Raw genomic sequence first — 71,098 nt, 5'->3', positions numbered from 1 at the left:
CATCATCATCATCATTCAAGTATGTTCATATATATTAACATAATTCAATTACAATTCCATAATCATCATACACAAAACATACACGTATTTGCATCAATCATCATACTCAACAAGAATAGCATACATGTATTTTCATCATTCTAAAAACCAATCAATCATCATCATATAGATTATCCTACAAGGTTCGTTTAGCTCAAAACGGCACCTCAAACGGACCAACGGTTAAAAAGTTATGCATCTTTGAACTTTAAAAAAATATCTCAAAACACCAACAGCACGCGGCGCCATCACCAGTTCGCGGCGCGCACTGAGCGTCCCAAAATTCATTGGCTCTCTGCCAAGCTGTTCGCGGCGCAAACATCCACACGCGGCGCGAAACGAGAAAAAAAGTTACGCCTTCGCGGCGCGAACGCAGGTACGCGGCGCGACCTGAGCGTATCACAACTTCCTGGCATTCTACCCACCTGTTCGCGGCGCCACCCTGTGCACGCGGCGCGAACCGGTAAATTCTGAAACCCCAACCTACAGAAAACAGCATTCTATGCATTCCAAACACACCCAAACCATACCAGTACGAGCCTAGAGAAATAGAATGCACAAACAACACAAAATACGTCTCATAATACACCAATTACACATCAATTGAGACCATAGCAACGCAAACATCATAGATTCAAACATAGAGATCAAACATCATACAATTGACTCAATCCCTAAACCTATCATATGACTCAATCGACCCGAATTCCACATCTATTCAGTATTATCAACCCCTAACCCGATAATAGATGATAATCAGATAAGTCCCCCCTTACCTTAGACAAATTCTTGATTCTTGGTCTCTCCCTCTACCGTTCTCCTTCACGTTCCTCGTTCCTCAGACTTCTGTTCTTTCACGTTCTTTCTTTCTTCCCAATTCCAATTATTTTATGAAAATAATAATAATAATATTAGTAAAGGGCCTTCCTATATCACACCCCCCCTTTTACTATTTCTCACATGGCCCAAATGCCATAAACCATTATTTATTTATTATTTTCACAAAATCCTTAATAATTCTAATTATTAATTCAATATTCTTGATTAAATTAATATTAAAATTATACGGGCGTTACACTCCCTCATACAGAGTATAGATCTCATTAAGAATTTCTATTATCTCATCCTCTTATTACTTCAGGATTCATGCTTCTTTTATTTATTCTATCATGATCGCCTCATATTACTCACAACTTGTTATTACCCATTGAACCTATTTCTTGGGATCTCCAATCATTTAGTTCGGGTTACCATCATGTGCAACTCATTTTTGTATAGGAATTAGTCCCATCTTTTTGGATGTATTATGGACTTTCTCTCTAGCTAATCCTTTCGTCAAAGGATCTGCTAAGTTTTCATCAGTGCGTACATGATCCACTCTTACAGCTTCTTTAGAGATACAATCTCTAAAGGCGTTGTGCTTTCTTCTTATTTGACGTCTTTTACCATTATAATAACGGTTCTCAATTTTTGCAATAGCCGCGGTACTATCGCAGTGGATCAACACAATTGACATAGGTTTTTCCCATAAGGGAATCTCAGCTGGCAAGCATCTTAACCAACTTGCTTCTTCACTAGCATTTCTTAATGCTATCATTTCAGACTTCATCGTGGACTGAGCCAAGATAGTCTGTTTCTTTGATTTCCAAGATACAGCTCCTCCAACTATGTTGAATACATAGCCACTAGTAGCTTTGGAATCACCTAACAAGGTATTCCAATCTGCATCACTGTATCCTTCAAGTACAGCAGGAAATCTCTGATAAAGTAGGCCGATATCTATGGTCCTTTTAAGGCACCTCATGACTCGCTCAATAGCTTGACATTGCTCGTTACTCAGTCTACTCGTAAATCTACATAGCCATTTTACGACATACGCAATGTCAGGTCTAGTACAATCAGTGGCATACTTAAGACTGCCAATGATGCTCGTATACTTTGTTTGCCTTACTTTCACAAGTGTTCTTAAACAATTTCACACTTGTATCATATGGTGGACACACAGGTTTACAATCAAAGTATTTATATTTCTTTAAGATCTTCTCCATATAGTGTGATTGATCCAAAGAAATTCCTTGTTCGGATCTCGTTATCTTGATACCAAGAATCACACTTGCTTCTCCGAGATCTTTCATATCAAAGTTGTTGCACAATAATAATTTCATATCATTAATGGTTTGAAAGTTTGATCTAAATATGAGTAAATCGTCTACATAGAGACATATGATAGTGCAGATGCGATTCTCGAATTTGTAATAAACGCATTTGTCACTTTCATTCACTTTATACTCATTCGATGTCATTAAGTTATCAAACTTTTTATGCCATTGTTTATGCGCTTGTTTTAATCCATACAGAGACTTTTCTAACTTACATACCTTATTTTCTTGTCCGTGTATCACAAATCCTTCCAGTTGATCCATATAGATTTCTTCTTCTAAGTCGCCATTTAAAAAAAACGTTTTAACATCCATTTGGGGTACTATTAATTTATAAATAGCATCTATTGAAACAAGTACCCTAATGGATATAATCCTGGTGACTGGAGAGAAGGTGTTGAAGAAATTTGTATTTTTGCTTTGTCTAATACCTTGGTCTACAAGGCGAGCCCTGTATTTATCAATTGTTCCATAAGGTTTTAGTTTCTTTTTCAAAACTCATTTACAAATAATTGGTTTGCAACTAGGAGGCAAGTCTATTAAGTGTCAGGTCCTTTTAGATTCTAGAGATTCTATTTCATCATAGATAGTTTCTTGCCATAAATCTGCATCCAGAGATGACAAGACTTCTTGAAGATTTATTGGATCTTCTTCTACATTATAAGTTTCATAATCAGGCCCATAGTATTTAGAAACTCTTACTCTTTTACTTCGTCGAAGTTTTGTTTCTATATTGTTGTTGCTTTCTGTGCTTCTTATCAAAAGAATATGACTCGATTGAGTGCCCTCACTTTTTCTCGATTTGAAGGGAAATTCGTATTCATAGAAATCAACATCATTTGATTCTATGATCGCTTTTGCATTTAGGTCATAAAACCTATATACCTTAATGTTTGCTGCATATCTAATGAATATACATTCATATGCTATAATAGCGAGTTTAACTCGTTTCGGATCCGGATTTTTGACATAAGCCAGACACCCCCAAGTTCTCAAATAAGACAAGATTGGTTGTCTTTTTCTTTAATATATCATAAGGAGATATATTACTCTTTGACTTGGAAACTCTATTCAGGACATAACAAACAGTCAATAGAATTCCCCCCAGTGAGGTGCAACACCAGAATTCGTCATAATTGCAACAACAAGTTCAGTAAGAGTTTTATTCTTTCTTCCTAATTTACCATTCATTTCAGGAGAATATGGAGCATTCGTTTCATGTAAAATTCTATGTTGTTTAAAAATAATTAAATAAACTAGAATCATACATATTACCTATCACTATAAATTCTTACTGAATTATTTTCAAATTCTTTACAAAATTTTTAAAACTTATCAATTGCATTCAAAAAAAATATCATTCTTTGTGATGACGGTGTATAAATCTGCCCCAATAAACTGACTAAATCTTGCCTTATTTAGAAGAAGAAGAAAAACATAAACATGATTCTTTATAATCTCGGGACCAAACATGTCATCCTTCAAGATTGAAGTCTTTTACAGGTGGACATTGTTCCACTTCTCCAATAACGACAATATTAGTGGTGTGGATATCTCCCAACAACACTTTCTTATCTTTAGTATTCGTGTATGTTTTAAACGTAACCGATCAAAGAAAACACGACGAGAGACGCCTGTGTTTATCCACTAACCATCAGATCTATTAACCATGATGATTTCAGTGATCATATGAATAAATTTTCCATTAGCCAAGTTAACCTGTGCATTACGGGCTACACCAAGTTCAAGCATTACAGACTACATCTCTTAGCCATATGACTTAGTTTTCCACAATTGAAACACAAGGAAAACAACGTCATTTCTTTGAGGTGGTGATTGTTGTCTAGTTGGAGCGATTGGGACCATAGAAGGGTTCTCATTCTTAATTCGATTCACAATATTGCGGTTCCAATTCTTTAATGATTTGCCATATGGCTTCAGAACCACACCAAATTTATTTTTGTTGTTTAAAATAGCCAAGACTTTTCTTTTAAATTATGTCTCTGAGATTCTTCTTCAATTTAAATGAGAAAAATCAGTCTCTCAATTAAAAATTATTTTATTTGTAACAAAGAATAATTCTTAAAGACTTTCAAACTAGGGGACCGTTTGTCAATAATAAAAGAAATTCGAATTGTACATATAAGTACATACCTTTAGTGATGATCTCATGAGCAATCTTTCGAATTTAGTGACTTTGGATTTCCACGGACCTTTCATCTACCATCTGATATTTCACGTAGTCGCTATAATCATTCTTCTGTTCTCCAGCTTCTTCAATGTCATACTTGTTTTGCAAAGCCTCTTAAACATATTTTGAAGCATCACAGTTACTGTAATAGTCACACAGATCATTTGTGATTCCATTCAAAATGTTATTATCATTCTTTCTATAAGGTTATTTCTTTTCTAAGCTGTAAATTGTTCGCTTTATCTGTATAGCAGATTCAACTTCAACACTATTACATGTTCCTTTTGAATCCTCAGATTTCATTTTAATGGAGCGGTAAAGCGGCAAGCAACAAAAGTTTTGGAAATATTTATCCGGGAATTTATCGTGTCCACAGAGATTAGTGCTATTGAATCGCCGTTCGACGGATTCTTAGTTATGAGTTTGGTTTAAAATGGGTTTAGACGGTAAATGCGGAAATTTAACTTATGAACACAAAAGAATTCATTCTTGATAGAGAATAGCTTATCTGGTTTGAATCTAAACTACTCCTCACAAACTTAAATTTATCACTCCGCCGTACTCAATCTACAATACTCATCAGAATCACCACATATCCCTCACATCAATGTTCATGTCTGCGACACCGACAGGAATTCAACTATATTGCTCTTTCGACGATGTCTCAACCGATCGAACAACATAGAGACATTAAACTCAGATATTAAGTGGATTTTAACCCCAATCCTATGTCTAGAATCAAAAGCTAACAGATATCCCCCTAATCAAGATTTGTGATGTCTATTTCTACAACAACACAAATCCAAAGCATTTAAGCAAAAAGATCAAGGAAACACCGATTAAGATTTGTAAAGCAAACTTTATACAACTAGTAGAAAAAGCAACAAACATCCATGGGTTTAGAGTAATTTACATACAAACTCACCAAAAGAGAAATACAAAGAGAAGAGAAGAAGAGGAACCAAACATTTCTTGGTTTGTCAACACCAATCGATGAGAAATTCGACCTCCGATCATCCGATTACAAGCTCCAATGGTGTTTCCAAGCTAAATCTACCCAAAAATGACCTAAGATGAGTTGGGGTTCAAAAATACCCAAAACATAACCTAAAAAAATCTGATTTTCGCCTATTTATGAAATTTTCAGATCTGTCCAGCGTGCGTCGCGCGCAGGAGCGCGCATCGCACCCAACTCGCTGACTTGAAAAAACAGCTTTTAGTAAAAATGACGTAACTTGAGAACCGTAACTCCGATTTGCGCCCGGTTCGAAGCGTTGAAAAGCTTATTCAATTTCCTATCTAAAAATGAATAAATGGCAGTCAAATTGATGATTTTTATCATCCTTATTTTGAGCCTTAACCACTGAATGAATTGATTTCGTCGCTCAAAATCGCGCGTTTGAAGCCGTGTCTTCGACACTTTATTGCTCATGCTCCAAATACGCAAGAATACCTACAAGAACACTATCAAAAAGTATAAAAGTGTATGAAAATATATCTATTCACTAAGTATACGTATTTATGCACAAAACGGGGAATTATTCAACGGTATTAACAAAAAGTATCGATAAGTGCAACAAAACATATATACAAAATAACTACATTTTGGCACTTAACAACTATTAGTTTGTTCGGTTGATCCAAGAGGAGCAACAAAATGTCCTCAGTCAGACTGTTAGCTATCTTTTTCAACATTAAGAAGAAAATCATAATTTCTTGCCAATATTTGAAGTGACATCTCTCAAACATGGACGATTTGTCAAAGAAAGTATCTACAGAAGTACCAATAATTTCTTCAGTAGCCATGGCAATTCGAAACATCTTAAAATTATTGGATCACGATTTTAACAAGTTTGCCACCGAAGAAGTTACCGGGTCGAGTCGCAGATCATTCTGCTTTCTTTAAGACGTTTCGCGGTACTGCCAAAATTATGCAAAGTAGCTCTTAATAACCACGACGTCTCCAGGATAAAACAGCCCAGTTCTATACTATACGATTACTACTTGCACGATAGATAATCAGGCTAGAAATACACCCTCAGATGGTACTAGGACCATTCAAATATGGTATATATACCATCTTAGTATCTGGTATAACGACCAGTCATAGTAATTTCTCAAACCAAGAGAAATTTCAATAATTCTCTAAAGAGAATCCAACAAAAAATTATACTTGATAATTTCTCAACTCAAACGAAGAGAAATTAACATTATTCTCTAAGGAGAATTCAAGAAAGTACTCGGAAAACTCAATGAGTAGAAAGAAAGGGGGAGAAGTTGGCTCTTCGACAATTCGAAAGACGCGGAGTTATGAGAGTGAGGAAGGAAAAACTCAAAATAAGTTTTTGGTATGTTTTGGAATGAAACATGGGACTTCCTTATATAATGAAGTAAACGAGCCAAGATTTCTAATTTAAGCGATGTGGGACTAAGAAATTTTTTCAATTAACACACAATGTGGAACTTGACTTATGAACTTTTTCAATTCATCTCCCTAGTTTAGAATATTGACATAATGTTCCAACAGTAGAAGTTAATTGTCACGTGGATGACTACTCAACCTTTAAAATGGAAATGTATATTTTTTAACCTTTAAGAATTTCTCAGACTTTGATCATTGACAAAATGGAAATGTATATTTATCAATGGATAAAATGAAAATGTTTTCTTATCATATGAATATAAACATAATTATATTGATTTATATACTATTAGTATATAGTATAATATAATATTGTGATAGCAATCTATTATCTATAAAAAAATCTCTATACAAAATCAATTGCATAATAGTATAATTTATTTTTTTATTTAGATAATTTTTTAAATTTATTTTACGGGTCACTATCAACATAATATATATTTTAATTTAATCAATCATTATCTTAATCTATTGACCATGTTATCTATTGTTGTTGAGTCGTTAATTATTTAATTAAATACTTAGCCTATTTTGCTATTGTGTTCTTGACATATCTTAAACTTTTTTTGTGGATCATTATTTAACTTAGAACCTAATTTTTATAGTACTAATATCTTATTAATATCTACTTAATCTAAATGCAAGGTTGTCATGATGACAACTTTTGCAACAACTCTAGATCTAAAAATGATGTGTCATTCTAATATAACACTAATGCTGAGGTGTCAATCTCTTAAAATTTCTAATATTAATTAACTATTTGTATTATAATATTTTGGAATAGAAATAATAATAATAATAATAATAATAATAATAATAATAATAATAATAATAATAATAATAATAATAATAATAATAATAATAGTAATATTCTATAAACCCACCTTTTAAGTAACCTACGTAACCTCTCCTATAGTAACACCTTCCCAAATATATCCTTCTAATGAATTAATAACTTTAAGTAAATTCCTATAAATCCACCTTTTAATATACGTAACTTCTCCAATTAATTAAATGATAATGATAAATAGCATAATTAAAATAATAATAATATTCTATAAATCCACCTCTTAAGTAACCTACGTAACCTCTCCTATAGTAACCCCTTCCCAAATATATCCTTCTAATGAATTAATAACTTTAAGTAAATTCCTATAAATCCACCTCTTAATATACGTAACTTATCCAATTAATTAAATGATAATGATAAATAGCATAATTAAATGAAAATGATAAATAGCAACAATAATAATTAATTAATTTATATAAATTCACCTTTTCAGATAATTTCCACGTAGTTCTAACCTCCTCCAAAATATATCTGTCTAATTTATAAAATATTATTATTTATTAATTACTTATAATTAATCAAAATAATCAAAGAGATTGAGTTTAGCGGAAAGTTATCAATAAATAGGTTTAGTAAAAGGTTAGTAGGATACATAGCAATGGTACTAACAAATTGGAATCTCTTATACTCTATAAATGACTTACTTGATAGAAGAATAAGAGATGCTCTCATTTCCTCTTAATTTTACACTCTTCTCATTTGCTTTATTTTTTATTTTTAATTATTAACTTGAAAGTTTTTCATGTCTTTAAATTCATCTATATATTTCATACATTTTAACACTAAATGATTGTACTTTTGATGCAGAGAAATGAAGACATGGAAAATAAAGACATGTTAGCACAATACTATGGTATTCAATAGTTTATTATTTATTCTCTTTTGTTTTACTTTATTTAGAACAAGTAGTTTATTGTAGAATCAATCTCACACTTCCACTATTTTCAATCTTCCAACCACTTTTGAGGCTCTTAACTATCTATTATAAAACCAATGAGCATATTTTTCTTAACAAAGAGATTGTAATTGATAAAACATGTTATGAAACACCAAAAATATTAAGTTTTTAAAAAAATATTTCTTTTTTCCATTAACAAACATATATGTTCCTCTCTCTTTCTCTTATTTTTATTTATTCACATATTTTTATGTATTATTTTAATTAAAAATCTAATTCATCAATTTAATTTATTAATTTTATATTGCAGATATCTTCATTTTAATGATTGAAGAATTTCACACAAAATTAAGATATTCTAATTATATTGTATATTTTTTATTTTATAAAATATATGATATTATTACAAAAGATATTTATTTATTTTTGTAGTTATCACCACCATGTATTCTAGGATGAAGCAATACTGTTTATTTTATTTATTTATCACTTTAAATATTCAATTTTTTTTGAATAAAGCAAATTTGTATTAATTCAAAAAAAACTAATTACAAACACGGCGATTCTTGGATCCAGCACTTAAAGGGACTACTAACTATGATATCACCATCCTATAACATCAAATTGACTATATGAAATCTAAGTTTTCTACTATACCAACCTCTGTATATAATCATATCAATAATATTAGCTCATATTTTTATGTGATCTGTATTATTACCAAAACTCTTTTTGTTCATGTACTTCCACACCTCATATATCGTTTCAGTTGTGACAAGTTTTAGAAGTGCAGCTTTCCAACCTTTTCTCGAGCCCTATTGCATAAGCCAGTTTAACTCACAGTTCCTTGATTGAGGCACATGTTACACACAAATCCACTTCAGAAGTTCCTCCCAGATTTTCTTCATAGCATCATACACACAGTTTCTTTATTATTTATTTTTTATTATGTACTTTTTTCTTTTCATTTATTTATCATTATTTTATTATTATTTATCAACGAGTTAAATTTACTTATATTTATCGGTTTTGTAATTTCTTCCCTATACATGTTTTTTATACTTTACAATTGATTATAATATAGTTTTATTTTCTTTTTTAAAATAATTCAGAAAAACTTACTCATGCCTACCATGTCTTCTACTAAATATTCTCCTCAAAATTAATAGTAATAATTTATTTTAATGATATTATTAATTAATATCAAAATCATTAATATCAAAATCATTAATTCAAAATAATATTTAATTCATTAAATCAATATAATTAATTAAATTAAATTGAAACACTTTCTTTTTTATTTATTTAAGGCACCTTAATTGCATACCAACTATCATGTCATTACCCACTAATACATTATATAACTAGTATTTAGACCCGTGCGAGGCACGGGTAATGTTTTATAATATTTAAAAAATACTTAAAATTGAAATTTATTATTATTTATTAAAAATTTATTGAACTTATTTAAAATTAAAAGTAAGCAAAAACTTTTAAAATTATAATAACGATTAATGATTAATTATCCTAAAAATATTTAAATAGTACAAAATTAGTATTTACATGTGTTAAAAGACGAAAGAAAAATAGCAAGACATAATTCAGAAGCGTTAAATTAAATATTTGATTGTTATAAAACAATATGATATTGTAACACCCCACACATATTTGTCTAGAATAATATGCATAAAGTATTATAAATGGTTCATAAGACAACAAAATACATAAAGTTTTGCAGCGGAAAGTAGAAGTACACGAGTACAAAAGCCGAATGTATCATGGCCAAAATACAAATACATCAGAACGGTACATATCCAAAACACATAAACTAGTAAGCACGATATGAGCTAGAAGAAATGTCCAAGCATCGCCAAGAGATCTAATCCATCTTTCCCTTACCGCGATCTTGCCTCGAACCACCTGAAAAATAAGTAATTGGAATGGGATGAGATTACTAAATCTCAGTGAGTCCGCCTATCCTATTAGTCCACTCGGGTCTAAAGGGAACATACAATAATACACGAATCCACCATGGATTCGGGGTTCATCCTCACATCCGGTACAAGTACGGAGAAAAACAAAGAATCATCCTCCATTGGACGACTATTGCAGATATATATATATACAACAAACAAGTATGCAAACCCGCATCCACTTACGGGGAATCCAGAAGTGTAAATAACCCCGGCTAGGATTATGGAATAAATGCATCCTCGATGAGTAACCTCCTGCCTATTTGTCAAGGGACTTGTACAAGCACACTGCAGGGTGGTTAAACGAGTCCACAAGCCTAAATGGCCGTACCATGACCTGGCCTAATTGGCGTCATTATCCCGTTAACCTCCTTCACGCTAGTGAGTCACACCGAGTACAAACCGCCACCTTGACGCCTGAGCCCATCGGGCGAAAGCCTAGCATTAGTCTACGTGACTATACTAGAGGTGAGTTATCTCATCATGCATTAGCCTACTTGGCCGCATGACCCCACCTTACCGAGCACACTGCAACGGTAGCTCAGATGCACACCATATCGAACAATACACATGAACGGGTTATTCCATTGGACTACATGGTCCGGGAAAATACCTTGACTTCATAGTAAGAGGTATATCCCAATCTAGCCTACCGGCCACTTCGATTCAAGCATACAAAATATGACATAAAGTCAAGGTCACAATCAAGTCAAGCAATCCGATCGTTCAACCAAAACGACGGAGTTTCATACATTCAGCATAGCATGCAATAATATAACATAGTATTTGAAGATGAAAATTCATTATAACAGCATATTATCCAACACTATTCATGTCGCTTTTTACTAAAGATACATCTGATATGCCGAATAATAATATTCAAACACCGGGACTAATTTTCCTAGATAGTATATTTAATTAGCTTTCTAACGGTATATAGTACGCGTCAATCGGACGTACGAAACGGGAGATATGAATTTTCCAAGTTACTGAATTTTTCCCCCTGCGCCCAGTGTAACCGGTTACACCAGGACCCGTAACCGGTTACGGTCACGCAAAATGCCCAGATTGTCTGATTTTCAACAGCGTAACCGGTTACACCAAAACCCGTAACCGGTTACACTGAACCAGAATCGTTTTTCTGCATTTCTAAGGGTTCTATATCAGTCCCAAAGCTCTAAAACAAAACCCCTACACTTTCAACTCAGTTCCAACGAATTTATAGTGAACAAGCACAATTAGAATCAGCAGTAGATAAGGATTTGATCAGGACTATAAAGATTAGCATATAATTCATGTATTACTCACATTCCCAAAACCCCAATCAGAAACCCTCACATGCAAGTCCCAAGTTCACTAACTATGAACTCACCTTAAGAGTGAAGAAGATGATGATAACAGGGCTGAAACAAGATGAAGATGATGGAAAGAGCAAGATTTGGGGCAGAAATAGCTGCATGCAAGGTTGATCAAGGGGACCAAGTTTGAGACTTCCTCTTCTCTTCCTCTCTTCCCACGTTCTCCTCTCTTTCTCTCTACCAAATCAGAATTCTGGTTTTTAGAAGAAAAGGATGATTAACCAAACATGTCCCTAATTCTTTATTTAAGTGGAAGTGTCCATAATACCCTCACTCTCACTAATTGACATGGTTTAATTTGATAAACCTATTAGTAAGAATGTGTATCATATTTATCCATTACTTATCTCAATTTAATTTAGAATTAGTAACTGAATAAATATAATACCGGGTATTACATTCTCCCCCCCTTAAATAGAATTCGTCCTCGAATTCGAAGAAAACTTACCAAAACAAGTGAGGGTAGGATTCCCGCATCTCGGATTCAAGCTCCCAAGTAGCTTCCTCAGGACGCGTCTCATCCCACATCACTTTTACGATAGGTATCTCCTTATTCCGTAGAGACTTGCTTGCACGCTCCAGGATACGGTAAGGTTGAGGATCATAGGAAAGATCCGGTTCTACTTCAACAAAATCCGGAAGAATTGGGTGGAAGGTGTCAGGCACGAACTTTCGGAGCTGAGATACGTGGAATACGTCATGCAGCCCGGATAGTGAAGGTGGCAATGCCAACTGATAAGCCACTTCACCTACCCGACTCATAATCTGATATGGTCCTACATACCTCGGACCGAGCTTTCGTGTTTTGAACTGTCCTCCCAACCTCAACCTTGGAGTGACCTTCAAATACACATGATCACCAACTTCAAATTCTAACGGTCTCCTTCGCTTGTCCGCATAATTCTTCTGCCGGTCTTGAGCTTTCTTAAGGTTACTTTGGATCATCTTAACCTTCTCGGTAGTTTCTTGTATAATCTCCGGTCCAAGAATACTTTTCTCCCCTACTTCGGCCCAACATAGCGGTGATCGACATTTCCTCCCATATAAAGCCTCATAAGGAGCCATACCCAAACTAGCATGGTAACTGTTATTGTATGCGAACTCTATCAATGGCAAATGATCTTTCCAACTCCCACCTTCTTCTAAAATACAAGCTCTCAGCATATCTTCAATCGTCTGGATCGTCCTCTCCGTCTGCCCATCGGACTGAGGGTGGTTAGACGTGCTCATATCCAGTCTAGTCCCCAATTCCTTATGAAACACCTTCCAAAATCTCGAAGTGAATTTTGGATCCCGATCGGACACTATACTGGATGGCACACCATGCAATCGGACAATCTCCGCTATGAAAAGTCTTGCGAGATGAATCACCTTGTGCGTGGTCTTTACAGGTAAAAAGTGAGCAGATTTGGTCAACCTATCCACTATTACCCATATAGAATCATGTCCGCTTCGAGCACGAGGTAATCCCACAATGAAATCCATAGAGATAGAATCCCATTTCCACATTGGTATCTCCAGTGGCTGCAACATTCCTCCTGGTCTCTGATGCTCAATCTTAACTTGTTGACAAATGGGACACTGTGCTACATACTCTGCAATCTCCTTCTTCATACCTGGCCACCAAAAGTCCTTTTTCAAGTCTTGATACATTTTGGTTGACCCAGGATGAATAGAAAACCTACTCTTGTGTGCTTCATCCAGAATCAGACGCTTTAACTCCGAATCATTCGGTACACACACCCGTTGCTGAAATAAGATTACCCCATCAGGTGCCCTCACAAAATCAGACATATTTTTGCTCGCTTGCAATTGCTCATCATACCCTTGGGATATCCGAATTCTCTCTCTCAACCCATTCTGGATGCTCAAATTACTGATTAACACGCCCTTGGGTGTCCATTCAAACTGAAGGTTAAGATTTCGAAATTTCTCCAATAAGTCATACTCTAACATCATCAACTCAGCAATTCGAAATTCCTTTCTACTTAATGCATCTGCCACTTTGTTGGCCTTTCCTGGGTGGTACTTCAATTCAAAGTCATAATCCTTTAGGTACTCCATCCATCTCCTTTGTCGCATATTCAACTCTTTCTGGTCAAAGAGATATCTCAAGCTCTTATGATCACTGAACATCTCAAAGTGAACGCCATATAGGTAATGTCGCCACACCTTGAGTGCAAAGACTATTGCAGCAAGTTCAAGATCATGGGTCGGGTAATTCTCTTCATGAGATCTCAACTGTCGAGACGCATAAGCTACCACCTGACCATCTTGCATCAAAACTCCTCCCAAACCTTTCTTAGAAGCGTCACAGAACACCTCATAAGATCGGTTTGGATCCGGAATCACTAACACTGGTGCGGTAGTCAACTTCTTCTTAAGTTTCTGGAAACTCTGCTCACACTCGGAATCCCATTCAAAAGCAACCTCCTTACGTGTAAGCTTTGTCAAAGGTAAGGCTAACTTAGCAAACCCCATAATAAATCTTCGGTAATAACCCGCCAAGCCTAGGAAGCTTCTGACTTCAGTCACACTCTTCGGCCTCTCCCAATTCACTACTGCTTCTACTTTAGAAGGATCCACTGCTACGCCTCCTCCTGAGATAACGTGACCAAGAAAACTTACTTCGGATAGCCAAAACTCACACTTACTGAATTTGGCATACAACTGTTTCTCTCGAAGAGTAGATAACACAATCCGCAAGTGCTCTTCATGATCTTCAGGAGTACGAGAATACACAAGAATATCATCGATGAAAATCACCACAAACTGGTCCAAATATGGTTGAAAGATTCGATTCATGTAATCCATGAAAACTGCCGAAGCATTAGTCACACCAAAAGGCATAACTAAAAACTCGTAGTGACCATATCGAGTCCTGAAGGCAGTCTTAGGTACATCTGAGCTCTTCACTCGGATTTGATGGTATCCTGATCTAAGATCAATCTTCGAGAACACACTGGCTCCTTTCAATTGATCTAGAAGGTCATCGATCCGTGGTAAAGGATATTTGTTCTTTATAGTGACTTTGTTCAGCTGACGGTAATCAATGCACAAGCGCATACTTCCGTCTTTCTTTTTCACCAAAAGAACAGGAGCTCCCCATGGAGAAACACTGGGTTGAATGAAATGCTTGGCAAGAAGTTCTTCCAATTGGCGCTTCAGTTCTCTGAGTTCAATAGGAGACATCCTATATGGAGTGATGGAAACTGGGGCTGTCCCCGGAACAAGATCAATTGAGAATTCTGCTTCCCTTTCCGGAGGAAGGGAAGTGATATCCTCAGGAAAAACATCAGAAAATTCGCACACCACCGGAATCTCCGAAAATTCAACTCTCACAGAAGACTCCTTGGAAAGAACTAAAAGAAAGGATCTTTCTTGAGAACAGAGATAATTAACCGTGCTGATTGTACCTTCTATCAACTTGGTAATTGCATCATCAGAAGAAGTCTCTTCAGCAGGAATGAATATGGCCTTCTCTTTGCAACCAATGTATACCGAGTTAAGAGACAACCAATCCATCCCTAGAATAACATCAAGCTTTTTGAGGGGTAAACAAATTAGATCAATCGGAAAGTCACGACCATTAAAGGACACTGAACAACCTTTACAAATTAGTCGAGCTTCCACGGTATCATCCGTCGCCGAAGAAATAATCATAGGACTGGGTAATGGAGTAGCTTCCAAACCAAGTCGGCAAACACACTCAGAAGAGACAAAGGAATGAGTGGCTCCACAATCAACTAAAACACATAAAGGTTGATTGTTAACATAACACGTACCCGCGATGAGATTGTTGTTTCCCTTGGCCTTTCTCGAATCCATGGTGTAAACACGACCCGCAGTCTTCTCCGGAATCCTCCTTTGTGGACACCGTGGAGCTATGTGGCCCTGCTCGCCGTATCTATAACAAGTCACAGGCACCAACTTGCACTCCCCGGCATGCTTCCTTCCACACTTGTGGCATTGTGGCGGTTGAGTCGACTGATCACCATAAACCTGCTTCCTCTTTGGTGGAGGATTACGGGGCCTCAAGTGTTGGGTAGACCTTCCTTGCTCTCTGAAATTAGCCCTGTTCTGGTTCCTCTCTTCTTGAACCCTCTTCAGACTATTTTCAGCAACATAGCATTGCCTTAGACATTCAGCATAAGTGGTGAACTCTCTTTGGGAAACACTATGAGCAATGTCGGCCCTCAAACCCATCATAAACTGATCAATCTTCCATAGTTCATCTGGAGCATAAACAGCCTGTCTGGAATAGTCTGCCAAGTCCTCAAACTTCTCTGCATATTCTGAAACAGACATGTCACCTTGCTTGAAGTTCTGGAATTCTCTCTCCTTCTGGGTCCTTACACTATTAGGGAAATACTTCTCTAAGAATGCCACTTTAAAGTGTTGCCAATCCTTAGGAATTTCTTGAGTGGTGAAGTAAGTAGATGCAGTGTTCCACCACCTAAGAGCTGGTCCCTTCATCTTCTGAGTAGCAAAGATCACCTTCTCTTCTTCAGTACACTGAATAGCTTGAAACACCCTCTCCATTCCAGCTAACCAGTCATGAGCCAAGAGTGAATCAAGTCCGCCAACAAACTCTGGAGGATCCATCCTGAAGAAGGCACGAAAATCAGGTCCAGTCGCAGTTTGAGGAACAGGAGCTTGAGTAGGAGGTTGTTGTCCCTGCATGCCTTGCATCATTTGAGCCATCATCTGGTTCTGCTGCATCATCTGCTGCATCATCTGTTGCCATGGCACGCCTGCACCTCCGGCTTCTTGCTCGGGCTCCACATGCCTAGTTCTGGGCCTTCCGGGACCTCTGCGTTGCTCAGCCATCTCCCTGTCTGTCCTACGCATGGAATCAAGCTGATCAGACTCAATGCCATAAATAAGACATAAGGAATCACACTGATTATACACATATGAGGCAGAATTGTGCTGCATTATGATGTGTCTTAGCAAAGTCGAGGATCGACCTGCTCTGATACCAACTGTAACACCCCACACATATTTGTCTAGAATAATATGCATAAAGTATTATAAATGGTTCATAAGACAACAAAATACATAAAGTTTTGCAGCGGAAAGTAGAAGTACACGAGTACAAAAGCCGAATGTATCATGGCCAAAATACAAATACATCAGAACGGTACATATCCAAAACACATAAACTAGTAAGCACGATATGAGCTAGAAGAAATGTCCAAGCATCGCCAAGAGATCTAATCCATCTTTCCCTTACCGCGATCTTGCCTCGAACCACCTGAAAAATAAGTAATTGGAATGGGATGAGATTACTAAATCTCAGTGAGTCCGCCTATCCTATTAGTCCACTCGGGTCTAAAGGGAACATACAATAATACACGAATCCACCATGGATTCGGGGTTCATCCTCACATCCGGTACAAGTACGGAGAAAAACAAAGAATCATCCTCCATTGGACGACTATTGCAGATATATATATATACAACAAACAAGTATGCAAACCCGCATCCACTTACGGGGAATCCAGAAGTGTAAATAACCCCGGCTAGGATTATGGAATAAATGCATCCTCGATGAGTAACCTCCTGCCTATTTGTCAAGGGACTTGTACAAGCACACTGCAGGGTGGTTAAACGAGTCCACAAGCCTAAATGGCCGTACCATGACCTGGCCTAATTGGCGTCATTATCCCGTTAACCTCCTTCACGCTAGTGAGTCACACCGAGTACAAACCGCCACCTTGACGCCTGAGCCCATCGGGCGAAAGCCTAGCATTAGTCTACGTGACTATACTAGAGGTGAGTTATCTCATCATGCATTAGCCTACTTGGCCGCATGACCCCACCTTACCGAGCACACTGCAACGGTAGCTCAGATGCACACCATATCGAACAATACACATGAACGGGTTATTCCATTGGACTACATGGTCCGGGAAAATACCTTGACTTCATAGTAAGAGGTATATCCCAATCTAGCCTACCGGCCACTTCGATTCAAGCATACAAAATATGACATAAAGTCAAGGTCACAATCAAGTCAAGCAATCCGATCGTTCAACCAAAACGACGGAGTTTCATACATTCAGCATAGCATGCAATAATATAACATAGTATTTGAAGATGAAAATTCATTATAACAGCATATTATCCAACACTATTCATGTCGCTTTTTACTAAAGATACATCTGATATGCCGAATAATAATATTCAAACACCGGGACTAATTTTCCTAGATAGTATATTTAATTAGCTTTCTAACGGTATATAGTACGCGTCAATCGGACGTACGAAACGGGAGATATGAATTTTCCAAGTTACTGAATTTTCCCCCCTGCGCCCAGTGTAACCGGTTACACCAGGACCCGTAACCGGTTACGGTCACGCAAAATGCCCAGATTGTCTGATTTTCAACAGCGTAACCGGTTACACCAAAACCCGTAACCGGTTACACTGAACCAGAATCGTTTTTCTGCATTTCTAAGGGTTCTATATCAGTCCCAAAGCTCTAAAACAAAACCCCTACACTTTCAACTCAGTTCCAACGAATTTATAGTGAACAAGCACAATTAGAATCAGCAGTAGATAAGGATTTGATCAGGACTATAAAGATTAGCATATAATTCATGTATTACTCACATTCCCAAAACCCCAATCAGAAACCCTCACATGCAAGTCCCAAGTTCACTAACTATGAACTCACCTTAAGAGTGAAGAAGATGATGATAACAGGGCTGAAACAAGATGAAGATGATGGAAAGAGCAAGATTTGGGGCAGAAATAGCTGCATGCAAGGTTGATCAAGGGGACCAAGTTTGAGACTTCCTCTTCTCTTCCTCTCTTCCCACGTTCTCCTCTCTTTCTATCTACCAAATCAGAATTCTGGTTTTTAGAAGAAAAGGATGATTAACCAAACATGTCCCTAATTCTTTATTTAAGTGGAAGTGTCCATAATACCCTCACTCTCACTAATTGACATGGTTTAATTTGATAAACCTATTAGTAAGAATGTGTATCATATTTATCCATTACTTATCTCAATTTAATTTAGAATTAGTAACTGAATAAATATAATACCGGGTATTACAGATATAATTTCAAAAATGTTTGTTTGTTATTTAAAAAAAAAACAAAAGACCAAATACACAAATACACATCTATTATGTTTGATTTTTTAATAATTAAAAATTATTAACAAAATTAAATCAAATGAATAAGAAATAAATAAAATAAAAAATTGTCCTACAAAAATGGAAGGAACGCCTCATTTTTTAGAATATTTTTTAAAATTTGTTTAACCAAATTTTTAAAAACAACAAATAAACTCAAAAGATTGAATTATAATTTTTATTCAAAATAATGAAATACAAAATTGACCAACAATATTAGAAAAGTCATGAATTCATTTATTTTATTAATGGCAAAAACAATGACATTAATGTTTGGCATAAGAAGTGACAAATGAAACCAACAATGCCCCAGGGGCACTAGTTAAGCATTCCAAATTAAGAAAATATTATAGATTTAATGCATTGAATACACCTAATCTTCTTTAAAAAAGATAATTATTTATATTTTCAATGCATTTAATACATATATTTTGGGTAAAAACATAACTTTTACTTTATTAAACAATCTTTAACTTACCTTTTTAAGTCTATTGAATATTTACTTTTTCTAGTTACAAAGTTTTTGAATTGAAATCCTTTAAATAAAATTCATTTAGTGCAAATTAATACCGTAATAAAGTTTTACCGTTTACTAAAAATAAATTAGTATAATTAACATAATTAAAAAGGTTAAATCTACAATAATTTTTTTTTAAAGGTTAATTGTATTTTAACAATTTTATAATTCAATTGATTGATTTAAAAAGCGTTTAAAACTAAACTTAACTTCAATCCACCTGGTATCATCATGTGTTTTTTTTACCATAGTGCAGAAGAAATAACAAACTAAACTTATATTGAATTTCTATGTAAAGAAAAAAATATTAGTCACGTGGGGCCCCTTTCCCCCGCGGATACCGGTCGGTTAACACCAAAAAATATATAACAATTGATTACTATTATGATTCATTTCACCTACTTGATTTAATTTTTTAAGTGTCAAAGGTTATAAAAAATTAATGGCAATAAAGCATGTTGAATTTAGTGTAATTGTTCCAATTATATTAAGTCATCACTCCCTTTAAAAAACTTACAACTATTATATTATAAATTCCATTTAAATCCTACATCATGAGTTAGACTAAATCATAAATTATTTTATGCATAATAAATTTTTAGCATATTGCAATAGAAAGAAACTAAATCATGAATTATTCTCTACATAATAAATTTTCAATAACCTACTGAAATATGACATTCGCATTATAATCAATCAACACCAACATTTGGATAGAGTGAAAACAAAACACTTTCCCCCTTTAAAATGTGTCTGTCAAAAGATAAATCGTTAAAAGAACAAAGCAAGTAAAATTATATGATTTCTCAATTAAATAAGGTTTAATTAAGCATAAGAAACAAAACTAATTGAGGATAGAATAATTATAAAGTTAAGCAAAAATAGAAAAAAGCACAAAAAAATCAAGAAGAGAAATAGTTACAGTAAGACAAACAAAAGACTTCATTCTTTGTTTTCTTATTTCTAACTCTCTCACATAGTACCAAGAAAGAAAATATTAAGGAACAAAAACCAGACAGCCATGATGAATCAAAGGTGTAGTAACAACATTAATTTATACAACAAACCTAATGAGATTTTTACTTCTCAACAACAAAGATGAAAACAAAATAGAAATAAACCAGAGGAGAATGACGTCGCGACGGGATGTATCGAGGTTGCGTGGTGGGACGCGGAGGCTGGAAGGCGAAGGCATCGTCAGCCAGCCGTCGGAACAGGTGGACGCAGCTGGTTCCGGTGTGGGTCGACTGTGTTGGTGGTGATGCATGCGACGAGGAGGTATTGTTGGTCGCGTCGGATGTGGTGATCGTGCGTGATGCAAAGGCGGTGTGCGACTCAGATTCGCGGTGGGTATTGTAGCAGATCAGATTTTGTTATGTGTGGTGGATGCTTTGTAATTGTTGATTTTGATGTTACATGTATGTTGTAGTGTTGTGGCGACAGTGCTCCGTTAAAGTTTCATATGTCCCCTTCTTTCCTATTTATATAGATAAAAGCAACAAAATTTGAAATAAATCATCTGAAAAATTGGAGTGATGATTCCATTGTATATGAATTGGGAGAAAAAATAATTGATGATGGGAGAAATTATATTGGGAGGAGAGAAATAACATTGATGATGAGATGATGATTAGAGTATGGGAGAAGATAAATTAGAAATCAATGGTTAGAATTCAAGAGTTTGCATTGAACCGGCTGTTCATAGTGAATCTCAAATAAACAAAAAAAATTGAACATTTCCAAGCTAATTATTAATTATGTTTAATAATTAAAAAGAAATAGAGTAGTTCAAAATTTGAAAATAGAGTATTTACTAAGAAAGTTGAACAGTTTTTTATTTCCTATTTCCAAGTTATTGTACAAATAAAATAATAAAAAACTAATTAAAAATAATTATAGAAATATTACTATTAATAGTAAATTTTAAAATGGTAAGCATTCTAAAAAGATGACACTTGGCAAACTTGCCAAAGAACTCATCTTGCTTTATTATATTGTATGATTTCTTTTATGTAATGGTGAATTTCTTATTTTATGTTTTTATTTTGCATATAAATACTTAAAAAAATAATATTTCTAAATTTATAATTTATAATTTATATTTTTTCACTCAATCTTTAATTTTTATTATGATTAGTTTTTCTTCTATCTCAATTTCATAACTCTACTTATTTTTCATTTCAATTATTAATTTGGCATTATTTATAAGTGGTTTATTTTATTTATTTATATTATATAGTTTTATTTTAAATAACTAAACAATAATATAAAACATCAAATATAATTCACTTATATTGTATATTAGAGATACAGTTGATATAAAATTATTCATATTAATATATTTTAAAGAGTTTAAAGGTAGTGCACTGACAGTGTAAACAAACTTTACACATACATCCAATCAAAATCATTACACTTGCCATGTCATATTAGTTTTTTTAAATTAAAATTATGTTTTAATTGGATACATGGTTGTGATTGGTTGACAGTGTAAAAATATTTTACACTGTCAGTGCATATTCCTATTTCTCTATTTTAAATTATTATAATCATACAATAGAAAATAGCAAGATGAGAACTTTGGCAACTTTGCCAAGTGTCATCTTTCTAGGTGCCATGCTATTTTCAGAGTTTCCATTTTAAGCAAATTTCCTATTTTTGTTTTAATTACTTAATTTTATTTTTTATTTATTTTATTTTCACAAAACATTTAATGTAAATGTAAATTAGGATACAATACCCTATTCCCTATTTTGTTGAGTTTTTCAATGCACAGGTCGTTTCATATACATTTCTTTTTCCCAATTTATTTATTCTATTTATCATTTTATTGTATTATTTTATTTACTTATTATTTTATTTGCTCATTATCATTTTTCATTATTGGGAATCTGAAACATCTTACTTTTCCTCTTCATACGCAAAATGCCTTTCTCATATACCCATTCAAATCTCATCTCATTCTTCAAATCAACATCACACGTAGCAGTTAATATTCCCAAGTTCCAATTCATCATTCATGGAGCAGCCATCATCATTCATCGATTTTCCTTCAAATTTATTTTTTTCTCATGATTTGGATCTTCTTCCCAGGTAAACAAACCTTTCAGTTGGTGTTTATGATTTTTTTGAATTTCAACCTAATTCAGTGTATAAATACGTAACCATTGATAAGGATTTGTCACATATTTGTTTCTGTTTTGGCGATTTTCATTCCTCTTCATTGCTCCTCTTACATTTTTTCATCTTTCTAATATCCTTTTCAATCTTCCCCTTTCGGTATAAACCCTTTTGTTCAGATTTGATTTTTTATAACCCTTTTATATTTTACTGTTAGTTACATGACAAAGATGTGATTTTTATTGGTTTTTGTAGTTGTGGTGTTTACTAATTATTGAATCTTTCTTCCTCTTCTTTTACTGATTATTGTTTTTCATGGTTGCTTCCGTATGCTTGAGATTAATTTGAATTCATGTTTCAATTAGGGTGGTGTTAAAGGGAAGTTTGATGAGGCGTTGAAGTAGGTGCATGAAATAGAGAAACAAGGACTGATATATGATCAGTAGACACAATCTTGATATGCTGGCAATCTATGATTCAGATTTTTATAAGTGCGTGAGATAGAGAAATGGGTTCGGATAAGCTTGCCAGCATCTAAGAAGGAATTAAGTGATACACAATCCTGATGTGGTGAACATTAACAGGCCTGCATTGGATCAAGCTGTTGTAGTGTTGACACATATACGAAAAAAGTAATTTTGTTGTATATTTCAGAATTTCCTTTTTTATGTTTATAACTGAATTCTGTATGTTAATTTGTGACACACATGAGTTTGTATCCCTGCAGCTTCTTCAAGAGGTAGGCTCATATGTTGGTGAAGTTGTCAAAGTTATCGGCAAAATTAAAGCATTGGTCAACGTCAGCTAATTTTCTGTTCTAATTTGGATCAGAACAATTTACCTCACACTTCGCTGCTATATATCAATCTATCTTTATAATCTGCTGAATGTGGTGAACATTAACAAGCATGCATTGGATCAAGCAGTTATAATGTTGACGCATATACGAAAAGGTAATTATGTTTCTATATTCCCTACAGCTTCCATTTTATTATCAACTCATTGAAAACAATTGGTTTACTCATTAAAAACGATTGATAAAGGTTTCTATCATGTTCATCCTCAAAGGTTAGGGCATTTTGTTAGGTTTTCTCTTTTCTGCTGTCTTTTCTTCATTGTGTTTCTGCTATGTTATGCGTTTTTCTTTCTGTTATGTTTATTGAATTTGGTCTATGTGTCCTTTATATGATTTTCATCGTTTTTCCATTTAAATTGGTCCTGGTAATTGATTCAAAAATTAATAAGAAAATTAATGATTGATTCAAAAAAAAAACTTGGTTTTTCCTTTTATGGTAAGTTGAATGCATTAGTATTTGATTTTGTGATATAGTTGATTGTTATTGATATGCTGACATTATAAAACTTATTTCATTAAATGCATATATATTTCTAACAAATTTGTTTCACTAAATGCTGATATGGATATTTTGTAGGTGATTTGTTCAACCCGTGTGTATAATGACGTTTGATGTTGAATCTCTCTTCAAGAATGCAACAGATATTCTTTCGAGTTCAACCAATTGTATGTATATTATCATTCATTTATTTTGAATTTTACTTATGCACTTTTTAATTAGTTGATTATTACAGGAATATCATTCAAGTCTGGGAACAATTAGACAACATCTAATTATGTTCAACTAGCTTCTACAATTATTTGGGTTCATATCATTTACCTCAAACTACTGTAGGATGACGGATTAGATGCAAAGGCTAATAATGATAAGGCTTATTGGATATGAGAATTGTCTATGGCAGGGATACATAGTCCTTAATAGGCCATGAGAATTGTATATGAGTGCATGTCATTTAGTTTCTAATGTTATTTATGAATATTCTTGATTTTAGGAATTTTTTTAATTTGATTTGAAAATATAATAGGAATCCCTTAAGAAGATTGCTTCTACTTTGATGAATGTTTCTCCCGACAATAAAAACAAGTTCCTGAAACTGATACAACTTTTGGATGGGTTCTTAAAATGTAATTTTCTTTCTCTTCTCTTATTATTTTTAACCTTTCATAGCCTCACAACAATTTGATTGACTTTTTAGGCTATTTTGAATCATTGGTTTAGGTATGCTTATGTCATTTCTTCTGCTCTTCATAATATTTTAAGGACTTTATGATTCAGGTTCAATAAGGTTCTCTTTTTAGTTTTTTTTTTACTGTCGTGTGTGTTATTAACATTTTGATGTGCTGTGAAACTGTCATACTTCAGTCTCATATCAAACATGATTTGAGAAGAATATTGCACAACTATGTGATATGAGACTCAAGATTTTTCAGTGGTTCTATAATCTGTATTTTTGGTGTAGTTCCATTTAAAGGATTTGGTTGTTATAGGAGTTATTTAAACAATTATCACATTTGATTTCGTTTCCTTTTAGTTTTTTTTATTAAAAACAGTCCTAATTGTTAGTTAATATCAACAGTTTGATTTGGTTCTCAAAGAATCAGTTCATTTTAAAAGCAACTGGCTCACTGAAAAGATCCACATGAAGTGACATTATGTCTGAAATATATTACTTGTGCAAAATCTTATACATATATGTTTATAACTATCGCTTGGTTTTATATCAAAACTAATTAATGTCCTGTGTCGATGGTTTTCAGAACATTGCAAAGGATAGTGACATCCGAGAAAACTTCAAAAGGCAATGTCAAATATAAGATGTATACTTCTAATGATTCAGGAATACTTCAAAGGTGGACTTTGCAATGTCTGGTAGCTGCAAATTTGCTTCAGTGTATATTTTTTTAGCATCTGCAGATTTAGTTACTTATTGTGAAACGATAAAGCTAGCTTATATATGAAATGAAATTGAACTACTTTTTATTTCAATTAGCGGCAGTGAAGATATGATAAAGTATTGTATTTAAATAGAATAAGTTAAACGGTTTGTTGTAGATTTTTTTTTTTAATACATTTGTATGTGGCAGTTATTGAATTAGTAATTAATTAAGGAATGAATTTTTGTTTTTTAATTATGGAATGAATTGATATCATGCTATTACAATTTTCATGTAGTGACATCTTTCAAAATTAGTAGTTACTTCTTTACCAAAATTGTTTTTATCTATTTCCTTTCCCTTCTCCATGTTATTATTTATTTTGAAATAAATCAGTCTCTTTAAGAATGGATTTTTTTTACAATTTTCTGCAATTTAACTTTAATTAAAATAAATTTATTTTGTTCATTTGGTTATTTGATTTTTATCAAAACCATGTAATTTAGTCTTTCAATTTAACAAATAATTTGTCATTTATACAATTTCATTCTACTTTAATTTTTTTGTTTGTTTTTAAATAAATGTGTGTTAAGTTTGATAGATTAATTTCTTTGATATAATTTTTTATATATTAATAATCTCAATTAGTTATCATGTTAATATAAAATATAATAATAAAAATATACTAATAGTGATAGTGGAAATAATTCATCACTTACACAAATTTATTCTATTTTAATTTTTTTTCCAACATGCTTATTGTCTTTTCTTTTTTTTTCCTTAGGTGTGTGAAGTATCGGGTTTTTGAGTGATAGAGCTATCAAGTTCTTTGATATGATATTATTTATATTAATCATTGATGTTACTCAATTCCAATGACATTTTAGTTTAAAAGGAAAATCATTAAATTGGTATATTTTCTCATTCACACTATTCATATTTAACATTTTAGTTTAAAAGGAAAATCATTAAATTGGTATATTTTCTCATTCACACTATTCATATTTATTTATCCCAATAAATATATATATATTGTTGCCTATAATTTTAACCCTTTGAATAATCCAAACATTGTTGTAAAGAAAGTGTATATTTTAGATAATTATTATAAGATAAGAGAGTGTATATTTTATCTCTATTAGAATTAATTGCCTTATTTGTAAAAAAATTAAAACAAATTATTTATTATTTATGATATATTTTATTTTAATTTAGACATATGCAAATCAAATAAAATAGAATATATTTTTTAAAATTGTGCTATTATACTATAAAATAAATATATTATTTATAAAAGACCTAAATAATGCACTGAGTTTAAGTTATAAGCTAAAAACAAATTAATATTTTATGTTGTATTTAATATGATGAGGAAAAAAACAATACCATAGATTTATAAATGGTGAAAATAAATTTGAAGATGACAATATCATTTTTGATTTAGCCAATTAAGTATGATTTATTTTATTAATTTATGAAAAAAAACATGAGACAATTATAATAGTTGAATTCACATATTTTTCCTGTCTACCAGTATTTTGTTTGCTTTTCATATTTTATTTTTTCTAAAATGTAACTCAGTGTCTCCATTTTAAAAAAATAGAAACATACAAGTAATATCACTATTGCATACACCAATTATCTAGGTTGATTAGTATAATTGTCGCATACACCGATTAATTAGGTTGATTAAGGTATTTTTTATAGAGACAGTAGTAAATAATAACAAACAATAATACTAATAATTCTACTGCTTGATAATATAATAGTTATAGACAAAAAAAAAAACTAAAATAAAAATAGAAAATGATTAGAATTTAATAAAATAAAAAATGTTTGATTTGGTCTTTATTTTTTAAGCTAAATAAATATGATGATATCTTAATTAAAAATTGATGTCATGGAGCGTTCTCTTTTCTTTTTTTTAGATTTAATTTTTTTGTTTTTTAGTTTTATTTTAATTTGATTTTTATTTAGTAGGGGATATTCATTAATTAAATAATAATTAGTCAAAATAATGGAGGCTTTTGTTCCTTTTTTTGTTAAGTTTGTTTTTTATTATTTTGAAATAAAATAAAAATTAAATCAATTTTAAATTATTTGTTGTTTTTACTAAATAAAATTTAGTTTAAATTTTTTTTAAGGAATGAGGCGCTCCTTCCCCTTTTGAAGGATAATTTTTATTTTATTTTATTTATTTGTTATTCATTTAATTTAATTTTTTAAATAAATTTTAATTATTAATTAATAAATAAACCATAATAGCTTTGGATTTTATATTTTATTTTCTTTTTTAAAAAATTAATAATTAAATAATAATTAAACTTTTTAGAATCCTGAGCGCCTCTTTCCGTTTTGTTCCGTGCCTCGCACGGGTATAAATACTAGTTACCAATAATATTTAAATAAAAAATATCCGTGCATCGCACGGGTGTAGGTCTAGTTTTTTTTTTAAAATAGTTAATTTCCATTTTATATATGTACTTTGGTTAAATTTCTTTACTTCATTTTTTCATATCGTTCATAAAAGACTACATCACAAATAATACATCCGGGTCTCTAACTAGTTATATACAATAATGTTGCAGGAGATATTGAGGAAATAGTCCATAATGTGAATATGTATTCTTGGTGGTGGCTTGCTATGGTCACTAAACATTAAGTGATGCGTGTAATTTTTATGATTGGAACCATAGTCCTTTAGATTAATCCTTATACTGTAACTGTTTCGAGTACGGTGTACTCTATTTTATATTAATATCATTAATTATAAAAAAAAAACTATTATTATTTAAGTTGTAATTTGAATTTTTTGTTGTTGCCATGATGTTATCTCGCGAAATAAAAATTCTTTTTAACAAAATCAAGTCATTCTGTCTTCTGACGTTCTTGCACCAAAACAAAATTCAGTAGACAACTTTCTCATTTTTCATTTTATGCCAGTAGGTGTTCCAAAAGTACCCTTTTTAATTCTTGGCGATGAGGAAGCTTCTTGGATTGACTTATACAATCGAATTTATGAAGAAAGACTACGTTTTTTAGGTCAAGAGGTTAACAGTGAAATATCAAATCAATTTGTTGGTCTAATGGTATATCTTAATTTACAGGACAAAAACAAAGATTTGTATATTTTTATAAATTCTCCAGGCGGAGAGGTTCTATCTTAATTTTGGATTTACGTTGAATTTTGATTTATATTAAATTTAAGTTATAATAATGCTATTGATGTTTTGTTTGGAGAATACCCTTGTAATGGATGAAATCATATTGTTTACATAAAAAAAACTAAATATTACCATTTTGATGCACGTCTGGCCAACACTACTATGTACGCCTTTCTATAATTGTTATGTCAATTACAAAGAAAATATTAATAAAAAATTAATGATATATTTAGTACAATCATTTTGGTATAATATTTACCCTAACTAGATATTAGTAACATATTTTTGTAAAAAAAAAAAGTACTATATTTGCTCTTAAAATCCATCTTCTTTTACTCGTAGTCTAAAAATAGTTCTAAAGCATTTGTTAAGTGCTCTTAGCAAAATAGGGAAGTGAAAAATTCAGAAAACAAATGAAAATCACAACCTATAAGTTAAACCACCATAACAAAGAAAGAAAAATATTTAAACAAATTCAAAAGAACAACCCTTTCAGCCTATCACCTGTCTCATTTCCCTACTAATTTGCGTGCACGCTGATTTGCACCTTTTACTCGAGAGTTTAGTTCATCAACATCGTCACTAAGATAATCAAGTGCTTTGTTTTGGCTGCAAAATCATCAACAACAAAAATGCAACATTAGTATTATTATTATCATTAATATTACTATTATTGTTGTTGTTATTAAAGTATACAAGTTGATTGGCGCTAGACTTAATTGAGAAGACTAGGGTTCGATCCATCCCAACTGCAATTGAGATGGATTGATACCACTTGTTACCAGAGCTTATCCCAAATCAGATTAGACGGTCCAGTAAACCGGATATTTTGTTGAAAAATAAAAAGTATACAAACAGAATTACCTATCTAACTCAGTTCCCATAGTAACGGCCATGCCCTTCAAATCGCCCAAGATATCACTGAGATCAGAGAGTGCATCATCTTGTTTGGCTTTTTCATGCTGTGTTAGTAACAAAAAATATATGTTAATCTAATGAGAATGTTACTTCAATTCAAAAAATAATATTTCATGCATTTATTAATAATTAATTAAGTACAAATCAATAGAAAAAACAAAATACATACATCAACTTTCTGATAGGCATTGGCTGATTCATTAGGAGGTGTGGTTGGTGCAGAACGTCCCTTAGGCAAAGGAGCTAATCCCAACTTTTCTCTATCTTCCTTATTTTTTACATTCTTTTTCGATGGATTTTCTGTTAACACACCAAATTCAATTATAATATTACTATATGCATGGTTTAGTTTCTAAAAAATGTGTGTATATAAATAAGTGGATGATATTTCAAAACAAATTATTTTACAATCGCCTATGAGTAGATCCTAAAAACACAATTTAAAACCATATCACTAATGACTATTTTACAATCTCGAGGAGATCCAAAAGCAACATGTTGTTATAAGACTAAAAGCTTAACACTAAACTTATACTTAGAAAAAAAACTAAATGTTTATAATTCATAAGCATAAATTTGAGAAGAAAACCTGATGTAATTACGGGGCCTGTGATTGTCTTGCCCTTCTTTGGTTTCCATGGCATAGAGAACATGCCCCCAAGATTGTTTAGAAGTTTTTCACCCTATGAGAGTTAAAATGTTACTTTTAAAATAATATATATTACAAAGATCATAAGTAACCGCGAAAACAGTCGCGACAAAACGGTATTGGAAGGAAACAAAATACACACATACCTTACTTAAATCCTTCTCAGTATCAACAACCATATTGTGAGTCCTTGTAATCTGATCACCTTGTTGGTGCAACATGTCAAGAGTCCTCGTAGCATCACTTCTAATATCCTCCGCAATCCTCAAGCAATTATTAACACTATTTGTTGTCTCCTCAGATTTGTACACTGCATAATTTTCAAGCTCCTGAACACTTTGATTCTCTAGCCCTCCAGAATCCTTAAAACCGGTTTTGTACTTGGCTTTTGAAGCGGCCGACGTCGCGGTTGAGGTAGGCTTTCTTCCCCAATCGTCGTCGTCATCTTCGTCGAAGTAGTTTCCTTTTGACTTAGGCACTAGGACGGGTTCTGAAGAAGTTCTTCTAGCTGGAGTTAGGGTTGTGTTCTTATCCGGTTCGGTTTCTGAACCGGCGGATGTAGTATTTGGTGGTGGTGGTTTTCGAAAACCGAACATTTTCACGGTTAGGAGAAGAAATGGTTTTCAAGGTATATATGCAATAATAATATGTTGTGTGGGTACACAAACCCAAACGTTGTGATGGGTTTGCGTACAAAAAAGGAGAAGAAGAAGAAGAAGATAGAAGAAAAGAATGAGAAATGGTTGATACAAAGATGAGAGAGTGAGAATTGTCTCTATTTTGGTGAAAAATAAGGAAACGATGAAAGGAGGCGCGAAAAAACAGAGATCTTTGCTCTTTTTCAACCATACACCCTTTGACAATTTTAGACTCTAATGAACAATGTATATAACCTTTAAACTAGAAAATATATATGTTTTTAATCAAAATTACTTTACAAATATTTTGTCCATATTATTGAATAAATAATATATTTATTAAATATTTTTATGATAACAATCAAACTGAACCTTTATATGTCAAAAAAGTATTTTAAGTCACCATTTAAGAAGTTAATTTTTATTTCTTTATTTTTTATATAATCTAATTTTTTTAATTTTTTAATTGTCTTAGAGTTAAAAAATCAATTTTAAATTAAATTTAATAATTTGTCTTATAGCTATATGATTTATTGTAATCTATAAATATGTCGGTTAATGATCTGAATAAAAAATACATTACAAATTTGATTTATATTAATGATCTGAATAAAAAATACATTACAAATTTGATTTATATTAAAATGGAGTGTTTATTAAAGAAGATAAGTATAACTTTTCGGCCAAAGCTTTGAATTATTAGGGCCTTATTTCTCTAGGAATCAGAGTGCAAAAAAGAAAAGAAAAAAAAAATAAATGTAATTTCTAATATAAGAATATAAGAAAATAGTGCATAATTTAAGAATCATTAAGAACCGTAAAGTTTTTTCTCACAATGATTTCTATAAATTCACACACAAATAAGGACAGGCCTAAAGGATCTATAATCTATAGGTTGACCTATTTAAGTGTGACTTGATTTGTCATATTTAATAAAGAAAAAAGTTAATCTTAGTCTTTTTTTTAAATTCTATTTAATAAAATATATCAGATTTAAGTTATTAAAAAAAGTTTATAAAATTTTATAAGTCGGCCTATATATGAATATTTATTAGAAAATAGATTAAATAGTATATAAAAAGTTGTGTCGTCTATTTTAAAAATATATAAAATGGATTATTTGAAAGCTTTAATATGAAACAAAGTTTAAAATATAATTTTAAGACAGACCAAACTTTTAAAAAGATCAGACAGACAAATAAAAAAGTTTATAATAATACATATACCAAATTCATACCTTAAAAATTTATCGTATGTTAGACTCAGACCTTCCAACGCATGGTCTGGTCTAGCATATTCTCACTCCTATACACAAAAATGTGATTTTGAATTTGAATCTGGCTGATGTCGTAGAGCTTAACAATGTTGTCATTTTTCAGTTGAAATATGAGTTGCTAAGAAAAAAAAGTTTAATCTACTATTTGATTAATTAAAAATATCGAATATGAAGTTTAATTAATCCAATTAAAATTAAATTACATACATATAGATAAATGATTTTCATGTATTTAAACTCAAATTTTGATTGATCATTGGTCCCCATCTCCAATCTCCATTGCAGATGAAGAACTAAAACTCAAACTCACACCAAACAATTGGGGAAGGCCTACACAATTAACCAAATGATTGGGACAACATCTCAATGACTTGTAATAGCCTTTATCAAATATTTCTATATTTGGCAAGACAATCAATTAAATATTTATGGGTCATTCAATCGATTGGACCTTAAGCCAATCGATTAGCTATTCAATTTTTCCCATAGATATTTTCCTTATTGGATTTTTATTTTACTATATAAAATGAGAGTTTCCTCCTTTTCATTTCACACAATTTTCTTAAGTTTTACATTTTTTTTTTGGAATTTATCTTTCAATTATCTCTCTCTCTCAAAATAATTTTTCTTTCACTTAAGTTGTCTTGATGCTTTTGAGTTAAATATTATTTGTGAGGAAGAATTTGTAAATGGTCATGTTCTTGCCTTAATCCATGAGAGTATGATGAAAATTGGGTTTGGTTTATGAGACAAAGCACCTGTAAAATCTCTATTTTTGTTTCTAGAACTTTGCGGGAAAAAATATTGTTTTGGTTAATGAGATTAGCCTGAAAATTTATAAACAGTTTATTAGCTTAGCCTGAGATAAAAGCTATCTTTGGTTGGAGATAAGCCTATAAAATCTTAAGATTATAATATATTAAGGTTTGTGGATTTAACCTGTAAAAGCTTAAAGTTTATAATCAAAATTTCAAGACCTCTTGGAGACAAGAGTAGGCCAACGGTCGACCGAACCTAGATAAATATCCGGTGCAATCTCTCTAATCTTTATCCTCTTTAATTTGTACTATATATTGTCTTTATTTTCGATGTTATTTACTCTTAAGAAATTACTATCACAATTTAAAGTATAATTGATAAAACCACCACAATGATTATGAACCTTAAATATCACCGAAATTTCTCTGGTACATGCAATACATGTTCATACTGATATCTTAATAACAAATCTAATGTCGAGACAGATGTTCTGACATCTGTTAGGACATCCTGAACATACTTTTGAAACTGTATGATTATGCAAAAAATAAATATGTTGAAACATAAATAACACACAGAATTGTTAACACAATTTGGTGCAACATCACCTACTCTGGGGGCTACCAATCTCGGAAGGAAGTCCACTATAGTATTAGTTCAAAGCTAAACTCCTCGTTTACAACTTTCCATCCTAATCGCTATCTTGTGCTACCTCTACCTAAGACCATCCTAGATATGAGAAATCCCATATCACTTCCAATCATCGCAGCATTGTCTAACAGTCTCAGTTACTATATCGACGACCTTTCACCTAACTGAAGATCACACTTCAAAGGTCAAGTTACAAAGTAGTGACAAGGGAATACTACACTTCCAATAAAATATACTTAGTCTTGCTTCATAACTTCAACTAAGAAAAGAACTTGATCTTGCTTAAAAGCTTTGATCAAGAACATAACTCAACTATCATGCTTAAAAGCTTAAAGAGTGAGAACAAAGAACTCAACTCATTACCTAAAGGCTTCTGAGTGAGAACAACAATGTCTACCACAAGTATCAAAAGATACAAGGGTGACGTACACCTCAAGTTACACGAGAGACTCTCAAACCCTTAAACCTTAAATCCTAATTTACAAACTATGAAAGATAAAAAAACAACAGATGTTGGAAACTAGGTCTAGGGATTTCTATATATAGTCTTCAGAAGTCTTTGGGCTTCAAATTCTTTATTCACAAATACTTGATCCACACGTTTGTAGTTGTACCAATATTGTAATTAATTCTCCTTAAATCTTGAAACCAATCTTCAAATCTTCAATCATTAATATATGAGTATTAATTTTGTTCGAGATTTGATTTTCTTGTTCCAGATGAAATCATCTTGACCTGCAAAATATACTAAGATAAATCTGGAATAAATCTCATAGGATCCAATTAAATCGATCAAGATTTAAAACAGCTCTGCACAAATGTTTTGGTTCATGATGTTACAACATCTGTTAGAATATATGTCTTTTCAAAGTAGCCCAAACTCTATTGTACTAAAATAATTCTGCTTGAAGTCCAATATTGTTGTATTAGTTAGGATGTTATGACATTTTGTCTTACATCTTCACCAGAGGTGTGTTTTAGCAAAATTAATGCCAACCAACCTCAAAGCTTATGGAGCTAACTATCTCCCCCTTTGACAAATTTTGGCTAAAACACCTTTTGCACAATAAACCCGGGGAGAGGAACACACACAAGCTACACGATGATCATGTATACTTGGCACATGAGGAAGAAGATAGCCTGCAGTTTCAGACCTATCCACTCACTCCCCTTAAATCCGAGAATCAAATTTTGTCACAAGGAGATTGGAGAACTTCCCTTGTACTCAAGAAACAAAAAAGAATTCTACCTTAAATAATTCAAGTTAGAAGACGATGTGACATAAATAATACATATTAGAAGACCATGTAACAGAAGAAAGAATACAACGTACATGATGTTGGAACACTTGATAGAACATCATGTATACAACCACAACTTGAGTAGTAGAAGAAACAAAAACATAAAACCCTTATGATAGATAGTCATACTCCCCCTAAAGTTATCAACACAGTGACAAGATCCAATGACAAACACACGACTATTTGGACACGCGACTATTTCTCCCCCTTTTTAGCCAAAAATTGACAAAATTAGAGTTGAAACAATAATAGACTCACAAAAACAACTAAAAACTGACTCTTTCTAACCAAACAAAAATGAAACAAAACAAGTTACACCCACAAAACAGACACAAGTACGAAAAAACTTTGACAGATGCAACTGACACAGGCAAACAAAACTCACCCAATTTTAGATAATGTGAGAACTAAAACTTCCTAATGTCAATACTTTTGGAGGTTTCATTCATGTGAAATGCAACTTGTGTGAATGTTAAGGACAGCAGGGTATTTATGCAAAGGAAAGTTACTTTGGAATGTAACAAAGCCTTGTTTGTAACGACAGGTCAGTAAATGCATGTGTTTTGGAAGAAGATAAAATCATCCTTGCTAACGATGCACCATACAATATAGGAGAGAGAAGCTGTCTTGTTCAACTTTTCTCTTTCCAAGCTTTGACTGAGGAATTTGTTACAACATTTTGAATAACATTCTTCATGTCATTGAAAATGTATTCTCATCAGGTGACGCATGACACAAGGTGAAGACTTACAGTTGGCTAACCGGCCAAATAGTTACTTCAATGTCCTTCTGCAGTGCAAATCCAAGATTACCTTTCCCATTTCAATCTGACTTGCATTTCATGCCTTAAATATGATGCAAGTCTACTCAAAGAAGCATGTGGGATCGCCCACATACAAGAATATACAACAAAATAGAGAGCTGCAAGGAAATACAACTCCCGAGTAATCTCTATGGATATCAAAGAAAGGCTATCACATGGCACCTACAAGTTAGAAATATTTAATGGTGAACCTATCCATAGATCTTGGAATTAAGTATATTCGAGGCTCTATTGCATATAATCTTTTTTTTCCAATTTAATAAGGCAAGGAAGCATACTGCCATAATTTGTATATGACTCAATATATCAATAAAAGGAGTAAGGTGACACTCTTTTCCTTAGAAATTGAGGGGTTTTAAATGAGTCTCCATATTTACTAAGTTATGCTCTCTTTAGCTCACCCATTGAGTATATAAAAAATCATTGCGTCCTCTAAGATATCATTGCGCCCTTCAGAGTATTGTCGTGCCTTTCAAAGTATTATTAATATTTTCTTTGGGATATTATTGCACCCTTTAGAGTATCGTGCATTCTTCAGGGTATTATTGCACCCTCTAAGATATCTTTGCACCATTAGAGACAATTTAGCACCCTAAAGAAAGTTGTTATGTCCAAAATTCGCCTAAATCAACCAAATTGCCATCGTACACTAGACCGCCAAAACAATATTATACAAGGAATGGCTCACCCAAAATTTTCAACTTTTAAAGAACATACAAATACGACAACCAAATCAAAATAAGTTATTCAACACAGAAAAGCGAAAATTCTATTAAACATTAACATCCTTTGGGCGCCATCATATTCAAAGACATATTGTTAGAGGAATTTAAGGCTAAACAACAATGTTCAAAGATTCAGCCAAATCAAAATGACAAACAAAAATAAAACATATGATAGCTCGCTTAAGAAGAAACTAAAAGCTTCATTAATCATAAAACACTTAAAAAGAAAATCTTATTGTATCTCAAAAATTCATACATGAAAGTCACATAATACGAATTAGTCCATCCTTTTAACTACACTATTAAATTAAGAGATTAATGTAAAGTTATTTCATGTATAATATGTTCTTTTTCAAGCACTTCTTCTTTAAGTTTCAATAAATAAATCAATTATTAAATCTTTGTGAACCTTAAAAATTTACCCACGAAAGTAATTAGTATCAAAAGTTTTCTAAATAAAATAATACCAAAAGCATTCCAATTTCAAGAACATTAATAACATTAATAACACAATAAAATGTATCAAAGTTAGCAATAACTATTCAATTTGGTTGTATACCCTTTATCAAGGTACACCCATGACCTAACACTAGTATCATAGAATAAGATACAATATCAAACTCTAACCCACTTTCTAAAAACCAAACCAAATTGCTTCACTTTTATCTTGTAAATCATACAATCTTAATTAAAAATAAGCAATTATTTTAGGTATACGTCATGAACACATACCAGTCAAAACACAACCATACATAATTATAGGTCATTAAAATCACCCAACCCAAAATACCATTTTCCCTCTCTAACCCAACTTTCTTTTTTTCTTTGGCCATCCCAAAAGTCACAATTGTTTGAAATCATCCACACCATCCCTTACAAAAATCCACATATAAATTCCATGACCCTTTTGATGTGATTGAAAGATGTGAACTTGATTGGTGACTACATATCCAAAACCCTAAAATTAATTGACCTAGCCCCCCTTTCTTTTTCTTTGCCATTACACACTTTCATGTGTCTCTTGTTTTGCATTAATACTCTCATTTTCTTTAAACTTCATCATCCTCAATTCCTCATCATTCACATTTCACTCCTTCTTTCATTCTTCATCAAACCTCACTTTTCACTTCCCATTCCTCTGTTTTTCCTCTGTTTTAGAAATGAAGAGATCTCTATCTTCATCACCATGTAGAAGACTCATCATCTTCTTGTTCCTTCTCTTTTTCTTCTCTTTAGCCAATTGTAGACTTCATTCCCCAAAACACCCATTTTCTTCTTCTTCAAGAAACACTCACAACCAACATCTTCATCTTCTTGATTGTGATTCTTTTTCTAAGAGAAACACTCATTCCTTATGCACCAAGCTACAAAGATTACATAAACAAGTTTCACCTTCCAATGATTATGAGATTGATCCAAGATTTGGTGTAGAGAAGAGGCTAGTTCCAACTGGACCAAACCCACTTCACAACTGATTCTGTTTCCATTTCACCATTTTTATGCATATACAACTTGAATAACAAAACTTCATCATTTTCTTCTTTCTTCATAGTTTATATTTATCATCTTTTTATGGAGTCTTCATCATATTCTTGCATGCCCATGATGCAACAAGAATGAATGTTTATACAACAATAGCTACAACTAATGTCGATGAAGAAAGATACAATCTTTGAAGACGATAGCAACTCAAAGCTCACAAGTTCAAGATTATTTTCTCGTTCTTACGTGATTTTAAATTACAGTCTACAACGGTAAATATCACTAGCAACATTTTTCCGACATTCGATTGTAATATAAGAATTTGTAGAGCAACTATAAAAATGTCAAAGTGTTAGGTTCTATATGCCACTTTTGTTTTCTCTTGTGACCAAATTTTAATATTGTATTAAACTTTCTTGTATTTTATTTATTTTTAGAATAATTTCCATATAGTTTTCAGGCTTGGTGAATTGTGTAAATTCCTAATTCCATGCTGAATCTGAAAACAAGCATAGAAATGGAACTTTTGGGGACAACATTGAAGAGAATATGGTTGGAGTTGTGGGTCAAGAGGACCCCATGAGTTTCATTAATATTGGAGCCACCAAAGGACAAGGATGTATCTATTTATGGCTAAATGTCAATAGGTTCGTTGGTGTACTATGTCGGTTACTTATCCTTTTTTGACTAAATTTCTTAGTTTTCTTATGTAAAAAGTATTATTCATTTATAATTGGTATTTGAGTATTATTCTCTATATTATTATTGAAATGTGGCCAACTATACTCGGACAAATGGGGTGTTCAGGTATGAAATGGGACGAGGTTGCAAATTTATTGTTAGTTAGGTTTTAGGAAACGGTTGGAGCCTGCACTTGAATATGAAATTTGGCCAAGCATAATTAATGTGAATGTTAGGTTGATGCACACGTAAATTTAATATTGTAGAGTTAGAAGAAGAAAAAAAATCTAAATGTGAGGCTCATTATTTTCTTGCCAAAATCAACGACAGCGTATATGTATGTTGGAATAATATTGAAACTACCGTCGTGCGGTGACATATCAAAGCAAAAGATATAAATATGGAGTCCGCCTATGCTTCGGCTTATGACAGTTTGGAGATTTCGATTTGGACGTCGGTCGAGACCGGAAAAGTAGTATTTTAATTAGGACCGACGAAGTTGGAATGTGGCTTAGTCTGACGTTTGGTTTAAATTAAGTCGGATTATTTTCGGTTCTTGTACACGTTTTAATTAGAATTGATAGTCAAATTAGTGTTAAATTAGAGTTATTTGTGGAGAGTTCTTTTTGGAGTTTGACCTGACTCTGCGCTTTATGGACATAGAATTCAAAGAATTTAATGACTTTGATCTTAAACGTGTACTTCTTCAGATTAAATCTCATGTCAAACTATTGTACAAGGTTGAATACAATAGTAAGATTGTCTTCGTGTAACCCTACGTCCTCGAATTCGACAATCAAGTCATCTATGTAGACTTATAGCATGTCGATGTTCACTTACTCAAAAATCTTATCCGTCATCCTCAAGTAAATACAACCTACATTTTTAAATAAAATGTTATTACATTGTATTTATATTTGGTGTGCTCCATCAAGAACATTGTCTTATTATGACTCTTCTCGTTCATGGAAATCTGGTTGTACTTGGAATAGGCATCCAAGAGAAATAAAGCAAAGGTGCGTCCAAGAGAAATAAAGCAAAGGGGAAGATAAAGGATAGAATTAGAGAGAAAAGAAATTAAATTACAGAAAATAAAGAGATAGAGTTTGAGAGATTACAATAGAGATTTTACACGAATTGGTCTCCAAACCAAACAAAATTTTTAACAGACTAAACTCACAAACTTAACAGAGATTTTTACCGGCTAATCTCAATAAACAAATAGAGATTATCTCAAGAACCAGGATATTACTCAAGTGAATCGCGCTCTTGAATAAGAACAAACTGAGAACAACATCAATATACAACAACGATATCACATGTATTTTTCACACTCAAGGCACAAAGGTTGTTAGAACAAGATTTGTTCTTATCAATTATCTTAGTTTTGATGATAACAATAATATGAATTTTGCTTAAGATAATATGGTACTCTAATCCAATGCAATTTCCCTTTCAGGAAATATATAAAGAGTACGCATAATTCAGCGCTCAGAAGATGTGTCTCGAATGGTTCAGCATGCAACATCAGAACATGGTCTGGCAAGACATCAGAAGATGGTCGAAGCAGAATCAGAACATGGGTCTATGGAAGCATCAGAAGAACATGAGATCAGAAGCACTGAAGATCAGAAGATGGTATCACGCTCAGAAGCACTTCAAGGTCAGAAGATCAGAAGATGCTGTGCACCAAGCTGTTTGACTCTGATGATATTCAAACGTCGTATTCACAAACATCAGATCAGAAGGAAGTACACGTGGCAGACTACGCTGACTGACAAAAGGAACGTTAAAGCTACTAAAGGCTACGTCAGTAGACACAGCGTGAACAAGGCTCGAGGTAGTTGACAAAAGCGTATAACATTAAATGCAAAGCTGTACGGAACACGCAAAGCATTAAATGCATTCAACGGTCATCTTCTCAACGCCTATAAATATGAAGTTCTGATGAGAAGCAAGGTTAACGATTTCGCACCAATACAATTCAAATTAACTTGCTGAAACTCTGTTCAAATCTAAACTCAGAATCTTCATCTTCATCAAAGCTCACTACATTGCTGTTGTAATATCTTAGTGAGATTAAGCTTAAATTGTAAGAGAAATATCACAGTTGTGATTATCGCTTTTAAGAAGCATTTGTAAACTCTTGAATAGATTACATTAAGTTGTAAGGAACTAGAGTGATCAGTTGATCAGTATACTCTAGGAAGTCTTAGCAGTTAGCTGAGCAGGAAGTCTTGGCAGTTGGCTGAGCAGGAAGTCTTGGCAGTTGGCTGAGCAGAAAGTCTTAGGAGTGAACTAAGCCTAGAGTGATCGTGTTGATCAGTAGACTCTAGAAAAGTCTTAGGAGTGAACTAAGCAGTTGTTCCTGGAGTGATCAGGTTGTGATCAGAAGACTCTGGAAGACTTAGTTGCGGCTAAGTGGAAAACCATTGTAATCCGTGCGATTAGTGGATTAAATCCTCAGTTGAGGTAAATCATCTCTGCGGGGGTGGACTGGAGTAGCTTCGTTAACAGCGAACCAGGATAAAAATAATTGTGCATTTTATTTTTATCACTCAAGATTTTAAGTCACACTTATTCAATCCCCCCCTTTCTAAGTGTTTTTCTATCCTTCAATTGGCATCAGAGCGCCGGTTCTAAGGTGCAAGCACTTAACCGTGTTTAGAAAAGATTCAGGAAGAGAAAAACGCTTCATCTAAAAGATGGTTGATGAAAGTGAAAGGACTATACCTACACCTGCATCTACATCTGGCTCTGCTGAGCAATACAACGGTAACAATGGTTATACTAGACCGCCGGTATTTGATGGTGAAAACTTTGAATACTGGAAAGATAAACTGGAAAGTTACTTTCTGGGTCTAGATGGTGATCTATGGGATCTTCTGATGGATGGTTACAAACATCCTGTAAATGCCAGAGGCGTAAAGCTGTCAAGGCAAGAAATGAATGATGATCAAAAGAAGCTTTTCAGGAATCATCATAAATGTAGAACTGTTTTGCTGAATGCTATCTCTCATGCAGAGTATGAGAAGATATCTAACAGGGAAACGGCCTATGACATATATGAGTCCTTGAAAATGACTCATGAAGGAAATGCTCAAGTCAAGGAGACAAAAGCTCTTGCCTTAATCCAGAAGTATGAAGCCTTCAAGATGGAGGATGATGAAGACATTGAAAAGATGTTTTCGAGATTTCAAACTCTTACTGCTGGATTGAGAGTTCTTGACAAAGGATACACCAAGGCTAATCATGTGAAGAAGATCATCAGAAGCTTACCCAGAAGATGGGGTCCGATGGTGACTGCATTCAAGATTGCGAAGAATCTGAATGAAGTTTCTCTGGAAGAGCTTATCAGTGCCTTGAGAAGCCATGAGATTGAGCTGGACGCAAATGAGCCTCAAAAGAAAGGTAAATCTATTGCATTAAAATCTAATATCAAGGAATGCACTAACGCTTTTCAGGCTAGAGAAGAAGATCCTGAAGAATCAGAATCTGAAGAAGAAGATGAATTGTCCATGATTTCCAGAAGGCTAAATCAACTCTGGAAGACCAAGCAAAGGAAGTTCAGAGGCTTCAGAAGTTCAAGGAAATTTGAACGTGGAGAATCTTCTGATGAAAGAAGATTTGACAAAAAGAAGGTCATGTGCTATGAATGCAATGAGCCTGGACACTACAAGAATGAATGTCCAAATCTTCAGAAGGAAAGTCCCAAGAAAAAGTTTCATAAGAAGAAAGGTCTTATGGCAACCTGGGATGAGTCAGAAGATGATTCAGAAGATGAGCAGGCCAACTGTGCGCTGATGGCGACAGAAGATGACGGATCAGAATCTACATCAGAATCAGATTCTGAAGAGGTATTTTCTGAACTTACTAGAGATGAGTTAGTTTCCGGTCTAACTGAACTTCTGGAACTCAAGTCTCAGATTAGTCTCAAATACAAAAAGCTGAAAAAGCAATTTGAATTTGAAACAAAGAAGCTTGAGTTGGAGAATTCTGAATTAAAAGAAAAACTTTTAAAATTATCCAATAATGTTGGATCTCCTTCTGATTCAGAAAAATCCACTCCTAGTCTGAACCATATTCTGAAAGAATATGATTTAAGTTTCAGAAAGTTCTTATCTAGAAGTATTGGCAGAAGTCAGCTAGCTTCTATGATATATGCTGTGTCTGGAAACAAAAGAGTTGGCATTGGTTATGAGGGTGAAACCCCATACAAACTTGAACCTGTTGATGAAATGAAAATTACATACAAGCCATTGTATGATCAGTTCAAGTATGGCCACTCTCATGATATTAGGCACACCTCACATGCACAAAGTTTTCACATAACACACACTAAGAAGCATGTGACACAACCTAGGAAATATCATGAAACTCACATTAAGAATTATCATGCTGTTCCTCCTATTGCTTATAATGTAAAACCCAAGTTCAATCAGAACTTGAGGAAATCTAACAAGAAAGGACCCAAGAAGATGTGGGTACCAAAGAAGAAGATTATTTCTTTTGCAGATTCTCTTGATAACAAAGAAGACAACATTCAACATGACTTGACACCTGGATTCAAGTTGGTCTCAACACTTGAAGGGAAGAAAGATTGTCTTTCAAGTTCTGGTTCTTAAATCTGTTGAAGAAACTTTGTTTGTAGGAATTCAGAAAAGAAAGTTTATTAGTCTTGGAACCATCTGTTTTGTTTGTCTCTAAAGCTTTGGTGTTTCATTCTTGATTATTCTGATTGCTCTAAATGCTACAGAATATACAACATTGAAACATTGATTGTGGACAAATCAATAAACATCTGTTTTGATGATAAACTTATTTCTGATGAAACAAAGAGCTTAAGAATTTCTGCAGATACAGTTTTGTCTTATCAGAAGCTGCAGAACAATGAAGTAAACCTCCAGAAGCTGTGTATATCAGAAGTAATGGATCAGAAGATCATTCAAACTTATATCAGCACTTCAGAAGGAGTATTTCCAGAAGAGAAACTTGATCAACTCAGAAGCAGTGATCAAAATTTGAAGGCGTAAAATCTCTCTGATATTTACAGCTGTCATCTATTATCAAATGATGAACACGTGTCTGTACGGTTTGTACAAAGCGTGCAGTTGAAAAGACGCCGACCTAGGTAACTGCTTTTAAATTATTTCATTTACCACGTTCTCTCTCCTCACGTCACTCATCATTTAATAAAATTGATTTCCTTTGATTCTGGAACTGTTCAATTTTTTTGTCTCTATATATGCTTTTCAAATCATATCATACATCTTTTTCGCTCCTTTGTCTCTCTCTCTTCTTGCATTCTCTCGTTTGAAAAGTTTTTAGCCGTTTTTTCTAAAAACCCTAATCGAAAACCTAGTTCGCTTCTCTTGCTCGTTTTCGTTCATTCTGCATCAATGGCTGCTTCTTCATCTCATTTTGCTGGTTCATCTACTCTTCTTCATATGCACGATGAAACACACCAGGAACTCACCCCTGTTGTTGCATGCTCCATCCCCAAAGATAAATTGGAAGTTTTGTGTGAACTCATGGTCGACTTTGATAACCTTGAAGAAAATCAATTTCACCTTAAAGAAGACATCATCTTTCAAGGATGGACCTCGTTGTTTGCTGAGTTCGTCGGCCCTGTTTATCCGGATCTTGTCAAAGAATTCTGGGTACATGCTGTGGTTGCACCAAAAGCTATACTCTCCTTCGTCCATGGAAAGTCTGTTGTTGTTACTGAAAACATCCTAAGAGTGATGTTTGATCTGAAAAATCCTGAAGGGGTTTTTGAGTCTGATCAAAGAGAAGATGTGGAAGATATTCTATCCACTCTCTATAAAAATGTCAAGAAAACTACACATGTTAAGAACCTGAGAGATATCTACAGAATCTGGACAAAGATCCTTCTCGGGTGTTTCTATCATAGGAAATCAACTCATGCCTCGGATTTCATCAGTAATGATCAAAGGTATGTTCTTTATTGCATTGCCACTCAGAAGAAGGTTGATGCGATCTACATTATCTTCAACCATATGTGGAAAGCAGTAAAGGATTCCAGGAATGCTTTCAGAAAGGAAAATGCTGGAACAACCATTCCTTTTGGTAGGATTATTACAAACCTTCTGATACATTCTAAGATTGTTGAAAGTCTGGAGTCTGAAGGTATCATCAAAGATCTTGCTGTCACCACTGGATCTTGTCTGAATGCCTTCTCTTTAAAGAAGATGAAAATCATTGACACTTTTCTCAAAGTTCCTGAACCTCTAGCTGGAACAAGAACCATAAGAGAACCAGTTCTGGATGACTTTGAAACCTTCTTCAATAGTGAGGTACCTGAAGTCAAAACTGTCTATCTGAAATCTCTTGAAGAGAATAAGAGCTTTAAAGATCAAGACAAAGGTGCCCCTTTCAAAGTAAATCGCAAAAGGGAAGAAAGAACTAAAAGAAAGCATGATTATCCTTCTGTTGTCTCTAAGAAACAAGAGGTTTCTAAAAAGGTGATTGCTAATGTTGTTAAGGCCGTATCTGATGACTTTGAGAAAGAGAAAAAGAAGAAGAAGTCAAACAAAAATGATGAGATAGTTGAAGTTGTTGAAAAGAAGATAACCAAGAAGAGGAAAATGATTATTCAAAGCTCTGATGAAGACAATATCCCTCAAGAAGCTGAAAATCAACAAGAAGTTCAGGCTTATGCCAGAAGAAAAGAAATCTCTAGAGGCAAAGCAAAGTTTATTGAAGAGCCGAAGAGTAAAAAGCTGAAGAAAACGGAGGATGTGACCAAAGCGCTTCTGAAAGGTTCCAAAGGTATATGTATCTCTGAACCTATTTCTGTTCCTGTTGTTCGATCAGAAGTTACACCAATAGAAGTTGTACCTACCCCTGATCCAGAAAAAGCCTCATCAGAATCACCCGTTGTTGTCCATATTCTTACACCACCATCTTCTCCTATAACCATTCCTTCTTCACATGCAAACAAATCCAATTCTCTTCCTCCCTCACCATTTCCCCTTACAAAAACTCCACCATCTCCTAAATCTATTCCGTCTCCTTCACCCTCCACTAATCTTGTCTCTGACCAAGCTGTTGACAATCTGGTTTTGAATATACAACCCCTTCAAACTCTCTTTCCATCTCAACCTTCTCCCAATACCACTCTTGAACATACTCCCTCCACCTCTCAAAACAATCCTTGTGATTCTCCTTTTCCAACCTCTGCATCACATGAGCAACTGCTCCGTGATTGCAACTACACTCCCAAGCCTCGTCCTGAAGCTGAAGTGGTAGTGTTAGATTCTGATACTGAAGCAGAATCTTCTTATAGGTTGGATAGAGAACCTCTTCCATACTTCACCTCCAACCCTGCCTTTTCAAAAACCCAAATAAAATCCAGCCCTGTATATCCTATTGGTGTAGTTTTTGACAACATAAAGAGGAATCTCAGAAGTACCTTTGATACTCTCAGACTCGCTGAAAGTTCTGGATTGAATGATGTTGCTATGCGAAACTTCTGGAGGATCTTTCGCAGAGAATCAGATGCTCTGTTTTTAGAACTTCAGGAAGCCTGTGTAGCTGCTGCCCCACGACCTCGTGGAATTCTGAGGAATTATGAAGACTTCTGGTTTGCTCGCCTCAAAGGAAGATATCTTTTGGAAGAGAAGCCCTTTGTGGATGAATTGGAAGTATTGAGACTGGCTGCTGCAATGGAAGCAAACCCATGCAGGGACATGGTTCTCTGGATTCCTGAGTATCCTGTTCTGCTAGGAGACTTCAAGACCTTATTTGACTTTCTGAGGGAAAACCCTTCTAAGAAAGACCCTAGCTTGGTCATTCCAGAAGTTGTTGACCCACCAGAAGTGGAAGGTCCCTCTGCTCCAAGGAATCTAGCTGCCATTCTTCAGGCTCTAGAGAATGGAGACTCGGAAATTCCTGCTGCAGAGTATGGAGATGCTTCTATGCAAGAAGCAGATGCTGAAGATCATGTTGCTAAATCAGACCCTGTTGAGGATATCCCAGCAAATGATACTTCTATGGAAGCTGCAGATCAACATGTCATTCCTGTGGTTGAAAGCGGTGAAGCTTCTTCTGATGAACCTTCTCGTCTTGCAAGGACCCTAGAAGCGATTCAGAGGAGACAGGATGAGCAAAGCTCACTCAATGACAAGTATGATGCTTTCATTGAAAGGCAAGAAGGACACAACAACGATGTTAAACAGATGCTGGCCAAGATCTTGTCAAGACTAGGGCCATCTTAGATTGAGTCTATGTTGTTTCTTTCTTTTCTTTGCATCTGTTTTGTTTCTGTGCATCTGATTTTTTCATCTTGTACTTCTGTACCCATTGGTTGAACCTAAATGAAATCATTTTCTTCCTCCATGTGTTCTGTTTTTATTCATCTGAATCTTTTCTATTTTTTGATGATATGACAAAAAAGGGGGAGAAATACTGTGATAAATGATTTGATTTAATCAGTTGCATTCACTAACAAGAACTGCAAGTTCTATATGGTTTAAGTGTTTTGCAGGTACAGAGAAGTGAAGTGAATCTTCAAAGCAAACACTAGAAGCAAAACCATGGAAACTGAAGCAAGCTGAGCGCTGTCAAGCTTCAGAGATCAGAAGCAAGAAAGAAGAATGAATCAGAAGCACTGATAATAGAATTTGAATATCATTGTCTATCCTGTTATGACAAAATTCTATTTGCCCTGATACATATAATGTTATGGCTCTGATACATTATTTGCTCTGATACATGTTTTTAGCCTAAATGCTCTGATACATTTGGCTCTGATACATATCATGTATTTGAATATACATTCTATGTTCTAACTCGTTCATGCTGACTTTTGTCGTTTAGTTTTTTGTTCTGTAACATTTCAAGATGTAGAGATGCTCAGATAATGCTATGGTACATTCAACAATGTTCTGATACAAATCTAGCATGAAGTGATGTTGGTAGACATTCAAAGTTCTGAAGCTATCCGAGGGAAGCAGAAATCAGAAGATGTGAATGCTCCAAAAGATCCAGAAATTCAAGTTCTGAAGCTGTCCTGAATGGAAGCAGAAATCAGAAGCTGTGAATGTTCTGAAGATCAAAGAAACTCAAGTTCTGAAGCTGTCCTGAATGGAAGCAGAAGTCAGAAGCTGTGAGTGTTCTAAGGATCTAAAGAAATTCAAGTTCTGAAGCTGTCCAATGGAAGCAGAAGTCAGAAGCTATGAATTCTCTGAAGACAGAAGCTCATATGATCGTCTCTACCGAAATAATCAGGGAAGTCTTTTATCAAAGTTCTTCGAGTATTTATTTCAGGGGGAGATTATTTATCTCAGGGGGAGATTGTTAATCTCAGGGGGAGACATATTCATATGCTTATGCTATAGCTGTGTAATTTGTCTTTTGCCGTCTACTCTTTCTGATCGCAAATTCATATCATTTATATATGTTTTTGTCATCATCAAAAAGGGGGAGATTGTTAGAACAAGATTTGTTCTTATCAATTATCTTAGTTTTGATGATAACAATAATATGAATTTTGCTTAAGATAATATGGTACTCTAATCCAATGCAATTTCCCTTTCAGGAAATATATAAAGAGTACGCATAATTCAGCGCTCAGAAGATGTGTCTCGAATGGTTCAGCATGCAACATCAGAACATGGTCTGGCAAGACATCAGAAGATGGTCGAAGCAGAATCAGAACATGGGTCTATGGAAGCATCAGAAGAACATGAGATCAGAAGCACTGAAGATCAGAAGATGGTATCACGCTCAGAAGCACTTCAAGGTCAGAAGATCAGAAGATGCTGTGCACCAAGCTGTTTGACTCTGATGATATTCAAACGTCGTATTCACAAACATCAGATCAGAAGGAAGTACACGTGGCAGACTACGCTGACTGACAAAAGGAACGTTAAAGCTACTAAAGGCTACGTCAGTAGACACAGCGTGAACAAGGCTCGAGGTAGTTGACAAAAGCGTATAACATTAAATGCAAAGCTGTACGGAACACGCAAAGCATTAAATGCATTCAACGGTCATCTTCTCAACGCCTATAAATATGAAGTTCTGATGAGAAGCAAGGTTAACGATTTCGCACCAATACAATTCAAATTAACTTGCTGAAACTCTGTTCAAATCTAAACTCAGAATCTTCATCTTCATCAAAGCTCACTACATTGCTGTTGTAATATCTTAGTGAGATTAAGCTTAAATTGTAAGAGAAATATCACAGTTGTGATTATCGCTTTTAAGAAGCATTTGTAAACTCTTGAATAGATTACATTAAGTTGTAAGGAACTAGAGTGATCAGTTGATCAGTATACTCTAGGAAGTCTTAGCAGTTAGCTGAGCAGGAAGTCTTGGCAGTTGGCTGAGCAGGAAGTCTTGGCAGTTGGCTGAGCAGAAAGTCTTAGGAGTGAACTAAGCCTAGAGTGATCGTGTTGATCAGTAGACTCTAGAAAAGTCTTAGGAGTGAACTAAGCAGTTGTTCCTGGAGTGATCAGGTTGTGATCAGAAGACTCTGGAAGACTTAGTTGCGGCTAAGTGGAAAACCATTGTAATCCGTGCGATTAGTGGATTAAATCCTCAGTTGAGGTAAATCATCTCTGCGGGGGTGGACTGGAGTAGCTTCGTTAACAGCGAACCAGGATAAAAATAATTGTGCATTTTATTTTTATCACTCAAGATTTTAAGTCACACTTATTCAATCCCCCCCTTTCTAAGTGTTTTTCTATCCTTCAATGGTAACATTGGTGAAAGGAAATAAAAATTAGAAGAAGAGAGTAGAAATTGAGAAGGAATGATTTCAAAATTAAACAATGGTGTAAAATGAAATGAGAAGAAACTCGCTATTTTTAAGAAAATAATTGGCTCAAAAAGGAAAAGAAATCGTGGACATTTTTCATGTTCTAATCAATTAAACCTAGTTGTTAATTGATTAGACAAGCCAAATATGAAAACAATTTGAACTTCGCCGTCATTAAACAATTAAAGGATTATCTAATTGATTGTAGGTGTTACAAACGTGTTAATTGATTAGTCCTAATTAAGTAATCAATTAAATAATGTAAAAATTAATCCTAATCGATTAAATAAATCCTTAATCAATAAAGCACACGTATAAAATATTTTTCAGTTGTTTTAGTAAATTGAGGGAGGATTCAAAAACATTTCGAGTGTGTGTGAGTTTCCCTAATGTATCTCAAGAGATACTTTTATACCTTTACATTTAATTGATCACTCAGACACGAACTAAGCACATGATCAGGCAAACTTTCACACTTCATCTTTTACACAACTTTAAAGCTTCAAGTCTCTTTGCTAGATTCATCATTGACTTTAGCAATTCATTTGTAACTTGACTCTTCTAATTGATGAGGCTTGAGAGGTATTCTTGATTGGATGTCATCATCTGAGATCACAAGATAGCTTTTAGTAAGGACTTCATCGAATGTGTTTGAACTAAGGTGTTGTCGTCACTGAGCTGGCTTGACCTTTGACATCACAAGGAACATATTGATTATTAAAATGACTTTGATAGATATATACTTCATTGAACTTTGTTTGACATAATATGTTGTCATCATCAAGTCTGACAAGTTCAATTAACAATTGTAGATAGTTGTACCATCGTGGAAGATAACATGACACTATTTATGGATAAGAATTTGAAGAAATTATTAAAATACTTGAAGGTTAAACAACACTTCATGACAATGGAAAATCCTCAAATAAGTGTGTAGACCGAAGCAGTAAACCGAGTGTTGTTAAGAGGATTGAAGCAAAAACTTAATGCAGCTAAAGGGAACTGAGTGGATTAACTCCCACATGTCCTATGGGCATATTGAATCACACTACATTCAACAACTAGAGAGACTCTCTTTTGACTCACATATGAAAGCAAAATTGCCATCCCTATTGAAAAAGGGGATCTTAGCTAGTGATCACACGCCCCTTGCTAGAAGAGGATAATATACATGCTATCAAGGAAGAGTTTGAATTTTTAAAATAAATGAGAGCATCTACCTCCCTCATGATCTCCATTATGAAGAAAGCGACCACGACCATATACAACATGCTAGTCCGACCACTAGAGTTCTAACCCGTAGACCTCACACTAAGGCGAGTTGGCGTCAAAGGGAAGAACGTCGGGTTGGAAAGCTTGCAACAAACTAGGTAGGATCATACATGATTAAGGTCAACATTGGAAATATAGCTTACACTCTAGAAACCCTAACTTGGCAGCCAATTTTGAGGATGTGGAATGTTACCAAGCTCAAGCGATACTTTAGCTAAGTATTATCCAAGTTTCCTAAAGATGAATGATCAATTAATACCAAATGTAATAATTTTGATATCATTGTAGATTTTTCTTTGTTTTCTTAGAAAACTTGAGCATTCGGCTTGAATATGTCCAAAATCTTTGTATTTAAAACATTGGAGCCCTTTTCCTCTGTAGGAACAATTGAGATTTTTGTCTTTCACCATCTTTTCCTTTATGCTGAAAGTTACACCTCTCGAAAATGTGTTGTTGATTGTCTTTAACATTGGTAGAGACATTATTACAAGATCTCATATGTATTCTTCTCATGACCTTTGTCAAAATCTTATCAAACACGAGATTTTCTTCAATATAATATACTTTTTGATCTTCCTAATTGTCTCCAGCTACAATTACAATCTTTAGAGGATTCTTAGTATCATTAAGAATTATTGGTCGATTAACTGATATTCCTTCATTGGAACTCTTCATCTTGAACAAAATAAGAACCTAGAACACACCCTAACAAGACACGGTGCCTGATCTGATGCCAACTGAAATTATGTTTTTCGAATGACAAGATGTTAGACACAATGTGTATGACAAGATAATTACGTAGAAGGTATAATAAAAGAAAAATATAAATAGCACAGGAATTGGTAACCCAATTTGGTGCAAAATCACTTACGCCTGGAGAGCGTCAATCCAATGAAAGAAAATTCAATCTTAATAGTTAGAAGTAAAAAATTGGTCTTAGTTGAACCATATTGGTTCAATGCCTCTTTTCCTAATACTGTCAGTGAATTTCGATTCATGACTCCATATAGAAAAGACTACACTCCTAATAATCAGAAGTAAAATTGGTCTTATCTGAAATTACTTCAACTTGTACCACTTTCTTAATACCACCTGTGAATATTCGATCAAGACTCCCCTTGAATTTGAGACACCCATCACTTTTACTCAAACATTCTCCCAAACGTTTGTACAATTACAAAAGTATAAGAATGATGATACGAAGTTACAACTCAAATAATCTATTTCTTAATATAGGAATAAGACTCGAGAATATAGTATTACAAAACAAATACAAGACTCAAATAAAACTCTCCTATATAGTAGATATTTTCTCTAAAGTTCTAAGTCTTCACAAAGGAGATGAACTCCTTAAATAGACGCAAAAGTCCAGCTCCAAAAGCCCATAAGGGTTTAAACATGAATTCGGTTGGATCCTCTAACAATGACACGAAATCAATCTTCAATAATGACGATTGCCAATCTTGATCGATCACCTTGAATAAATATGAATCTCTTGATTATAACAACTTCATTCTTACTATATTTTATTCATATCACATATTCCAAAAACACGCATAATCAATCAAATCTTTATTATGAAGATTTATATCCTTGATTGATACAAATCTTGAACAAATAAGCACACCAAATGCAATCTTGCTAAAAACATATTTAGGATAAATCTTTTTCATATCCAAACATATGCTAACACGCTTATATATATATATATATATATATATATATATATATATATATATATATATATATATATATATATATATATATATATATATATATATATATAAGGGGCGTATTAAATGAGAACTTTGGTTATTATGGGAATTGAGAACTTTTAATAATAACCATACGATTTAAAATCAATGCCTCGGATTTCACTCATATTTTAAGAGACAATAATAGATAGATTGTGTTTTAAATACATATCATATAGATGCATATCTGAGCATTAATTTTAAATTGGATGGTTGTTATTAAAGTTCTCAGTTCTCATAATAACTAAAGTTCTCATTTGATACGTCCAATATATATATATATATCCCCACCATTTATTTTAAAATCTAATGGTTCAGATTCATTCTCATATTCTCATATAAAGAAGGCATTCTCATATGTAATACCCTATATATATAAAACAGAATAGAAAAGAAAACAAATATTGAAAGGAAGAGATATACTTCAACTATCTTAGGCTCCAAGTGAAGGATAGAAAAACACTTAGAAAGGGGGGGTTTAAATAAATGTGACTTTAAAAACTCTTAAGATAAAAACAATTGCACAATGATTTTTATCCTGGTTCGTTGTTAACGAAACTACTCCAGTCCACCCCCTTAGAGTGATTTACCTCACCTGAGGATTTAATCCACTAATCAACCTTGATTACAATGGTTTTCCACTTAGATACCTTCTAAGTCTTCTAGAGTATTCCGATCACACCTTCATAACTCTAGGAACCTTTTACAAATTAATGTAAACAAATTCTTACAAGAGTATTACAATGCTTCTTAATAAGCTATAATCACAACTGTGATATTTCTCTTAAGTTCTAAGCTTAAATCTCTCTAAGATATTATAACATTAATGAAGTGAGGTTGAAGATGAAGTTTGAGAGCTTTTGAATTTGACAGCGTTTCTGTATTTTTGCGCAAGAGTGTTGTATTCAGCTTCTCATCAGAACTTCTATTTATAGGCGTTTTGAGAAGATGACCGTTGGGAGCATTTAATGCGTTGCGTGATCCGTACAGCATTGCATTTAATGTTTCACTCTTTTTTCAACTACCTTGAGCCTTGCTTTTCCTGCTTTAACTGACTTTTCCTTTAATAGCTTCTAACGTTCCTTTTGTCAGTCAGCGTAGCCTGCCATCTTGTACTTGCTTCTGATCTGATCTTTGTAGATACAACATTTGAATTAATCAGAGTCAAACAGCTTGGTGCAGAGCATCTTCTTGTCTTCTGACTTTGAAGTGCTTCTAGCGTGATACCATAAGAACTTCAGTGCTTCTGATTCTGAACTCAAGTTCTTCTGATGCTTCAATAGACCATGTTTTGATTCTGCTTGACCATCTTCTGATGTCTTGCGAGAGCATGTTCTGATGTTGCATACTAAACCTTCTGAGTCAGTGCTTCTTAGCGCTGAATTGTGCATACTCATCATATATTTCCTGAAATGGAAAATGCATAGGATTAGAGTACCACATTGTCTTATACAAAATTCATATACATTGTTATCATCAAAACTAAGAATATTGATCAGAACAATTCTTGTTCTAAAAATCTCCCCCTTTTTGATGATGACAAAAACATATATAATTGATATGAATTTGCAATCAGAATATCAGATGACCAAAGACAATGACACAGTTATAGCATAAGCATATAAACATAGTGTGTGAATATGTCTCCCCCTGAGATTAACAATCTCCCCCTGAAATAAATACTGGAAGAATTTATAAATAAAAGACTTCCCTGAGTATTTTCTATTTCAGTCGAGACGTTCACATTTGCCTAGAACTTCAGAACATTCAGAGCTTCTGCTTCTTGCTTCCATAGGACAGCTTCAGAGCTTTGAATTTCTTCTTGAATCATTGCATGCTTGATTGTATCAGAACATTCTTGAATGTACCAGAGCATCATCAGAGCATCTTTACATCCTGAAATGTTTCAGAACAAACTAGACGACAAAAATCAGAGCATGAATGAATCAGAACTTCTTTTAAGAAAGAACACATATCAGAGCAATGCTAAACAATATCAGAGCACACTTTGATATGTTCTTAAAAGAAATATGTATCAGAACATATAAGGGATAAGAATGTGTTAGAGCATATTCTGCCACGAGAATATCAGAACATTCTTCCTTCTTGCTTCTGATCTTGAAGCTTCACAGCAATAAGCTTGCTTCAATTCCAAGAACATGTTTCTTTACAGAATTCTTTTCCCCATGTATTTGCTTCTCATGTTGAGCTTTTTCAGAATATCTTCAATCCTGAAAAAATCTCAAAGACATAGAACTTGCAAATATTGTTAGGAATGTTGAGGCTTACTCCCAGCAACTGATATTATAAATCAAATCAATTATCACGTTTTCTCCCCCTTTTTGTCATAACATCAAAAAGCATTTAAAAGATTCAGATGAAAAACAAACAATATGAGAGAAGATAATGTTTCATTGATTCATCAAAACATATCAGAAGATACAGAAGGAGAGAAGCAGATGCAAGAAACAGATGCAAGAAATAAGAAACAACTAAGACGAAAGGACTACGACTAGCCTAGCTTAGAAACTATCTTGGCCAGAAGGTTTTGAATCTTAGAAGTGCTTTCAGTCTGCGTCTTCATGAATGAGCGAAACTCATTGTGAGTATCTTCATGCTTATCCAAACGAGAAGCTAGAGCATCTTGATTCTTTTGAAGAGCCTTCATGGTGTTCACCAGAAGAGAAGGTTCAACAAAAGAAGCTTCACAGATATCATCCAAAGGAATAGCATGCTCAACGGCAGCATCTAACATGAGAACATCATCTTGATTTTCCTAAACAGGAAGTTTCTCAGCAGGATGATTCTTAGCACTTTGCTTCTCAGCATCAGCTTCTGACATAGAAGCATCTTCAGCATAATCTAGAACAGGAAGATCAGAATCTTCATTCTCAAGAGCCTGAAGAATCTCAGCCAGATTCTTTGGAGGTGTAGGAGCAGCAACTTCTGATGGACATTCAACAGCAGGATATACCATATCTGGTGCTTTCTTTGAGGGATTCTCCCTTAGCCAGTTGAATAATGACTGAAAGTCTCCAGTCAGAACAGAATATGGGGGCTTCCACACCACCATGGCAAGACAAGGTGCTTGGTCAGACACATCTTCTGCAAGCTCATCAAGAAAATCTTTTTCTTCAAGACAATACCTGCCCTTGAAATGACTGACCCAGAATTCTTCATAGGATCTTAGAAATCCAAGATGACCTGGAGCTTCTGCTTCACACGCCTTCTGAAGCTTCAGAAACTCAGAGTGCATCTTTCTTCTGAAAATCCTCCAGAGATTTCTCAATTCAACATCATCCATCCTGGCATGATGTGATGCCTTCAATGTCTCTAAACCTGTCTCCATTTTTAGTTTTAACATTTCAAAACGTACACCAACAGAAAATTCCCAGCGGGATTTGAGTCTGGTGACAGCAGAATCTGGGTTCAGAAAGAAGTAGGGTTGAAGTTCTCTATCAAGAGAGAGATGTGATTCTACTTCTTCTGACTCAGCGTCTAACACCACAAGCTGAGGTTCAGGACGGGGTTTAGGAGTGAAATTGCAGTCACGAAACAATTGAGCCAAAGAACCAGTACTTTTAGATTCTGATTCAGGAGAATTGTTTGTAACTGGGTTAGCAATGGGGGAATGGTTTGCATGAGGAGGAGGTTGAGAAATGGAGATATTTGTTTGAGGGGGAAAGAGAGTTTGAAGGGGTTGAATATCTAGAATGAGTGTATCAATGGGATGGTCAGAAGCAGTATTGGTTATGGGTGAAGAAGGAGGGGTGAGAACTTTGGTAAAATGAGGTGGTTCAACAGGGGCTGTTTGTGGTTGATTTTCTGGTTGAGAAGGTTGAGGAACTTCTGTTGGTACAGATTCTGAATTTAAAACAGAAACAGAGTTAGGTTCAGAAACATGAATACCTAAAGAGCTCTTCTTCTGAGGCTTCTCAGAAACATCTTCCATAGCCTTTCGCTTCTTCTTCTCATAAATAGCCTTTATCTTTTCTAGAGCAAGTTCTCTCTTTCTGGCAGCTCCCTTATCTTCTTCTTCCTTATTTACTTCTTCTTGAATCATTTCTTCTTCTGACCTCTTTTCAACTTCAACAGTTTTCTTTTTCTTCTTCTTATCTTTCTTCTTCTTCTTCTTCTCTACTTCCTTCTCAGCATTATTCTCAACATCTTCTTTCTTCTCTTTCTTTGACTTCTTCTTTTTCTTCTTTTTCTCAGCATCTTCTTGTTGTATATTCTCAATTTCAACAACAACGTTTTCATCAACTTCTGCAGCAGCTTCTTCTTGATTGTCCTTATCCTTATTGACAGAAGGAAGATCAAACTTACGCTTTGTTCTTCTTTCTTTGTTGGCAACAACTTCTGGAGCAACTTCGGAAACATCTTCTGAAGCTATAGGCTTGGAAGTTGAGGCTTTCTGATGACTGATCCCAGCGGGAGCATCTATAGTACTACCTTTCTTGACAACGTTCCGATAATGAACTTTAATATCAGGTTGTTCATTTAAAAAGAACGTTTCAAATTCAGCTAGCACAGGTCCTCTTTTGTTTCTGACGCCTGGAATGGCTTGGGGAACATGTTCAATAACCTTAATAAGATTCATCTTTCTCAAGGTATTGGCATTCAAGATACTTCCAGTGACAGTAACAAGGTCCTTGACAACTCCAGCAGTTTCCAGTCTTTCAACCATATTGGTTTGAACCAGAAGATTTGTAATGATTCTTCCAAAAGGAATAACATTTCCTTTCTTGGTTCTATTCTCATCTCGAGTATCTCTTACAGCAGTCCACATATGATTGAAAATGATGTATACAACATCAACATTCTTCTGAGTACCAATGCAGTACAAGATGTATTATTGGTCTCTATTGACAAAGTTTGGAGAATGAGTTGCTTTCCTGTGATAGAAACAACCAAGGAGAATCTTTGTCCAGATGTAATACGGTGAACTGACTTTTTCGAAATGTCGCGGTAAGCAAGAGTCGCCACCGACTTTTATTTTATCCAAATTAATTAGAAAGGCTAAAAGAACAGGAAAAACCTTTTAAATAAAAACTGAGTTCAGGGGGTAATTATGCAAAGGGAAGGTGTAAGGCACCATTTGCATCCATGGTTTTCCATGGGCTCTTAATTGCTTTGCTCTTTGATTTCAAAAATGTAGAAGAAGTGAATACGGACTTTAGCTCGTAAATGAGCGTAGCCATTTTGAAGGTTTATGAGAAAGAATATGAAAAAAGTTTCAGCTAGAGCAAGGCAATTAGGGGCAATTATCTTAATAATGTAGAAAATCAGTTCTTTTAGCCTTTCAGGGTGAAAGGGTCTTTCCATGCCATAAGAGGGCAGGAAGCCTTTCATTTGGAGGTTGAAGGGTCATCGAGAATTCGTTCGTTATAAGACTGTCCCTAGCCATAGAGAGGCAGGTAGTCTAAGGGAAGGATCAGAATAGCCTTTCGTAGGCAGCCAGAGGACACCTCAGCCTTTCGTAGGCAACTTCCGAGGGTCGAGATCATGTTTAGTGTATCGAAGGCAGCATCATTAGGGACCCATGATCTTAATCGAGGGAACATGGCTGAGGTATCCTCGTATTCGAGGGACATGGCTATTCTGCAAAAACACAAGGCAACAAAGGCAACAGGCAACAAGAGGGGTTACCAAAAAGTGTGCGTGGGTGCAACAATCACGTGATTAAATTCAGTTATTTATCTTATAATTAGGTGATTCTAATTCAATTAAACGGTTATCACTCCCTAGGATTACTAACCACAGCAATTAATATTAACAACATCATTAAACAATAACGGGGAAAGGGAAAATGAAACCAGCGGGGGAAAGGGAGAATGAAACCAGCGGGAGAAATAGAGCAATAGGTATGAACAAGTAATAATTTAAATGAGATCAAGGTTCAGGGTTACCGACTATTCGAGCTTTGACGGTTGGCAAACCCTGAAAAGGTGGGAAAAATAAATAAAACGTAGATGAGTGCATTATCAACTCAATAGTCAGATATGGTTAACCCTAATCAATAAAAAATAATGATAAAAGAAGAAGGGTAAAAATACTTAGCTTCGATTGATGAAGGTTGATGGGCAAAGGTTTGCCTCGAGCATTGACCCTGGTCATCTGAGAATTGGCAGAAAAATAAAAGGAAAAAGTAAGTGTAGGAGGAGTTCATTGACGGGGGTAATCAAACCCTAATTAGATAAAAGGCAGAAAAATATTTAAATAGTAAAGGTTAGAACTTAGCTTTTGTTTTGACGTGGCGCGTAGTCGGAGTGCATTTGAAAAGTCAACCCTGAAAAAGACACAGAAAAAGAAATCTTTTCAGTGTAGGGTTAATTCTCGTAAACCCTAATTCGGGTGTAAATTGGGTAAAGTAACGTAATCAATTTAATTAATTATTGGTCTCGCGACCTAATTAATTAAATCAGAGAAAGAAAATAAAATTATGCACAAAAAACATTTTTTTTGGATTTTTTGGAATTAAAATCAAGTAAATGTGAATTTTACAAGGATATATAAATAAAATATCTAATTAAAATAAATAAATATAATATTAAGAAAATAAAATAATTTAAATAATATAAATATATTAATTATTATAAATAAATAAATATCAAAGAATTAAATGGAATAAAATAAAATGTTATTAAAAAGGTTTTTAGAAAATAAAGATAATTTTTATAAAGAAAAACAAATAATGAAAACATATATATAAACATATAAATATATAAACAAAATCATGTAATTGAAAATAAAAAATATTGGAAAAAACTTAGCCGAGATCCAGTATGGCGCGCGCGTGGTGGTCTTTGATGCACATGCTTGTTCTGGGCATTGGATTAAGTGGACGATCAGATGAAGGGCCAGGATGATGAGGGCACAGGGTAGCGCGTGTTTCATATCACGCTGGATCCATTCGTCCATCAGCCAACGCGCGCCAAAACAGATTCGAACTGGCCAATCGCATCGTGCCAGCTCATCGTCTTCCTCCTTTGGATTTCTGCAACTGCCTCTTTTACAGCGCTTTTTAGAAAAAACGCTATGAATGCGTGACCTGAAAATAACGAACAGGTACAGACAAAACCAAAAAAATTTCGCGACGTACCTATTTGGATCGTCTGATTCTCACGAACCTGATGGTGGTGTCAATTTGATTCAAAGAAACCTGTATAAAAGACCCCCAATTCGAAGGTTCGAACCCTAACATGGTGTTGTGTTCATAACACCGTTATAATGCACTAAATTATCCATAAACGTTCTACATACCATGGGGATCACTAATATGCAATTAATTTTTCAGAATGATGCATGAACTTATGTAATTGAATCAAAAAAAGTATCGACTTACTTTGTTAAATAGGAGGTGTTTCTGGGGGTATTGAATGCGTGCAACGATCCAAACACCTTCAGTGATCCTCAGGGAACGTGTATGAATGATTAAAACCCCTTGAATTGGCTTTAATCTCAGAATTGGATCTTGAGTTTTTCTTGATTTTTTGGATTCGGGTTAGGTCTCCAAACTGCAGAATTCGTGAACCCTAGGCTTTTGGCTCTGCTCAGTACTTATAAGAGATGCTTAAGGTCAAGAAAATTGAAACAAATCTCCTTTGAATCAAGAATTGAATGTGATTGGAAATTTGATTTTCTATGTTTTCTAAAATTGGTCAAATCTCAATCTTTTTCACCAAATTATATGTGCACGAATTTGAATCAGATGTTTGACTTAAATGATGATTTAATTTGATTGGAACCAAAATAAAATCAATCTTTTTCTATTTTCTTTCAAATATTTGATTAATATTGATTTTTTAATGAATAAAAATTCATATAAAATCAAGTAATCATCAATAATTCGTGTCTTAGAGATTGGAGCTTCTGGATGACTTGTATAACAAGATTGGATAAAAAGAACTTGCGCCCATTTGCAAAAATATTCAAGTTTCTTCACATTTTTCCCTCCAAAATAGTCCAACTTTGACAAGGCCGATCTCTCTCAATTTCTGAGGTATGGAAGAGTTCTAGGACTTTTTAGAAACCTTAGAGAGTCCTCTAACCAGTGTCTTTGGTCTCATGTCAAAATGTTTTTCCATGCTCCTTGTGTGTCCTTTTGAAAAAAATGACTTTTGGTTGATTTTTGAAAAGGACCTATAATGTTTTGGTCCAGATCTCTTGAATGAAGCATTTTTAGACTTGGCATGTGAGAGACAAAGTTGTAGAGAATCAAATTTCCCTATAAATAAGCTTTGGATGGAAAAATTTTGATGTTCCATGTGAGAGTTATGGCTGGTCAAAGTTCAGTTGACTTTCTCCTATACAAACCCTAATTTAGAAACTTTTTGATTTGTTGATTTTTGATCTTTCCTTGATGAACCATGATCAATTCTTGATCAAATGGTGAATGATACTTCAATATGAGGATCTTGACAAAAAATCAGGGGTTTTGACTTTACTTTGACCCCAGTTGACTTTCAGGTCAACCCAGTCGACTGTTGACTTTCTGAACATTTGAGTGACCAATCTTTTAAGCTGAGAATTGATACTTGTCATAGAGGTAATGTGAGATATTTTGAGCCATATGGGATGCCTTGGAGCCATTGATTCATTGATTTTCCTTCTGAACAACAAAACCTTAGTTCTTTGATCTTTGCTTAGGAGAGATGTCTTTGAGCTTTACACTTTGTTTTGAATTTGAATAGGAGAAATAGTATGGGCAAATTTTGGGGTATGACACCAGACTTTGTAGATGTCCTTCAGATCCCTGACATCTTTTGTTTTCGTCACATCTGGGTATAGTTCATCAAGAACATGATTCCAGTTTACCCTTCGAGAGAGTTCAAAATCACCAACAGGCTCTTTCAAATCAAACAACATTCGCAAAGTGTCTTCAGTGATTGAGAAGAATCTTCCATGAACAAAAGAGACTATTTCTTTAGGAATGACGAAAGCGTTAACCTAGAATTCTTTTACCAAGTCAGGATAGACCGGTCCACAAAACTCACGAAATAATGATGACCATCCTTGAAAGATCACATTATCTCTGAGACGAAACTGATGTTCTTCCAGATTATCAAAATCAACTATCAACTTACAGATAACCTCTAAATCTTCCTGAGGAATTGTGCAAGTGAGTGGTGGATAGAACATTTCTTCTTCTTGTTGATGTTGTTGAGAAGGAGATGAAGACTCAGCAATATGGGATGAAGAAGCAGCCATTTGAACCTTTCTGAGATTTCTAGATTTCCTTCTTTTAGGGTAAGAAAATAGGGCAAAAAGGTTGCAGAAGTGCATAAACAGGAGAGAGAAATAATGCGTAAAAGAGAAAATGATATGATGAGGAGAGTTTATATAAAGACGAATTTGAAAAAAGAATGCAATGAAATTATGAGAATGAACAGTTATAGAATCAAGACAAATCAAATGCATTTAATGATGAATGACGTTAGGTGGGATTGAAGGATAGAAAAACACTTAGAAAGGGGGGGTTTGAATAAGTGTAGCTTTAAAAACTTGTAAGATAAAAACAATTTGCACAATGATTTTTATCCTGGTTCGTTGTTAACTAAACTACTCCAGTCCACCCCCTTGGAGTGATTTACCTCACCTGAGGATTTAATTCACTAATCACACTTGATTACAATGGTTTTCCACTTAGAAACACTCTAAGTCTTCTAGAGTATCCTGATCACAACCTGGTCACTCTAGGAACAAACTGCTTAGACAACTTCTAAGACTTGCTAGAGTATACTGATCAACAACCTGATCACTCTAGAACTTACAAATTAATGTAAACAAATACTAAGAGTATTACAATGCTTCTGAAAAGCTATAATCACAACTGTGATATTTCTCTTAAAGTTTAAGCTTAATCTCACTATGATATTACAACAGCAATGTAGTGAGCTTGATGATGAAGTTTGAGAGCTTTTGATTTGAACATCGTTTCTGTTTAATGCGCAAGCGTTGTTATAAGCTTCTCATCAGAACTTCATATATATAGGCACTTGAGAAGATGATCGTTGGGAGCATTTAATACTTTGCGTAATCCGTACAGCATTGCATTTAATGTTTCACTCTTTTGTCAACTACCTCGAGCCTTGTTTCCGCTGTGTCTACTGACGTTGCCTTTAATAGCTTCTAACGTTCCTTTTGTCAGTCAGCGTAGCCTGCCAGTCTAGTACTTGCTTCTGATCTGATGTTTGTGTAAACAACGTTTGAATGTCATCAGAGTCAAACAGCTTGGTGCAGAGCATCTTCTTGTCTTCTGACCTTGAAGAGCTTCTGAGCGTGATACCATGAGAACTTCAGTGCTTCTGCTTCTGATCTCAAGTTCTTCTGATGCTTCCATAGACCCATGTTCTGATTCTGCTTGACCATCTTTTGATGTCTTGCCAGACCATGTTCTGATGTTGCATGCTGAACCTTCTGAGTCAGTTGCTTCTTGCGCTGATTTTGTGCATACTCTTTGTATAATTCCTGAAATGGAAATTGCATAGTATTAGAGTACCACATTATCTCATACAAAATTCATATCCTTGTTATCATTAAAACTAAGAATATTGATCAGAACAAATCTTGTTCAAACAATCTCCCCCTTTTTGATGATGACAAAAACATACATAAATGATATGAATTTGCGATCAGAATATCAGACGGCTAAAGACAGTTACACAGCTATAGCACAAGCATATAGACAATGTGTGAATATGTCTCCCCCTGAGATTAACAATCTCCCCCTGAGATAAATAATCTCCCCCTGAAATAAATACTAGAAGAATTTTTTATAAATAAAAGACTTCCCTGAGTATTTCAGTAGAGACTTTCACATATGCTTAGATCTTCAGAACATTCACAGCTTCTGATTCTTGCTTCCATAGGACAGCTTCAGAACTTGAATTTCCTAGATCTTCAGAATATTCATAGCTTCTGATTCTTGCTTCCATTGGACAGCTTTAGAGCTTGAATATCTTCTTGAGTCATTACATGCTAGATTGTATCAGAACATTGTTGAATGTACCAGAGCATCATCAGAGCATCTCTACATCCTAAAATGTTACAGAACAAACTAAACGACAAAAGTCAGCATGAATGATTCAGAACATAAAATATGTATCAGAACATATAATTATGTATCAGAGCACACAAACATAAAATGTTTCAGAGCATATTTTGTAACTAAAACATGCATCAGAACATATAAAGAATAAGAATGAAAGTAGATTCTATCATCAGAATATCAGAACATTCTTCCTTCTTGTTTCTGACTCTTGAAGCTTTATAGCACTCAGCTTGCTTCAATTTCCAAGAGCTTGATTCTTTATATAATTTCTTTTCCCCATCTCTTTGCTTCTCATGTTGAGCTTTTAAAGAGGATCTTCAATTCCTGCAAGACAACACTCAAGGACATAGAACTTTGCAAGTTCTGTTAGAAATGTGGAGCCTTTCTCCCAGCAACTGATAAAATAAATCAGATCATTTATCACATTTTTCTCCCCCTTTTTGTCATAACATCAAAAACATAAAAGATTCAGATGAAAAACACGACAAACACGTAGAAGAAAAGGATAATTTTCATTAAGCACGGAGAAAAGGTTCAGAAGTACAAAAGGAAGGGCAAGAGAAGATGCAAAGAAAAACAGATGCAGCAAAGCAAAAAGAAAACAGTCTAAGACTCAATCTAAGATGACCCTAGCTTCGACATGATCTTGGCCAGCATATCATGAATCCCACTGTTGCTCTCATTCTGCCTTTCCATGAAAGCACGAAACTCAGCGTTGATTGATTTCTGCTCATCCTGGTTCTTCTGAATAACTTCTAAAGTCCTTGCAAGACGGGAAGGTTCATCAGAAGAAGCTTCACAACTTCTTTCTAAAGGGATGGAATTCTGATCCGCAGCTTCCATGATCAGATCATTTGCAGGATTTTCCTCAACAGGAATGGTTTCAGCAACATGATCTTCAGCATCTGCTTCTTCCATAGAAGCATCTCCATAGTCTGCAACAGGAACCTCAGAGTCTCCATTCTCAAGTGCCTGAAGAATGGCAGCAAGATTCCTAGGAGCAGAAGGACCTTCAACTTCTGGTGGGTCAACAACTTCTGGAATGACCAAGCTTGGGTCTTTCTCAGAAGGATTTTCCCTCAGAAATTCAAAGAGAGTCCTGAAATCTCCGAGCAGAACAGGATATTGAGGTCTCCAGACCACAATTTCCCTGCAAGGGTTAGCTTCCATTGCAGCAGCAATTCTTGCTTCTTCCAGCTCATCCGTGAACAGCTTCTCCTCAAGGATATATCTCACTTCGAGACGAGCGTACCAGAAGTCTTCATAACTTCTCAGAATACCGCAAGGCCGTGGAGCAGCTTCTACACAAGCTTCCTGATTAACTTCTCAGTTATCACAACTTCATGCCCTAGCACGAAGGAGATAATGGCGGTTGGAGTGACGGTTGCATGAACCCAGAAATCTTTCACTAGTTCACGGTAAATTGGTCCAGCCAATCCAGCCAGATAGTTTGACCATCCTTGTGCCATGAGTTTAGCATCAGGTTTGAAACCATATGCTTTCAAATTTTCAAAGTCCACTGAGGACTCACAGAGAACTTCCAGTTCTGACTGAGGAATGGAGCAAGTCTTCAGAGGAGCGTATCTGTGCTTGTTGTATACCAGTTGAGAGGAAGAATTCATGATGATGTTGCTTGGTTTCAGATCACAAACTAGAGTTTGAAAGAGACGAATGCAAAGAGAGAGATACACAAATGGAGAGAGAGAGAGAGAGAGAGAGAGAGAGAGAGAGAGAGAGAAAGATGAAATGAAGATGAAGCGGGTTATTTAAACGGTTTGAAAAAGAGAATAAAATAAAGTAAAAAGAAAACTGTTTAAAAGAAATGATTACAAAAAAAATGACATCAATATGCATTTAATGAGAAATGACGTTAGGAGAGACAAAGTGACAAAATTAAATGATTTGCACAGTTACCTAGGGCGGCGTCTCCTCAACTGCATGCATGCTTGTCCAAAAATAGTGAACACGTGTTCATTTTCTAGAAAGACTGGTGACAGCTATTTTGCTTTAAAAGAGCTTCCGAATCAACTTAGACAATGAAACGTTAGTAATAACAGAATCAGAAATTCTAATTGATTAGTATCAGAACTTCTTATAGCTGCCTAGTCCTAACACATTTCAGAAGGTACTCATACAAAGATCTTCTCATCTTCTCATTCTGGGCATATGTCCATACTGATATTCTTCAGAATGTACTTAAACCTATCTTCAGCAAGGGGTTTTGTGAAGATATCAGCCCATTGATGGTCTGTATCCACAAAGTTCAAAGAAAGAACACCCTTCTGAACATAGTCCCTCATAAAATGATGTTTAATCTCAATATGTTTAGCTTTGGAATGTAAGATAGGATTCTTAGATAAACATATAGCAGAAGTATTATCACAGAAAATAGGAATGTTACTCTCATATATCTGATAATCTTCTAGCTGACTCTTCATCCATAGCATTTGTGTGCTACATCCAGCAGCAGCAACATATTCTGCTTCTGTAGTTGAGAGAGCTATGGTAGCTTGCTTCTTGCTGTACCAGGAGATCAGATGACTTCCAAGGAATTGACAACTTCCAGAAGTACTCTTTCTTTCAATTCTATCTCCAGCATAGTCAGCATCACAAAATCCTACTAAGTTGTATTCTTTAGATCTTCTGTAGACTAAACCAACGTTAGTAGTACCTTTCAGATACCTCAGAATTCTCTTAACAGCAGTTAAGTGAAATTCTCTAGGATCTGATTGGCATCTAGAACACAAACAAACACTGAATAGAATGTCAGGTCTAGAAGCAGTTAAGTATAGAAGAGATCCAATCATACCTTTGTACAACTTCTAATCTACCTTCTTACTTACCTCATCCTTACCTAGAACACATGTTGGATGCATAGGAGTTTTGGCTTCTTTGCTTTCAGAAAGATTAAACTTCTTCAGAAGTTCTTTCACATACTTCGTTTGATGAACATAGGTTCCATCAGAAGTTTGATTGATTTGAATCCCAAGGAAATACTTGAGTTCACCCATCATGCTTATTTCAAATTCAGCCTGCATAGACTTAGCAAACTCCTTTCCAAGTGAAGCATTAGATGTTCCAAATATAATATCATCAACATAAATTTGACAAATTAAAATATCCTTCTTAGATGTTTTACAGAAAAGAGTTGTGTCCACTTGTCCTCTAGTGAAACCATTGTCCAGAAGGAAAGAACTTAATCTTTCATACCAAGCTCTGGGAGCTTGCTTCAATCCATACAATGATTTCTTAAGTTTGAAAACATGTTCTGGAGACTTAGAGTCTTCAAAACCAGGAGGTTGATGGACATAGACTTCTTCATCTGTATAACCATTTAAGAAGGCACTCTTAACATCCATCTGATACAGAGTGATGTTATGTTGAGTGGCAAAAGAAATCAATAAGCGAATAGATTCTAACCTGGCCACTGGTGCAAAGGTTTCTGTACAGTCAATCCCTTCTTGCTGACTATATCCCTGAGCCACCAGTCTGGCTTTGTTTCTTACCACTTCTCCCTTTTCGCTAAGCTTGTTTCTAAACACCCACTTAGTACCAATGATGTTGAATCCTTTTGGTCTAGGAACCAAATCCCATAAATCATTCCTTGTAAACTGATTTAGTTCTTCCTGCATGGCAATTATCCAGTCTGGATCTTCTAGAGCTTGATCAACAGAAGTTGGCTCGATCAAAGAAACAAGACCTAATTGACATTCTGCATTGTTCTTAAGGAATGCTCTTGTTCTGATGGGATCGTCTTTCTTTCCAAGGATCACATCTTCTGAGTGAGCTAAGGAGAGTCTAGAAGATCTTCTGACTGTTGGCTCTTCAGAAATCCTGAGATTCTCTAAAGATGCAGCAACTTGATCTTCTGATCCATTGCTTTTGAGACTTTCAGCTTCTGGAGCTTTGCTTCTTGGTTCTACAGCTTCTGATATGTCAATATCTATATCTGCAAAATTCTCAAACTGCTTTGGTTTTTCAAGACCAAGCTTATCATCAAACCTGATATTGATTGATTCTTCTACAACCAATGTTTCAGTATTGTATACTCTGTAGCCTTTAGAGCGTTCAGAATATCCAAGAAGAAAACATTTTTGTGCCTTCGAATCAAACTTACCAAGATGATCTTTAGTATTCAGAATAAAACACACACATCCAAAAGGATGAAAATATGAAATGTTGGGCTTTCTGTTCTTCCACAATTCATAAGGAGTCTTATTTAGAATAGGTCTTATAGAGATTCTATTCTGAATATAACATGCAGTGTTTATTGCTTCTGCCCAGAAGTGCTTAGCCATATAGGTCTCATTGATCATGGTTCTGGCCATTTCCTGCAGAGTCCTATTCTTTCGCTCTACAACTCCATTTTGTTGTGGAGTTCTAGGGCAAGAGAAATCATGGGCAATACCATTTTCTTTGAAGAACTCCTCAAAGAATCTGTTCTCAAATTCGCCACCATGATCACTTCTGACCTTTATGATTTTGCACTCTTTCTCAGATTGGATCTGAGTCCAGAATTCAAAGAACACTGAATGAGACTCATCCTTGTGTTTCAAGAACTTTACCCATGTCCAGCGGCTATAATCATCTACGATGACTAATCCATATTTCTTCCCTCTGACAGATGCTGTTTTGACTGGTCCAAACAGATCAATGTGCAGAAGTTCTAACGGCCTTGAGGAAGAGACAACATTCTTAGATTTGAATGCAGGTTTGGAGAACTTGCCCTTCTGACATGCTTCACAAAGAGCATCTGATTTATATTTCAGATTTGGGAGTCCTCTGACCAGATTTAGTTTGTTAATCTGAGAAATCTTTCTCAAACTAGCATGTCCTAATCTTCTGTGCCAGACCCATTGCTCTTCAGAAACAGACATAAGGCAAGTCACCTTCTGCTTCTCAAGATCTGAAAGATCAATCTTATAGATGTTGTTCTTTCTTTTACCTGTAAATAGGATTGAGCCATCCTTCTGACTTACAGCCTTGCAAGACTTTTGATTGAAGATTATATCATAACCATTGTCACTTAATTGACTTATGGACAATAAGTTATGCGTTAATCCTTCTACAAGAAGTACATTAGTTATGGAAGGAGAGTTACCAATACTTATGGTTCTAGAGCCAATAATTTTGCCCTTCTGATCTCCTCCAAACTTGACTTCTCCACCTGACTTAAGCACCAGGTCTTGGAACATATACCTTCTTCCCGTCATGTGTCGCGAGCACCTAGAGTCCAGGTACCATGACATTTTGTGCTTTGTCCTCTTTGCAGCTAAGGATATCTCTTCAGAATCTGATTCTGATGTAGCTTCTGATCCATCATCCACTGTGGCCATCAATGCAAAGTTGGCTTGCTCTCCTTCAGAGTCTGATTCTGATTCAGATTCAGAATCATCCCATGTTGCCATAAGACCTTTCTTCTTATGAAACTTCTTCTTGGGATTCTCCTTCTGAAGTTTTGGACATTCACTCTTGAAGTGTCCAGGCTCATTGCACTCATAGCAGACAACTTTCTTCTTGTCAGATCTTCTGCCACCAGAAGATTCTCCTCGTTCAAATTTCTTTGAACTTCTGAAGCTCTTGAACTTCCTTTGTTTGCTCTTCCAGAGTTGGTTTACCATTCTGGAGATCATGGACAGTTCATCTTCTTCTTCTGATTCTGATTCTTCAGAATCCACTTCTTCAGCCTGAAAAGCGTTAGTGCATTTTTTAATATTAGATTTTAATGCAATAGACTTACCTTTCTTCTGAGGCTCATTTGCATCCAGCTCTATTTCATGGCTTCTCAAGGCACTAATTAGCTCTTCCAAAGAAACCTCATTCAGATTCTTTGCAATCTTGAATGCAGTCATCATTGGGCCCCATCTTCTGGGCAAGCTTCTGATGATTTTCTTTACATGATCAGCCTTGGTGTAGCCTTTGTCCAGGACTCTTAATCCAGCAGTTAGCGTTTGAAATCTTGAAAACATCTTCTCAATATCTTCATCGTCCTCCATCTTGAAGGCTTCATATTTCTGGATTAGAGCAAGAGCTTTGGTCTCCTTAACTTGAGCATTTCCTTCATGGGTCATTTTCAATGACTCATATATATCATGGGCAGTTTCCCTGTTAGATATCTTCTCATACTCAGCATGAGAGATAGCATTCAGCAAAACAGTCCTACATTTATGATGATTTTTGAAAAGCTTCTTTTGATCATCATTCATTTCTTGTCTTGTAAGCCTTACGCCAGTAGCATTCACTGGATGTTTGTAACCATCCACCAGAAGATCCCATAAGTCACAATCTAGACCAAGGAAGTAACTTTCAAGTTTATCTTTCCAGTATTCAAATTTTTCACCATCAAATACTGGTGGTCTAGTATAACCATTGTTACCATTTCCATTGTATTGCTCAGCAGAGCCAGATGTAGATGTAGATGTGTTTGTTGGAATTTCACCAGCCATCTTTTATAGAAGCGTTTTTCTCTTCCTAAATCTTTTCTAAACACGGTTAAGTGCTTGCACCTTAGAACCGGCGCTCTGATGCCAATTGATGGATAGAAAAACACTTAGAAAGGGGGGTTTGAATAAGTGTAGCTTTAAAAACTTGTAAGATAAAAACAATTTGCACAATGATTTTTATCCTGGTTCATTGTTAACTAAATTACTCCAGTCCGCCCCCTTGGAGTGATTTACCTCACATGAGGATTTAATCCACTAATCACACTTGATTACACTGGTTTTCCACTTAGAAACACTCTAAGACTTCTAGAGTATCGTGATCACAACCTGATCACTCTAGGAACAAACTGCTTAGACAACTTCTAAGACTTGCTAGAGTATACTGATCAACAACCTGATCACTCTAGAACTTACAAATTAATGTAAACAAATACTAAGAGTATTACAATGCTTCTGAAAAGCTATAATCACAACTGTGATATTTCTCTTAAAGTTTAAGCTTAATCTCACTATGATATTACAACAGCAATGTAGTGAGCTTGATGATGAAGTTTGAGAGCTTTTGATTTGAACATCGTTTCTGTTTAATGCGCAAGCGTTGTTATAAGCTTCTCATCAGAACTTCATATATATAGGCACTTGAGAAGATGACCGTTGGGAGCATTTAATGCTTTGCGTAATCCGTACAGCATTGCATTTAATGTTTCACTCTTTTGTCAACTACCTTGAGCCTTGTTTCCGCTGTGTCTACTGACGTTGCCTTTAATAGCTTCTAACGTTCCTTTTGTCAGTCAGCGTAGCCTTCCAGTCTAGTACTTGCTTCTGATCTGATGTTTGTGTAAACAACGTTTGAATGTCATCAGAGTCAAACAGTTTGGTGCAGAGCATCTTCTTGTCGTCTGACCTTGAAGAGCTTCTGAGCGTGATACCATGAGAACTTCAGTGCTTCTGCTTCTGATCTCAAGTTCTTCTGATGCTTCCATAGACCCATGTTCTGATTCTGCTTGACCATCTTCTGATGTCTTGCCAGACCATGTTCTGATGTTGCATGCTGAACCTTCTGAGTCAGTTGCTTCTTGCGCTGATTTTGTGCATACTCTTTGTATAATTCCTGAAATGGAAATTGCATAGTATTAGAGTACCACATTATCTCATACAAAATTCATATCCTTGTTATCATCAAAACTAAGAATATTGATCAGAACAAATCTTGTTCTAACAGGGATAACGTGAAATTTGAAATGATTTGCACAGTTACCTAGGGAGGCGTCTCATCAGTTGCACGCATGCTTGTCCAAATAGAGTGAACACGTGTTC

At 34.6% G+C, this 71,098-nt stretch overlaps 1 protein-coding gene and 1 long non-coding RNA gene across 2 annotated transcripts; one reads left to right on the top strand and one right to left on the bottom strand.

The window, feature by feature from the left end:
• Nucleotides 1-22,446: 22,446 nt before the first annotated feature.
• LOC131646535 (uncharacterized) lies at nt 22,447-25,578 on the top strand. The gene is made up of 6 exons (XR_009297511.1): nt 22,447-22,648; nt 23,041-23,307; nt 23,403-23,628; nt 24,109-24,197; nt 24,266-24,656; nt 25,290-25,578. It is a non-coding gene; the product is annotated as an uncharacterized LOC131646535 (long non-coding RNA).
• Nucleotides 25,579-28,878: 3,300 nt separating this feature from the next.
• On the bottom strand, nt 28,879-30,900 carry LOC131646534 (putative SNAP25 homologous protein SNAP30). Its single transcript, XM_058916554.1, has 5 exons — nt 30,284-30,900; nt 30,078-30,171; nt 29,658-29,788; nt 29,435-29,532; nt 28,879-29,179 (listed from the first exon to the last, which is right to left on the bottom strand). The coding sequence occupies exons 1-5, from the start codon at nt 30,731-30,733 to the stop codon at nt 29,080-29,082; spliced, it is 873 nt and encodes a 290-aa protein (XP_058772537.1). The 5' UTR covers nt 30,734-30,900; the 3' UTR covers nt 28,879-29,079.
• Between the last annotated feature and the right edge of the window lie 40,198 nt (nt 30,901-71,098).

This window comes from Vicia villosa, linkage group LG2 (genome assembly GCF_029867415.1).
Source record: "Vicia villosa cultivar HV-30 ecotype Madison, WI linkage group LG2, Vvil1.0, whole genome shotgun sequence".
Taxonomy (NCBI): domain Eukaryota; kingdom Viridiplantae; phylum Streptophyta; class Magnoliopsida; order Fabales; family Fabaceae; genus Vicia; species Vicia villosa.
Note: the sequence above shows the minus strand (reverse complement) of the source record. Positions and strands in the feature narration are given on the sequence as shown.

Bases quoted from the DNA above. Each gene is read 5' to 3' on its own strand.
- LOC131646534 (XM_058916554.1), bottom strand. From the start codon at position 30,733: ATGTTCGGTTTTCGAAAACCACCACCACCAAATACTACATCCGCCGGT. The intron at 29,533-29,657 runs GTATGTATTTTG...TTACTAACACAG, and splicing joins ATGCCTATCAGAAAGTTGAT to CATGAAAAAGCCAAACAAGA. The intron at 29,180-29,434 runs GTAATTCTGTTT...ATGATTTTGCAG, and splicing joins ATGGGAACTGAGTTAGATAG to CCAAAACAAAGCACTTGATT.